The sequence below is a fragment of the Spinacia oleracea genome, chromosome 2 (assembly GCF_020520425.1).
Source record: "Spinacia oleracea cultivar Varoflay chromosome 2, BTI_SOV_V1, whole genome shotgun sequence".
Classification (NCBI taxonomy): Eukaryota; Viridiplantae; Streptophyta; class Magnoliopsida; order Caryophyllales; family Amaranthaceae; genus Spinacia; species Spinacia oleracea.
The window spans coordinates 73,639,790-73,711,878 of NC_079488.1; the positions used below are offsets into that span (position 1 = coordinate 73,639,790).

At 37.2% G+C, this 72,089-nt stretch overlaps 5 protein-coding genes and 1 long non-coding RNA gene across 7 annotated transcripts; 1 reads left to right on the plus strand and 5 right to left on the minus strand.

Annotated features, from left to right (window-relative positions):
- Positions 1–2,178: 2,178 nt before the first annotated feature.
- On the minus strand, positions 2,179–10,747 carry LOC110803397 (zinc finger BED domain-containing protein RICESLEEPER 2-like). Its single transcript, XM_056836058.1, has 5 exons — positions 10,728–10,747; positions 3,848–5,127; positions 3,667–3,746; positions 2,429–2,565; positions 2,179–2,251 (listed from the first exon to the last, which is right to left on the minus strand). Exons 1-5 carry the CDS (start codon positions 10,745–10,747, stop codon positions 2,179–2,181), a joined length of 1,590 nt encoding a protein of 529 aa, XP_056692036.1.
- A 4,652-nt stretch (positions 10,748–15,399) lies between these two features.
- On the minus strand, positions 15,400–28,077 carry LOC130467926 (zinc finger BED domain-containing protein RICESLEEPER 3-like). Of its 2 annotated transcripts, XM_056837017.1 has the most exons (4): positions 27,960–28,040; positions 27,364–27,429; positions 16,462–16,547; positions 15,400–15,937 (listed from the first exon to the last, which is right to left on the minus strand). In XM_056837017.1, exons 3-4 carry the CDS (start codon positions 16,510–16,512, stop codon positions 15,425–15,427), a joined length of 564 nt encoding a protein of 187 aa, XP_056692995.1. In that variant the 5' UTR covers positions 16,513–16,547; positions 27,364–27,429; positions 27,960–28,040; the 3' UTR covers positions 15,400–15,424. The 2 variants fall into 2 exon arrangements, with proteins under 2 accessions (XP_056692995.1, XP_056692994.1); XM_056837016.1 differs by lacking the exon at positions 27,364–27,429 and having other exon boundaries at positions 27,960–28,077.
- Positions 28,078–30,826: 2,749 nt separating this feature from the next.
- On the minus strand, positions 30,827–34,362 carry LOC130466997 (uncharacterized). The gene is made up of 4 exons (XR_008927160.1): positions 34,013–34,362; positions 33,697–33,778; positions 32,648–32,772; positions 30,827–31,082 (listed from the first exon to the last, which is right to left on the minus strand). It is a non-coding gene; the product is annotated as an uncharacterized lncRNA (long non-coding RNA).
- Positions 34,363–41,951: 7,589 nt separating this feature from the next.
- On the plus strand, positions 41,952–43,151 carry LOC110803396 (uncharacterized). The gene is made up of 3 exons (XM_056836059.1): positions 41,952–42,055; positions 42,157–42,281; positions 42,451–43,151. Exons 1-3 carry the CDS (start codon positions 41,952–41,954, stop codon positions 43,149–43,151), a joined length of 930 nt encoding a protein of 309 aa, XP_056692037.1.
- Positions 43,152–49,250: 6,099 nt separating this feature from the next.
- On the minus strand, positions 49,251–56,652 carry LOC130467529 (zinc finger BED domain-containing protein RICESLEEPER 2-like). Its single transcript, XM_056836060.1, has 3 exons — positions 56,468–56,652; positions 55,821–56,389; positions 49,251–49,615 (listed from the first exon to the last, which is right to left on the minus strand). The coding sequence occupies exons 1-3, from the start codon at positions 56,650–56,652 to the stop codon at positions 49,251–49,253; spliced, it is 1,119 nt and encodes a 372-aa protein (XP_056692038.1).
- Positions 56,653–66,507: 9,855 nt separating this feature from the next.
- LOC110803395 (zinc finger BED domain-containing protein RICESLEEPER 2-like) lies at positions 66,508–68,694 on the minus strand. Its single transcript, XM_022008902.2, has 4 exons — positions 68,165–68,694; positions 66,814–68,048; positions 66,653–66,732; positions 66,508–66,567 (listed from the first exon to the last, which is right to left on the minus strand). The coding sequence occupies exons 1-4, from the start codon at positions 68,692–68,694 to the stop codon at positions 66,508–66,510; spliced, it is 1,905 nt and encodes a 634-aa protein (XP_021864594.2).
- Between the last annotated feature and the right edge of the window lie 3,395 nt (positions 68,695–72,089).

A 72,089-nucleotide genomic window follows, 5' to 3' on the forward strand; every position in this document is an offset into this window, starting at 1 on the left:
AAAATGGGCTAGTGTTAAGACGACACGAAACATTTAATTAAACGGGTAGTGATGAGGTTTTACAATCCTTTTAAATTCGACACAAACATGACACATTTGCCGACTCTAAAGAATATCATGGAGAAAATGTATAGAAGAGGGGGAGAAAAGGGCAAGTAATTAATCTCGAGTAAATTCATATCAGATAAATTAGCATAACCATCTTCTGTTGATAACGAAGCTAAATATCAACTGAAAATAAAAATTATGGTCATATTAGCAGGGTCGTCTCCGAAAATTTGGAGGCACTGTTCTATTTTTTGACGGGGATGCCCTTTTTTAATAATATAATTAGTTAATAACACTAAATATTATTATTTTTTTATAGTGTAATTCGAAGTATATTACTAGTAATAAATAGTAAATAAAAGTGGTTATTGTAAATGATATTAGTAATAACTATATAACATGATAAAAAGCTAAGAAAGCAATAAATAAATAAAAATATGTAGCTATTGGGACTAGATCCCACAACTTACAAAGTAACTAGCTTTTGAGCCCGTTCAAAAGAACGGGCAATTATATTAGTGGTTATTAAGCCGTTTTTAAATTGTTAATTTTATTTAGAGTTTGTGGTTTTGATTAGTTGGAATATATGATTTATACATGAGTTAAATTTAAAATTAAAATTATACTTCCTCCGTTCCACAATAGATGCATCGTTTCTCATTTGTGCACTGTTCATCAATCAACTCTGACAATCATTTTTCACTGTTGTGTAAGAAAAAACATAGTCAAGTGAGATCTTGTTAAATTCGTATTAATGCAAGGATTCCAAATATCAACTTTTTATAATTTTTACTTATACGCATTTAGTGATATTAATGTTCAAAGAAGCGTATCGGCAACGTGGAAATAGAAATGATGCATCCTTTGTGAAGCGGAGGAAGTATAAATTAGATGATAAATTAATATTAAGTGTTAAAGAGAGAGATGGAGTGGAAGAGGTTGAAAGAATATATGAACTAAATGGTGAATTGATGTTGAATGATGAAAATGAAGGGGATAAGGTGTTGAAACTGTAAAATACTTCGTATGACAATGAAAAATTGAAAAAAGAAAATTATGGACAAAAGATGGGGTGACATGTGTCATCTATTGATCTATGAAAGATGGGTGACACGTGTCATCTAATGGTCTATAGTTTTCATTTTTAAATACTAGTATAGATTAAAGAGGGTTACACCACTGAACCAGAGTTAATTTGGTAGATGTAAGCTGCGCATTTTACTATTAACCTTTGGCCTATGCGTATTACCACCAAATTTTATTTTTTGGGCCCCAAAAAATTTGGGGCCTTGTGCTGGAGGTCCTAATGGACCTCGTTTTAGCCGGCCCTGCATATTAGGATGAACCAAAATTTCAAAGTATCTTCTCAAAGTTGGCAATGAAGTATTCCATAGTATATGTCGTATAAATTTGAATCTCCATGTTTGTGTGCATAATTCCATTCTTGGGATCTTTTTCGCAAGTTCCAACCCCATACTCGTAGAATTTCTTGCTCCGTCAACCTGCGTGAGCTTCAGAGGGACTGCTGATGTGGTAGCAGGCCGTTTTACTGAGAAACAAGGTACTCGCCTTCTCTGATCCCCACCTAACTCGTTGTAGTTGTTTGAATAGATTGTACACCACCTCATCATCCGCATTTCCCTATAGCAATAGTAATCAGCCGGCTTACAACTATAGCCAACTCATTACAGTCGGGGAGAGGTGAGGCAAGATGAGCTGAGAAGATGCTTTAGGTTACAGGCCTTTGAGTTCACATAATTCTTCACAAAAAGTCGCTGAGATCTTGAATCTTTACGCCTTCCACATAGTTCAAATGTTTTCAAATGGATACAAGGTGGGAATTTGGATTGAGGCTTTTCTACTTGACCATCTGCTAGATTCTCAGAGGTTGATCATGCTTCCACAAACTGGCATGATAATTTTAGCAACCTGAGCTTTATTTTCAAAGGAAACAAGATCATACCTTTCGGATTCTATCCAACATTTCCTCACTTGTGTGTCCAACATTGCAAACCTTATAGCCAGGACAACTGATTTGCAAACCATCATGTTGTTTCCTACTGCTTCTCCGTCTCTCGTCTATCTTAACACTTAACATCATAAAATTCAGCTGCCAAACTCACGGATCAGTCATCCAAGTTTGGAGACAGCAACTGGAAGTGCACGATGTGCAACAGCTAATGCGTTGTGAGTGAAAGGAATGCTGTAGTGAAGTTAGTACAGCCCATCATATATAGCTTACATCTGAGTTATGGCACCAGCGTGATGGCCATGAAATTGAACTTGCAGACCAGAAGCAAAACTGCTATAGTGAAAACATGATGTTGGAATTGTGTTCTTTGCCAATGTAAGAAAAATCAAGCAATGTGTACAAATTTACAATTCCTTCAGGAATGACAGATTATGTTTGGCACAAGCTGCAGAACAAAAGAAAAATGCATCAGTATTACTAACATCTTTGGCCGTCTCTTCGTAGCTCAGCCTTTTAGCAGATGAACACAACACACAGTACCTTCTCTGCCTCATCAATGTATTCCTTAGCATGATCAAGCAAGTGGCATCAAGACAAAACTCCGTATCCCTTTGCTCGTTGAATTCTTCTCTCAATGCCTTTTCAAATAATCCTGCACTAATCTTGCAGTCCTTTGATCGAAAATGAGCTACAGCGCTGCTCAGAGAAATTAAGTAGGTTTTTTTTTTGAAGGAGAAATTAAGTATGTTAAAAGGATGGGACTTTCAGAAAGGGCAGTCGTCTAAAAAAAATTACAAAAAGGCAGAAATAAATCAAGCAACGAGGGATTGTTTTCATCGAAATCTGATTCTAGTCTACTTTCTTTTTAGTGCCAGTGTAATTTTTTTTATCCTTTCATCCCAAAACAAATTAATTGCTTCTATGTTTTTTTATAAAAAAAAATCGTTAATAGGGTCGATTTTCAGAAGAAAAACTTGGATACAATTTAATAGTTTGGTTCAATCTTGTGATGCTAAATTAACCACATTTTAGTCATCTTACTGATTATTCTAGCAGGCGATTACCCTCGCACAAGCAGCATATGGAACGACCAACTTTAAAATCAGAGTGGAAAATTGTGAGATCTACAAATAGTTGATGCTTAAACAAGGAAAACTTTGCACTTTCCTATGTTAAAAGCAGTTTGAATGTTTACATCATTAAGCCAATCTTCAAACACATACGAATGCCTCCACCACTGTTGCAAGACGTCTACTAAGATGACAAGTTTAGGACACGCTTCTACAAAATCCAACATTTTCTCACCATGCATACATATAAAAACACTCAAACAGGCTAACAATTAAACAAAATTCCCGGCAGTTAATCCATCAACCTATCAGTAGGCAATTCTCTGCAATCATTCGTTTAGGGAAACTTAGGTTTGTATGATAACCATGCTTTTTTATTCGGACACGATCACTTGAATATGGTATTATGGTGTCAAATATCGATATGTGTCCTAGTGACAGACTAGGCTAATTTATAAAAACTTTTTGTGTTTTACGATCCAAAAAGAAGTGGTGTGTTGTGAATCCGACACGATACTTGAGTGAAATGAGTAATAAAATAACATAACCATGCAAAAATTTAGAATCAATGATTACCTTAAATACAATTCCACGCTCAGCATTAGCATCATCGTATATTGTACCTAGTGAATGCAAATTGCTTGCCGAAGATGAAACTGCACACAAACAGGGAGGAAGCTAGTGTTATTATCCCAACAAATTAAAGAGGAAAACAAAGCTGAGTTGCATTATAAATTGTAGTGAATCAGTAATAAACCTTCACTTCTCGTTAACTTGGTTGGTTTACCTTCAGATTTCGCGTGTTTGTGTCCCCTGAGCCACCTCTGAGTGCACATCAATGCCTCAACCATAGTTGGATGAAGTCTGCTACGATTTTCACCCAGAATCCTATCACCAACATCAAATGCATTTTCGGCATCAACTGAGAAAATAGGAATACCTAGAATATCTTTCGCCATCTTATGCAAGATTGGAAATCTTGTCTTATTTTCCTCCCACCAAGTCAAGGTATCAATATCTTCTGTGTCTGGACTAAAGTACTGTTTTAAGTAAGAGTCCACCTCGCAAGGATCAGGTTTATCCTTCCCCTGTTCTTTGAGATACTGCTTAAACTGCCTTCTGAAGTTAGACATTGGCAAGTGTGAGTCATCAGTATTGGTTTCATCCACGGGTAAGGAATTCTTGTACTCTTTAAACAAATCATAGAAAATCTGGCGAATTCTATCAACCTCACTTTCAACTTCATTTCCATATATTTTTGGAAAGTAGTGCTTCATTGAGAAAAACCGAACTTCAGGGTGAAATACAGTTGCTACTCCCAGAATATCACGTGCTGCAAACCAATACTTGCCAAACTTCTCCACCATCTTTGAGGCCATTTCTTTAATCTCGGGAATCTCACAGTTGAGCCACTCCAATAATTTCACTTTAATTCCGCATATTGCCATGAGATAATTGCAAGCAGGACTGTCTGCCAAATCTTTCATCTCATTATACAGATATTTCAACCTGTTGCACACTTCCCTGGCTAAATCCCATTCTTCCTTAGTAGGCAAAGAATCATATTGAGATTCTTGCTGTCCCAAATGAGAAAAGACATCCTTGAGAACAAATGATTCTTGTACCATCAAGTACGTTGAACTCCAACTCAACCTATTATCAAGCACCAACTTTGTTATAGTGCTTACACCCAACTCACAAACAGCTTTTTCCAATGTCATTTCTCTTTCAAGTGACGATGTCCAAAACACAATACTATCACGAATTTTCTCAATTACATCCTTAATCACGTCAAATGCATCTTGAACCATCAGTCTCATAGTATGTGCAAAACATGGTAACCGGAATAAATTTCCTTTGAAAAGGAGTTTATTTTCCAAGAGCTTATCCACTAGAATGTCAATAAGCTCGTCATCAGAAGTATAACTGTCAACCGTTATAGTAGAAAGTTTGTTGTCCACGTCAAAGTCCGACAGACAATCTAGAATAACTTTGCTAATTGAATCATTTGTACAAGGTAATGGCACATCTGCGAACCTGCAGCAGGCAGAGAACTATATGATTATAATTGAGGTTCACATGACGTTAGGTTATGATACATATGACAATACATAAATCATGCGGAAAAACCATAAAGCCATGAAAGCATATTATTTACACATAATCATTTAGCATAGTATAGATGCATACACTTTGTAGCGTGCCTTCCCTAGCTGCGCCCGAACCGAACAAGAACAAGTATTTAGGACTCCAAGTGTCGTCCCTCCGTAGATAGTCCACAGTACGTCCGGATCCGCCTCAAGATTGACCAACTAGAATCGCCCTTAGGTGCTTAGGAATTTTCAGCTATTAGTGCAAGAGTGTACCTGAATTTTCTTTCAAAAACTTACCCTTTGAATACTTCAATCGTCTCTATAAATTATGACCCTAGGCCCTTATTTATAGAGGTTTGGAAAGGGAATTGGAATCCTAGTAGGATACGATTTAATTAAACTTAGAATCCTACAAGGACTCTAATTAAATAATCCTAATAGGAATAGGAATTTAATCATACATCAAATCCTAATAGTTTTAGGAATTATGCATGGACACAAACACACACACGTGCATGACCCGCAAGCATGCAGGCCATGCCCGCGCACAGCCCACACGCCCACGAAGCCCATGCGAGCTACCGCAGCCCACGAGGCTGCCATGGCCTAAGCTGCGCGCTGGGCCTGCCTTGCGGTAGGCCTGCCGCAGCCTTGGGCTGTGTTGTGGCGCGCCATTGCTTGCTGGGCGATGGCCTGGCTTCGTGCTGGGCCTTCGTTCGGCAGGCCTCGTCCGATGCTTATTCGTACGATACGCTTCCGATTAAATTCCCGGTTCCGGAATTCATTTCCGATACGAACAATATTTAATATTTCCGATTCCGGAATTAATTTCCGTTTCGAACAAATATTTAATATTTCCGTTTCTGGAACTATTTTCCGATTCTGATAATATTTCCGATTCTGACAATATTTCCGTTTCCGGCAATATTTCCGATTCCGGCAATATTTCCATTTCCGATAATATTTTCCGATACGTACCATGTTTCCGTTTCCGGCAACATCTACGACTTGGATAATATTTATATTTCCGATACGACCCATATTTCCGTTTCCGGCAATATCATCGTTTCCGGAGTATTCATTTCTTGCTTGTGACGATCTCAGCTCCCACTGAAACCAAGATCCGTCGATTCCGAATATCCATAGATAGAGTATTTAATGCCATTAAATACTTGATCCGTTTACGTACTATTTGTGTGACCCTACGGGTTCAGTCAAGAGTAAGCTGTGGATTAATATCATTAATTCCACTTGAACTGGAGCGGCCTCTAGCTAGGCATTCAGCTCACTTGATCTTACTGAATTATTAACTTGTTGATTAATACTGAACCGCATTTATTAGACTTAACATTGAATGCATACTTGGACCAAGGGCATTATTTCCTTCAGTCTTCCACTTGTCATTAGGGACAAGTGTGCATTTCCTAATTCCTTCGTCGCTCGATGCTTGCTCTTGAACATAAGGTAAGAGTTGTCATCCTTATTATGTCCAGAGGTGTTTCTCGGTTTCAGAGTTCAACTGATCAAATAAACAGATAATCATAGCCTATGATTCATCGGAGCACGGCCATGCATTTCATAGTTTCTAGCTCTCTGAGTGGCCTTGTACAACTTTTAAGCATCTCATCCCGATTTATGGGAGGACAATCCCAATCTTGCGATCTTGAGATTAGACTTCGTTTGATAGGTGATTACCAGAGCGTTGCCTTTATAGCCTCCTTTTACGGTGCGACGGTTGGTCAACGTCAAAGCAACCAGTTCTCAAACAAGTAATCTCAAATCACTCAGGTATTGAGGATTTAGTGTCCAATAATTTTAATGAAATTTACTTATGACAGATTTTCATCTCTTACAGTAAAGTTTCATAGGTCTGTCCGATACTAGTCTTCCCAAAGTAAGTATTTATGCAAATGATTATGACATTGCCATGTCCACATAGTTCAAGAAACAGAACTACTGGTCATCTTGCATTCTAGTCGTCTAACATTTTCTATGCGTCCAATTTTATAGAAAACTCCGATCAGGGACCATTTTCAACTTTTGACATTCAAGTTCACTTGATAGACATTTCTTAGTCACAGGACTGGTCCTGACAGTCTATCTTGAATATTTCGTCAAATTGAAGGGACTCATCATTTAATACTAAACCAAGATTAAATGGAATATGAAAATACATTTCATATATGATAAATGTTCAACCCCATTGTTTTAGAACCATGGGCCTCAAACCCATCTTTAAAACAGTTCATGGAATTCAAAGCTATGCTTGATTTCCAGTGCTACAACGCGAGTGTTGCTTCTCACTTGTTGCATAGGTTTAGTTATCATGTTTTGCCAATCTTAATATCATTTTCATCGAATGTTCTTCGAGATATGATGATAAGATCTTTTGAGTATGTTTATTTTGTGATCTAGTCTTTCTTGCTACATTAGTGGTTCTACGCATTTTGCAATGAAGAACCATTAAGTCAACAGACATGTGATCTTCCCAAGTTCAATGAAGAACTCATTAATATAAACAACTGTGTTTTATTGCTTCTTAGGCAATAAGTACTTTTACTTCAACTTTTTAGGTTGCTAGTGATGCTTTGTTTGGATTTACTTATCCAAGCAGTTCACAGATATGTGGAAGACTTTCCAGCTGTATCTTTGGAACATAGAAATCAATATTTTAATTTCCCACGCAACAACTCATGGTCTTCAATCCATGTTATCATTTCAAAACACGATGCTCTTTAGCTCGTCTTTGTCAATGGTTAACTCCAAAGGAACCTTTCTTGATCCTTTACCATTGTTTATGCGTGTAGCATCAATATTTAGCATATCTTTATTTCCTTGAATCAAGAACTATTCCTATGTACCTTTTCAAGTACCATAAGTATTCTTGATCTCAATCTAGTTGATCTTCACTTAGATCAATAGAGATTGGTATATGTTCGTCATGCCTAAAGTCATACGATACGTTTTTGGCGATCCTCATATTATATCATACATGATAAGTTCTTTTGCAGAATAATTCCCAATTGAATTCTATTCATGTAACTTTAGCTCATCTAGTTTCAGTAGATACTAAATCCAGCTAAATTCTTTGACATATAATATAGGTTAAGAATCTTACTTAGATCCTTTGATGTTTAACTTAGTAAATACTTATACATAGTTCAAACATTCTTTACTTACATTTATTCACATGGGTCGAATATCTCCAATGGAGTCTTTCGTGTTTGATTTAGTAAATGTCATTACTTAATCCAAAACATTAATATAAGATCTTTGTAAATAGATCTTAATACCCAGTGTGTACTAAGTTTCGCCTTGGTCCATCATTGATGAATAATTTCAAATCTAAGTCATTAGCATTTGAATGTTATTTCACAATAGAGAGATATGTGTGTGATACACATAGGACCAATTAAGTTTTATGTACTCCCACTAAACTTCTTATATATCTATAAGAATCATGTACATTTTATGAAACTAAAATACTTATTAGCTTCACTAAAATATAATTCCAATTCCCAATTGCTTGCTTAAATCTTTCTTAGATTTCATAAGCTAGCATTCCTTTTCAAGCATTTATTTGGATCCACAAATCCTATGACATACCATGTACATAGTTTCTTCCAACATTTGATTGAGGAATACGTTTTGTCATCCAATTGCCATATGTACCAATATGCAATCATTACTTGAATTATAGACTTGAGCATTATGACTATGCATGAGGTTTCAACACAATCCACGCCGTGAATTTGCTTGTTTCCTTTAGCAACTAATCTAGCTTTGTGTGTGAACACAATTTCATGTTTGATGGTTTTTATCCTTAAAACAAACTTGCAGCCAATAGGTGTGAAACTATTCTTGCAAATCAACAAAATTTGAATTTTGTCATCAAAACATTGAGTATGTTTTATGGCCTCTAACCATTTAAACATTTGAGTCTATATATGGCCTCTAACCATTTTAGGGAATCTGGGTTTCGTCATAGCTTTCTTACAGGTCACAAACTCATTAATCTACATGATAACAGTTTGACTGCAAGTTGTAGGTTTCTTCACTATCTAATAGAAGAATTGCATAGTTTCAGTGACCTGAACTCCATGTTTCTTCACTATCTAATAGAAGAATCTCATAGTTTCAGTGACTTGAACTCTATGCCTACTTGGGTATAGAACATCAAACAATAGAATATCAATAGCCACTTGAAAGTCCTTTGAATATTCTGTTCTCCTTGAAGCACTTGTAAAGTCTTCTAAGAGATGTCTATTCTTTAAAGCCACTTCTAAAGTCCTCAAAGAATAAGTGTTCGGATTTTCTAAAGAACTTTGAAAAGCCTCCGGAATCTCCGTTTTATGTTTGTTGTTCGCCTCGAAGACTTTCGAGGTCTATTTTCTCCCACTTGTCATTTTGGAAACGAATCTCCAAAAGGACATTATTTCGAGCAAACAAACATTATGTTCTCAGAAAATTCGTGGTAGAAACAATACCCTTGTGTCTCATTTGAATGAATCACAATGAAACATATATCTATACTTGGGCCTTAGTTTGTTGAATGACAAACACTAAGCTCCCACTGAGTTTAGGAACTCTTTAGATATATTATGAAAAGATATTCTGTAATTACTTTTCAATAGCTTTGACGAATTTAGTTTGGTGGTAGTTGAGCATTTTGTTTAGAAATTATAGGAAAAGTCTTTATGATCCATCATTGATCGAATCAAGTACTAATCGACTTCGATCATTCTAACTTAGATATACCATATCTTATGGAGTTAGATCGTGAAATTACAACACACAATCATTGATGATCATTCTTGGTATAAGTAATCAACAACATGATCTAACCTAGATCTTTATGATTTCTTGCCAAGTGGATTTTATACTTCTGAATCTTTGAACTAGCCAAACAGATTCAACTTATATCACATTTGAGTAAATAAACCAACATTCACTCAAATCTAGGTGAAATAATAAAGTCATAATATCTCTTTCTTTAGCTTTGAATTCTATTGTCTAGGCGTTCTAACAATAGTTCATATCGTTTGTTACTTTCAACAAGTAAGACTAGTTTGTCTTAAATTGATCTAGAAATCAATCAACTTTCAAAAGTCCATCGAAATAGAGCTTATGAATGTTAACTTGTTGATATGGTCTAAGCAACAATGCCAAAGATTAGTGGAACTCAAATCAAGGGGTTGATTTGAACCTAGTAACGTTTTTATTGTTAAAGAGTTGTTTGTTTTAATCAAGCATATTGACTCAACCCGTAATTGACCATTTCACTCAAATAAACAAACAAACATTGTTTTTGTTTTTCTTGAATGTGAGTCTTTCTGTGTTTGAAAACAGAAATTTAGGTATGCTGATTATGGAACAAAATAGCCATTAAGTTCCAGCCTTTGAAATGACTTAAAACAAACTAGATGACCCTACAACTAATGTAGCATTGCCATGCTTCATTTCCCACTTGTAGGTCATTAGTGTATCCTAGCTTCCATTGTTTGAGTTATTACCGAAGTAAGAACCTCAAGCGGTACATGATACCAAGGAAGTTTGATTGCCATGTCACTTCTCTTTGAATATTAAATTTTAGGTAGAAACGGAATTGTAAATTCCTTTCACTTGTTCCTTGTTTTCCTATTTCTTGTACCCTTTCTTATAGCCTTAAGAATTGAATTCTCTAGTGTTGACTTTTATACTTTGTTTAGACATGTCCAATGTCACTCCAACAAAGTTCTTACCATTTAATTTATGTTGAATATTTTGTTTCAACTAGATGATCTTACCAGAAATTTCTAAAGTTCTCTAAGCATCGATCTATTCGAATGTCTAGGGACTAGACTCATTCGAGAATTAAATGGACAAAGATGTTAAGTTGTTAACCATTGGTAAAGCTGAGCGTTTAAACTCAATGCTTTATGATCTCAAAACTACATTGTATTTTGAATTCACAAGCACCAATCGGTTTGCCATTCGACTTTGATACTCGAAAACAACCATAAAAGTCGATATAAGAAACGTACATTTTAAATTGCTCACTTTCTCTCATTTCCGTGAATCGTTCTTGGATTCACTACCAATCGAGGAAATTAACTGTTACCTTTGTAAAAGGATTTATTGCAGTGCAAGATTTTTAATTATAAACAATAATTAAAACATACATTGAAGTATGCAAAGTCTAAACATTTATCAAGAATAATAACTTAAAAATTAAAGCAATCATGCAATTCAAACCAGTTATTAGCATTTTATTCGAATTTATTGTTCCGGCAGGTGTGAATAAAATGATTCCAAGACCCTAAAATCATTGAAGAATTAAGCACAGTTTGTCGACTCAATCCTAAAACATTTTAGGTAAGCAAAAACCTTTTGCTAATAGTCTAGAAACTATTCTTGGTTGATAGGTACGTCTAAGAGCTTATTAGGTAAACCTATCGATTTTGCCACGACATAAAAGGACTCCTTACTTATATCGTTGAGTTTCACCAAAACTAACATGTACTCACAATTATTTATGTACCTTGCCCCTTTAGGACCAATAAGTAACACCTCGCTGAGCGAAAACTATTACTAGATCGATGTAAAGGATATCCAAGCAAGTGTATATTTTGGCATGGCACCTTTTAACTCAATTTTTAAGTTTGGAACTTAAGGCTCTTACTATGTTGGTTAGATTTTAAGTGAACTAAAATCCTTAATCATGCAACATAATCAAGCCACAATCTCATGCATAATTAAGACATATTTAAAGCAATAAATAACTTAAAACATGCATAAGATAAATGTGATCTAGTATGGCCCGACTTCATCTTGAAGCTTCAACTTCAAAGTCCGTCTCGAAAATGGGAACTTCGTCTTGAAATTCACCGTGGAAGGCTCCATTTTCTTCAAATAGGATAAGCTATAATTAAAATAATTACAACTATTTGATGTTACGCAGACCATATTTGAATTGAAAAACAATTTTGGTACTTTAGACCAATTACATTCAAATTAATGGTACGCAGACCATATTTTCTATCCTATTTGGGCCATACTAGTCACTTCATAACCTGCAAAATAGTACATATACAATGTATACCATTCACCCATTCATTATCATGAATGGCCCACATAGCTGGTTAGTAAAACACGTTATGCATCACATAAATATTTGCAGCAATTAATCAAGGGCACCAATAATCTACAAATTATTCAGTCCTTATTAATTCTAATCAAGTTGTTTTAACCTTAAGGATTTGTAGACCTAATCAAGAGTTTATGATTTAAAAGGGCTCCCACTTAAACTAATAAATTCATATGCTTTACTAATTTTAAACATAAAAATGTATTTCTAGTCTAACCGGAAACATACAAATTTAATTAAAATTTAAAGCTCATATAAATTTATAATTGAATCCGCTTATTTAATTTATTTTTCAGTCGTATTTAAATTAATTCATGATTTTAATTTTAGTAAAATAATTAGAATAAATGAAATTTATTATAATTATAATATTCAAAATTAAAATCCAAGAAAATAATTTAAATTATTAATTTTAAAATTAATTAAAATTACGTAAACTGAAAATTTCAAATTAAAATTTTAAAACTCGACAATCGTGACATGACGAGCACTTGGGCTTGCGCCCAAGCCCCGTCGAGTGCACGACCCATCGAGGTCCATGGCACAACGTCGCAGCAGCCACGCGTAAGGCAGCAAGGCAAGCCACGCTTGCGCGCAGCCTGCCTGCCCATAGCATTGCAGCAGCTACGATGCTCCTCGCATCGCTCGCTCGCTCGATCGCTCGCTCGAGGCCACGCGTTGTGGTGCGTAGAGCAGCGATCGCTGGGCGACCAGCTCTCGCTCGCTCGCGCGCCCACAGCGTTCCATTGCTTCGCCCATCGCCCATCGCGCACAGCGCTCGACACAAGGCAGGGCTGTTGCCTTGTGCTCGCGCGCCATCGCCTTGCTCGCTGCATTCGTACCGCGTGGGCGACGAGCTCCCTTGCTCGTCGTCGCACGTCCGCACTATACAACACCCCTTAAGGGTAACACGTAGCGTCTATTGCTTTGTGCGTGCAAGTTTTATGAGCGATTGAATAAAAAATTAAAAAAAAAATCAAAATTAATGACAAATTAATAAATCATATTAATTTCATAATTTTAGGGCGAAAAATCGAAAATTTATTAATTAATTGATTTCCGATTATCATGGATTCAAGTCTAGGTCATAAAAATTTAAAATTTAACACAAATTTACAATTTTTATGGTGGTTTTTAATCATAGGTATCTAATTAAATTATTAACTAATTATGAAAATCAAATTAATTCTAAATTATTCCAATTTTCAACAAATTAATCATAATTACAAATTAGATTGCATAATTAACAAGGCTAGGCATTCAAACTTGTTAAACATATACTGTAGGTCAATCAAAATTCAAGATTTATCAACAAGAATCGCAAATATTTAATTTAACATCTTAAATTTACGAAATTTTGCGTTCGAAAAACTAAAACCTCCGAAAAGTCATAGTTAGGCTTCGAATTTGAGAATTCTGGGTTCGGCCGAAAAACACTATTTTTGTCAAAATTTTAGAATGCCTTTTACATGCGGAATTGACACAAAAATCACTCGATTTGGATGAGTAACGAAGAAACTGCCGAAAAACTGCGTACGTATAATTAAATAAACGCAATATGCAATTAATTAACAATTACGAAAATTAATCACCCCTTTTAATTCTTGCAAATTTGTAATATTTAACCATGTTTATGCAATTTAGATTATGAAAATAATAAGAGGCTCGTGATACCACTGTTAGGTTATGATACATATGACAATACATAAATCATACGGAAAAACCATAAAGCCAGGAAAGCATATTATTTACACATAATCATTTAGCATAGTATAGATGCATACACTTTGTAGCGTTCCTTCCCTAGCTGCGCCCGAACCGAACAAGAACAAGTCTTTAGGACTCCAAGTGTCGTCCCTCCGTAGATAGTCCACAGTACGTCCGAATCCGCCTCAAGATTGACCAACTAGAATCGCCCTTAAGGTGCTTAGGAATTTTCGGCTATTAGTGCAAGAGTGTGGCTGAATTTTCTTTCAAAAACTTATCCTTTGAATATTTCAATCGTCTCTATAAATTATGACCCTAGGCCCTTATTTATAGAGGTTTGGAAAGGGAATTGGAATCCTAGTAGGATACGATTTAATTAAACTTAGAATCATACAAGGACTCTAATTAAATAATCCTAATAGGAATAGGAATTTAATCATACATCAAATCCTAATAGTTTTAGGAATTATGCATGGACACAAACACACACACGAGCATGACCCACAAGCATGCAGGCCATGCCCGCGCACAGCCCACACGCCCACGAAGCCCATGCGAGCTACCACAGCCCACGAGGCTGCCATGGCCTAAGCTGCGCGCTGGGCCTGCCTTGCGGTAGGCCTGCCGCAGCCTTGGGCTGTGTTGTGGCGCGCCATTGCTTGCTGGGCGATGGCCTGGCTTCGTGCTGGACCCTCGTCCGGCAGGCCTCGTCCGATGCTTATTCGTACGATACACTTCCGATTAAATTCCCGGTTCCGGAATTCATTTCTGATACGAACAATATTTAATATTTCCGATTCCGGAATTAATTTCCGTTTCGAACAAATATTTAATATTTTCGTTTCCGGAACTATTTTCCGATTCCGATAATATTTCCGATTCTGACAATATTTCCATTTCCGATAATATTTTCCGATACGTACCATGTTTCCGTTTCCGGCAACATCTACGACTTGGATAATATTTATATTTCCGATACGATCCATATTTCCGTTTCCGGCAATATCATCGTTTCCGGAGTATTCATTTCTTGCTTGTGACGATCTCAGCTCCCACTGAAACCAAGATCCGTCGATTCCGAATATCCATAGATAGAGTATTTAATGCCATTAAATACTTGATCCGTTTACGTACTATTTGTGTGACCCTACGGGTTCAGTCAAGAGTAAGCTGTAGATTAATATCATTAATTCCACTTGAACTGGAGCGGCCTCTAGCTAGGCATTCAGCTCACTTGATCTTACTGAATTATTAACTTATTGATTAATACTGAACCGCATTTATTAGACTTAACATAGAATGCATACTTGGATCAAGGGGCATTATTACTACACATGATACATATATGTATTTTCACAGCTCTGGTAAAACAACATCTAGATATTGTAAAATAAGCATTGAAATCACCTCATAATAAATGATTGTTTTTCCATTCATGATTGATCACGTGTCCTGTAATGGCCAAAAACTTCCGACTTCCATCACTAGAACTCCACATTTTTGTTGTAAGGGAAACTCTACCAGCAGGCATGTCACTTTCTTCACTTAGTTCTATACGCGCCATGCATCTCTCAATTTTATAGATTTTCATTATGTCGCTCTCAACAGTCTCTTTAGAAACCATCCCAAATAAAGGATTTAGATTACGTAAGAAGTCCCTAAACCCAGTTTGATCAATCAAGGAGAGAGGATATTCATGTAATACAAACATTTTGGCTACGTCTCTTCTCAATATGATAGGATCAAAGGTGACATGTGGGACAGTAACAAGTCGTCCTGAACGTTCATTATCCACCATAGATAAATCACAATAATCCATTGACTGAAGGGATACCGACTCGTGACAACTCACATGACCTAGGGGAACCTCACCTTCTGGCGTGACTAGCTGACTGAGTGTCTCTTCAGAGAGCCCATCATCCTGCAAGATTATGGTATCAGGTCCAGTTACATTCGGATTGAGGCCATGCTTGGCTAGAGAGTAATGGATTAGGGGGTAATAAAAGTCAAACGACCTTAATAAAAGGAAAATGAAGGTGAATTCAGGTGGTTTCAAAGAGGGTGGCGTGGTGATATTATGATGAGAAGTGGTAATTACCCTAGGAGGATGGTGGGTAACTATTACCCCCATATGAGGGTAATTATTCCCCCTTTTCCTTTTCTTCTTACCAACACTAGTTTATTCTCTTTACCACCACTTCATCCCCTTATCATCACCTCCAATCACCTTAATTTAACTTAGTTTGAATTTTATTACCTCCTTAAAGCATTACCCTGGATCCAAGCATAGCATGCCCTGGATGTAGAGAATAAATAAAGCAAAACAAAGAAAGGTCTCTAAATTCTTACAAAAATCACAACTCATAGACAAGAAACAAAAGTGAAAGACTATAGACGAAGTAGGACTTCATGGGGGGCTTCGAGAATTAGGTATAGAAAAACAACCTCATCTACCGACATATCATCATCATGCCAGCCACATTTTGATTCCGTCATGACGTAACCCTTGTTCAACCTTCACTAATTAATATCTGTAAAATAGAACTCCAAATTATTTCATAAACATGTGACAGAAAACACTCAAAACAGTTAAAAGAGGCAGGGAGGAGGAAAAAAATTAAATCAGTGCCTATATCAAAAGTTACTAAAGCAAGAACAACAAGCATATAACTGAGGTTATCACATTAAGTGATGTCTCGGGTCAGAGTATATGACATGATTTCTATAATGCAGTTGTCGCTTCCTAATAGTCCATGTAGGACGAAACCGAGCAATAAACCTAAATTTTTTTTTTCCTTCAACCAAAAGGCTTTAAGAATTTGTTGATTCCTGGTTTTGATGATGACAAGCTTACCTTCTATTAATAGTTCGTTTTGGAGAATGTCAGGAACAGGTTAATATTTAAAGAAGGACAAATGCAACAACCGAAGCAAGCTAGGGAGCTTTGAAGTAATTAAGTCAAAGTACGTGGCAAGATTAAATCAAGGATCAAGTCAAGCAAATTCTATAAGGGTCGAAAGGTATAAGACCAATGTAATTTAGTACATGCTTAGTATGGGAACAGAGTATTTTGACGAGTCCTAGTTATATCGTGAAACGAAATAAATCAGTTTTACTTTTACAAAAAGATAAACATCAAATGTTTTAAACTGATTTTACAAAACTGTTTGAAGTTATACTCTTGAATTTGAGTTAACATATAACTCTCAAAATACGAAAAGATTGATTTTCCTAAACGCGTTTGAAGTAAGATTTGCGAAAATCTATCTATTAAAAAGAGTCTTAAACTGGGTTGGATTTGAATCTAGGTTAAACACTTGGATTCGTATAAATACAACCTTTGTTCTTTGCGAAACGTTTTATCAGACTTATTTACATCAACCGGAAGCTTTCAGGTATCACCCTTAAAGTCTTAATCTTTAAAGAAGTCTGTTCCTGTTCCCATATAGAGCAGTATTTGTTACTTAGTCTTATATCGTATGTTAAGTAGTTAATTAATTGTTATACGTTTGATTGAAGTGTTGAGTTATTGTATGTTAAGCCTGAGTCAGGCTTACTTGAGCAAGAGAGAAGATCTCACGAGAGATCAGTGAGTAGGAACAGTTGAGGGACTGTTTCCATAAGGGAAGGAACAAAGAGGGTTGTTCCTAGTCATCTGCAATCAGAGGCGATTGGCAGATTGTGGCCCGAGTAGATTAGGTTTGTAAAGAAACTAAGTTGTTTTGCCTAATTAGTGAAAGTGTTTAAGTCCCCAAAGGGGCCGTGGTTTTTTCCTCTCTATTGGGCCTAGAGAGTTTTCCACGCTAAATCTTGCTTGCATATTTTACTATTTCTGTTCCTTGTAGTTTAATTTTTATAAATACGTAAAATATCAATTCACCCCCCCTCTTGAGGAACTCTGTAAAACTAACAATTGGTATCAGAGCCAGAACCCTTTAAACTGCAGGTAACGCTGACGGGAAAAACGATTCTGAAGCTATGAACACTACGGAGAAACTAGAAGAGGGATACTCAACACAACGACCTCCAATGTTTAGCGGCAAATACTATTCCTACTGGAGAAACAGGATGGAGATTTTCATTAAGGCTGAAAACTATCAAGTATGGAGAGTGATTGAAGTTGGAGACTTCCAAGTCACTAAGCTGAACTCCTCTGGAGAAACTGTTCCCAAACCTGTTGATGAATTTGACAAAGCCGACTATGAAAAGCTTGAACTCAATGCCATGGCCGTCAAAATCCTTCATTGTGGACTAGGTCCAAATGAACACAACAGAGTTATGGGCTGCAAGAACGCGAAGCAGATTTGGGATCTGCTCCAGGTTACTCATGAAGGAACAAACGAAGTTAAGAGATCGAAGATTGATCTCTTAATGCACCAATACGAGCTGTTCACCATGAAGACATCTGAAACGATTCAAGAGATGATTACTCGCTTCACAAACATTATCAATGAACTAAACTCTCTTGGCAAAATCATAACTCCTGAGGAACAAGTCAGGAAGGTCCTAAGAAGTCTACCACAAGATCCCTGGATGGCTAAAGTCACAGCCCTCCAGGAAACTAAAGACTTCACAAAGTTTAACCTGGAACAACTGGCTGGATCTCTCCTAACTCATGAACTGCAATTAAACGCGCGACCTTCAGAGAATACCAAAAATAGAGCTCTTGCTCTAAAAACCGAAAATGATGAAAACTCTTAAGAAGATGAAGAGACAGCTCTGTTTGCTAGGAGGTTCAGAAGAATGTTTAGGAACTACAAAGATGTGGAACACAGAAGCAAACCAAATAGAAAGTTCCCTAAAACTGACACTGGATGCCATAAGTGTGGAAACTTGGAACATCGCATTAGGGAATGTCCTCTATGGGATCAAGAACGAGGAAAGGGAAAGGAAACAACAAAAGATAGATTCAAAGACAACAGAAACTCCTTTTCCAAAACTGAGGTAAGAAAAGCCATGATCGCTGCATGGGGAGATACTTCTTCTGATGAGGAACAAGAACAACCCAACGAAGAAATTGCTCACCTGTGTCTTGTAGCTGAACATGAAGATGAAGAATCCGACTCAGAATCTGATAAATTCCAGGCAAGTCTTGTTCATATTAAAAGTAGGCTTGAATCCATGTCTAAAGTAGAACTGTTTGACTTACTTTCTTGTCTCACTAGTGATTATGAGGATCTCCTCAAAGAAAAACTAGACTCAGACAGAAAACACCAAGACATTGTCAATAAACTCACAGAGGAGTTGGAATGGACCAGAAACTCAAACTTAGATATTGACAATCGTTTCTTTAAACTCTTTGATCAAAACCTTCATATAAAAGAAATGTGTGAAGCCTTACGCAATGAAAACTCCTGGCTAAAACAAGATCTGATTGACCTAAAAATAGCCAAAACCAAGAACCTCTATAAAGAAGAACTAGAAAAAGCTCAGTTAGAACTAGTGAAAATTCACCAAGAAAAGACCCATCTAGAAAGTGAATTGACTAAAAGGACCAGACACAAAATAGAGGGAACACCAAAATGGATAGAAGAAGCTAGAACCAAACGCACAGAAGGTTTAGGTTTTAACCACAAAAAGCATCATCCTAGAAAAACCAGAGTAGATTTATACAGTGACATAGTATGCACCTTCTGTGGTCAAATCGGTCACTATAGAGTTTCTTGCCCTAAAAACCAAAGGTACTTGGAAAAGAACATCGAATTCACCAAAACTAAATGGGTAAAGAAAAGTGATTTGATTCCAAGTAAGGAACCCAAGCTATGCTGGGTTCCTAAAAACTCTAACTAAAAACTTCATGCAGGTCGAAGTGAGGGGGAACAACACATGGTACCTAGACAGTGATTGTTCCAAGCACATGACTGGAGACAGAAATAGATTTCTCTCACTCACGACCTACGAAGGTGGAACTGTGACTTTTGGCGATAATAAGAAAGGTAACATCATTGGCATTGGTAAGGTTGGTAAGTCAAAGTCTCATTCCATCGATAATGTGTTTTTGGTTGAGGGACTAGGTCATAGCTTATTAAGCATTTCTCAATTCTGTGACAAAGGCAATTATGCAAAATTCTTCTCAAATAAATGTCTAATCATCAATAGTAACACAGAGACAGTGATCCTAGAGGGACAGAGGAAAGGGAACACATATGTGGTTAACCTCAACTCGGTCCCTCACTCCAATCTAACTTGTCTCAGTGTTATTGAAGATGATCCTTTGTTATGGCACAAAAGATTTGGTCATGCTAGCTTTTCTCTAATGAACAAATTAAAATTAAAAAATTTAGTCACAGGTCTCCCAAATACAAAGTTTGCAAAACAATCAGTCTGTGATGCTTGTATCAAAGGAAAGCAAGTAAGAACGTCCTTTAAATCAAAAGGGGTAATCAGCACAACAAGACCACTGGAGCTGATCCACATGGATCTGTGTGGACCAATGAGGACACAAAGCAGAAGCGGAAAGAAGTACGTACTCGTAATTGTAGACGACTTCTCAAGATACACATGGGTGATCTTCCTATCCAACAAGGAAGAGACGTTTGAAGAATTTCTGGCTTTCGCCACAAAGGTTCAACGACAAAGCAATCATAAGCTGGTCCACATCAGATCAGATCATGGTACAGAATTTCAAAATAAAAGATTTGATGATCTATGTAAAGGTTCAGGAATAGATCACAACTTCTCTGCTCCCAGAACACCTCAACAAAACGGTGTTGTAGAAAGAAAGAACCGAACTCTTGAAGACATGACAAGGACTATGTTGATTGCTAGTGGACTTCCAAAAAGTTTCTGGGCCGAAGCTCTAAATACGGCATGCTATGTGCTCAATCGAGTGCTAATTAGAGCTATCAAAAACAAAACTCCATATGAACTGTACAAAGGAAGAAAACCCTCTATAACCCATCTTAGAATCTTTGGTTGCAAGTGTTTCGTTCACAACAATGGAAAGGATCAACTGGGAAAATTTGATGCACGAAGTGATGAAGCAATATTCCTAGGATATGCCTCAAACAGCAAAGCGTATAGAGTATTCAACAAAAGGACCATGTGCATGGAAGAAAGCATACATATTATATTTGATGAAACTGACTCCCAAAACTATGTTGCAGGTACAACTTCTAATGGAAACTTCGAACTAGGACTCACTAGAGAAACAGAAGACGAAGAGATAAGGAAAAGTTCCCAAACAGAAGAACAAACCCAAGTCGAAGAAACATCTGAAGATAACATAGTTGAAGAGGAACCAGCACAGGCCGAAGATCAAGCAGAAACAAATGAGCAAGTTGAACAGTCTGTTGTGGAAACAAACACACCTTTCCAACCCAGACCTTGGAAACATCAAAGCTCACATCCCCTTGACCAAATAATCAGTGATCTTGGACGTGGAACCACGACCAGATCCCAACTCAAAAACTTTTGTGCTTTCTATGCTTATTTATCCATGATTGAACCTAAAAATTACAAAGAAGCACTAACTGATTCTGATTGGATCATTGCTATGCAGGAGGAGCTTAATGAATTCGAAAGAAATAAAGTATGGCATCTTGAGCCTATACCATTGAACAATCGAGTAATAGGTCTCAAGTGGGTATTTCGAAATAAACAAGATGAGCATGCTACGATTACCAGGAACAAGGCCAGACTAGTTGTCAAGGGATACAACCAACAAGAAGGAATAGACTTTGAAGAAACCTTTGCTCCAGTTGCCAGAATGGAGGCAATACGCATACTAATAGCATTTGCATCATATATGGGATTCAAACTCTATCAAATGGATGTAAAATGTGCCTTCCTAAACGGAAATCTCAAGGAAGAAGTCTATGTGGAACAACCTCCAGGCTTTGAAGATCCAGAATATCCCGCACATGTCTACAAACTAGATAAGGCACTGTATGGACTGAAACAAGCACCAAGAGCCTGGTATGAACGTCTCTCACACTTTTTGCTAGACAATAAGTTCAATCGAGGTAAGGTTGATAGAACTCTGTTCCTTAAGTCAAGAAATGCAGACATACTAATTGTTCAAATCTATGTTGATGATATTATATTTGGAGCAACTAACGAAGATCTATGCAAGGAATTCTCTGACCTAATGCAGCAAGAATTTCAAATGAGCATGATGGGAGAACTCAACTTCTTCCTAGGTCTCCAAATCAAGCAAACGGAACAAGGGATCATGATACATCAACAGAAATACATAAAAGATCTCATCAAGAAATATGGAATGGAGTCCGCTAAGAGCAACCACACTCCAATGGGAACAACTACGAGACTGGATGAGGATCAAGAAGGTAAGAGTGTAGACCAAACAAGGTACAGAGGTATGATAGGCTCCCTACTTTATCTTACAGCAAGCAGACCAGACATTGCATTCAATGTAGGTGTCTGTGCCCGCTTCCAATCAAATCCAAAAGAATCTCACCTTACAGCTGTCAAAAGAATTCTAAGATATCTAAAAGGAACAGACGATTTGTGCCTATGGTACCCTAACTATGATCACTTTGATCTCAAAGGATATACAGATGCTGACTATGCAGGTGACCTAGTAAACAGAAAGAGCACATCAGGAATGGTTCAATTCCTAGGAGCATGTGCAGTCTCCTGGGCTTCAAAGAAACAAAACACAGTGGCATTATCCACAACAGAAGCTGAATATGTAGCTGCGGCTTCATGTTGTTCCCAAATGCTATGGATCAAACAACAACTTAGAGATTTTGGTATGAAATTAAAGAGTGTTCCTATTCTATGCGACAACACAAGTGCAATCTGCATATCAAAAGACCCAGTGCACCACTCAAGGGTCAAACACATTCACATTCGACATCACTTTTTGAAAGATTATGTGGAAAAGGAACTAGTCAAACTTGAGTTCTGTCCCACAGAAGATCAAGTAGCTGACATCTTGACCAAACCACTTAACAGGGACAGACACGACAAGCTCAGGTTAGAACTCGGTATGATACGAATACAATAATACCGGTTGTCCTTAACATTTTCTAACCTCACTGGAAAATATCAAAAAAAAAAAAAAAAAAAATATGTTCTTATTTATTTTTTGTGTATGCACCATATTTTCTGAATGGACTAACAACCAGGTTCGGATTGCAAAAACCAGCTGTGCATTACCACAGCCACGTCTGCACATTATTAAGGTAATCGCACTTTTTCCCAATACTTGCATTCAATTCGAGGTCTAAGTGGGAATTCTAAAAATGAATGGAAAGCAATTAATTTGATTCATCGAATCTTACAAAATCTGGTGCATGCATTACTATTCCATATTTATTCACTCAAACACGCTTCCCACACTCCGATTCCCAACACCAAAACTCTTCCCATTCTAATCATTCCGCCTATAAAAATCTCGGAACATCCCCTCCTTCTTATCAAATTCCCAATTTTAAAATTCAAAATTCACCTATCTCTCCTAGTAAATCGCAACAGCCCTGCCTATAAAATCATGACGCTCTACAAACTCCAATTCCCAAACCCTACAAATTCATCTTCTCCTTCTACACCCATCATCACCGTCATACCTCTTCAAGCCATTTATCCGGAAACAATGCCTCCCAAACAACCAACACCAAAACCACCAGCCACAAAATCAACTACAAAACTCGCCACCAAACGAAAACTGGTCTTGAAGAAGGAAGTTGCTGCTTTGACTCAGGGGGAACCTCATCTTCCAGCTGAGAAGAAGGTAAAACTCGAACCCACAAAATTTTTCTATTTTCCCCCAGATCGTATGCTCCCTGGTCTTAGCATAGATTTTGGTTGGTGTCGGGAAATAGGGTTTGTAGAATTGTTGGAGACGATCGAGTCTCAAGGTTGGACCTATCTTTTTGAGGTTTGTTCTAAAGCTTGCATGTATCCAGAAGCAATGGGGAAATTTTGCTCAAACTTTGTCAATCAAAAGGGAATTTGTCGTTCTGAAGTCAATGGGAAACAATTTAGCTTCGATTCTGAGAAATTAGGGTCTTGGTTCAAAGTCCCAGTGTTAGGGGAGGAGGTCTATCACAAGGGAAAGGGTCCAATTGAGCTCGGGGGTGCAACAATGAAGGAAGTTTACTCATATTTTGGTGGTCAAGGGAAACACCCAAAAGCTCTCAACCAGTCTGTCCTCACTCCTTTTCAAAAGGTCCTTTTTAATGTGGTCCGACGAGGTATTGTTCCGCGTCATGACAAGCGTGCTTTGGCAAGCAGGTTAGATCTGATCTACATCTTTCTCCTAGAATCTCAGCGTCAAATAAACTTTCCTGTCGTTTTTATCTCCCATCTCACTCACTCCATCTCCCAGAACAATATGATTGGGTATGGGTCTCTTCTCACCTTCATCATGAGAAAGGTTGGGGTTGACCTTACTCGTTACTCAGCTGAACCTCTTACTCCTACCCATATCCTTAACAAAGCTTGCTTGAATGGGATTAGCCTGAGTGTAGTGGATGGAGTCGTCTGTGTTGGTAAGACGAATGTGGGAGATACTACACCTCAGGAGGAAGAGGGAGAAGAAGATGTCGATGAGGAGGAGGATGATTTAGAAGGAGTAGAAGAAGAGCTTGATGAGGGAGATGAACTGTCAGATGCGGAAGAGGAGGCACCACTTCCTTGCCATGAGACAGAGGGTCAGACAGAGGGTGTTCCTGTTGACCTATGTCCAAAGGAGACAAGTCCAATCAAAGCCACCTCCTCTCCCAAGAACATTCCAACCACATCATCTTATCAGCCTATCCGTCGCAGTAGCCGTCTAGCCAGCTCTTCCAAAGGAATTCCTCCGGTCTACAGGGTCGAGGATTCAGAATCAGACAAAGATGGTGAAACCCAATCTGCTGCTCCCTCACCAGACGGTTCAGTGCAGCTCTTGGTGGCTAAGGTGGATCAACTGCAGCTGGACAATGTGGTTCTGTTGTCAGCTGTTACTTCTTTGCAGGAGCTCATTCACAAGATGCAGCAGGACCAGGCAGAGTTCTTCAATGACATGACAGAACGTCTTGCTGACATGATCGTCGAGGAGGTGACACATGCTGAGGATGCTGCTCCTGGATCTCCCCAAACCTGACCCTGCTACAAAATCTTTGCTTATCCTACCCCATATAATCTGCTGTCCATCAAACATTTTATTTTGTTTTGCTGGCTCTTTAAACAATTTTTTTTTGGTTTGGTTTTTGGATGCGCCAAGTTTATGACTAATGCTCATTAGTGCGCTTTTCCTACGTTCTGATAGTTGCCCCACTCTGACTTGTAGAATTTTTGCTTGTATTGTGCTATATGTTGCGTTTATCTTGTTCTGCTTGCAGGGGTGCGGTCAAACTCGTTGACCGACTTGAGCTGCATGATGACTATCTGCTTGCTAGGGTAATATGATTCCCATATCCTCCTTCTTCTTCTTCTCCTTTGGTTCGGCGTTTTTCCCTACTCCCTTTTTGATAATTCCAAAGGGGGAAGATATTGAGAGGACAACTTGTGTTCCATTATATTTGTTTTTATACTTGGGTTCACCACCTAAGCGACTCATCTGTTCCTGGTTAAGTTTTTGACTCTGGATTGTCAGGTTACATATCTCATTCCTTAAGTTATTTACTCCTATCAAGTTGTAAGGTTGTCATCATCAAAAAGGGGGAAATTGTTGATTCCTGGTTTTGATGATGACAAGCTTACCTTCTATTAATAGTTCGTTTTGGAGAATGTCAGGAACAGGTTAATATTTAAAGAAGGACAAATGCAACAACCGAAGCAAGCTAGGGAGCTTTGAAGTAATTAAGTCAAAGTACGTGGCAAGATTAAATCAAGGATCAAGTCAAGCAAATTCTATAAGGGTCGAAAGGTATAAGACCAATGTAATTTAGTACATGCTTAGTATGGGAACAGAGTATTTTGACGAGTCTTAGTTATATCGTGAAACGAAATAAATCAGTTTTACTTTTACAAAAAGATAAACATCAAATGTTTTAAACTGATTTTACAAAACTGTTTGAAGTTATACTCTTGAATTTGAGTTAACATATAACTCTCAAAATACGAAAAGATTGATTTTCCTAAACGCGTTTGAAGTAAGATTTGCGAAAATCTATCTATTAAAAAGAGTCCTAAACTGGGTTGGATTTGAATCTAGGTTAAACACTTGGATTCGTATAAATACAACCTTTGTTCTTTGCGAAACTTTTTATCAGACTTATTTACATCAACCGGAAGCTTTCAGGTATCACCCTTAAAGTCTTAATCTTTAAAGAAGTCTGTTCCTGTTCCCATATAGAGCAGTATTTGTTACTTCGTCTTATATCGTATGTTAAGTAGTTAATTAATTGTTATACGTTTGATTGAAGTGTTGAGTTATTGTATGTTAAGCCTGAGTCAGGCTTACTTGAGCAAGAGAGAAGATCTCACGAGAGATCAGTGAGTAGGAACAGTTGAGGGACTGTTTCCATAAGGGAAGGAACAAAGAGGGTTGTTCCTAGTCATCTGCAATCAGAGGCGATTGGCAGATTGTGGCCCGAGTAGATTAGGTTTGTAAAGAAACTAAGTTGTTTTGCCTAATTAGTGAAAGTGTTTACGTCCCCAAAGGGGCCGTGGTTTTTTCCTCTCTATTGGGCCTAGAGAGTTTTCCACGCTAAATCTTGCTTGCATATTTTACTATTTCTGTTCCTTGTAGTTTAATTTTTATAAATACGTAAAATATCAATTCACCCCCCCTCTTGAGGAACTCTGTAAAACTAACAGAATTCATGTTCAACTATTCGGTTTCCTAAACCCTTTTAAGAATTCATGTTCAACTATTCGGATTCCTAAACCCTTAGAACTTAGAGCATGTTTGGTAGAGTTTTTAAGTGATGGGAATAGAATCACTTTACTATTTCCATTTCTAATGTTTGGTATGAGAGGTGTAGTAACACAATCCATTTCTTAAGGGTAACCATTATCACCATTTGCTACCTTTCCCAACCCTATGGTAACAAAATTGTTTCCCTCCTTAATCCCAATTAATTACAATTTACAAGTGAATCTTTTCCTAAGTTATACCAAACAACTAATAATGGGAATAGCTAACATTACCCTCTCCCCTTCTAATTTGTTTCCTATGCATTTCACTTTCTAAAGTTATACTGAACATAAACTTAAAAGTGGGCTAGTTCGGTATCACTGTCAGTTTTCAGTTTTTGGTTTTTTGGTTTTAAAAGTCATGTGATTTAGATTTAATCATGAACTGAAAAATAGTCATATTTATGGTGATCATATTGATTTTGAAAACTGGCAACAAAATACTGGAAACTACTTTTTGTAGTCTTCATATTTTAGTTTTTAATTGTAAAAAACATAAAACTGGAAACAAAAAACGATACTGAACGAGTAAATTACCGGCTTACTGCAGCTAGAGCCAATGGACTTGACTAACAACTAACCCTTTGTGTTTTATCATCCTTCCTGTAATTGTCACAACTTTTATTTTGTTCACTTATTCCTCTAATATTTATAAAGCACAATAAAGCAAAATTGATGACATTTTTGTGCTATCTTTTATACAGTACTGACAAATTGTAAATTTAAAATAAAAACAGTGACATCTATAGAATTAAAGTGACAAAATACAATGTTTCACTTTTATAAAAATCGGGCAGCATAATTATTTACCCGAAATTGGCATCATTTACACTCCCTGATATACAATTGATACTCCGTTAAACTTTTGGGTTTTTTTTTTAAAAAAGGGGCTGAAAATTGAAATTAGAGGCTAAACCCTACAAATTAAACATTTTTCTTAAATTAATTTCATGGATAAGTGTCATTTAGCGCAAGAACAGATTGAATCATACTTCCGAAATTGAAATTGATACAAAGTTGACAACAAAAATGAGCAATATTTAAGATGCATAAGTATTAAAATTGAAACGACATTATCAAATAAAAGCAAACTGCCGGAAAATTGGAGTGAGAAAGAGAGAGAAGAATTTGACCTTGCTTTGCGATTTCCAGTAAAACCTAGAGAGAGAAAGAGAAAGAGGAAGAGAGAGAAAATGTGAAGCACTCCACTGTTTGGTCGGCTGGTAAGTGGTAGTGTGGTAGTGGTACTCCAGTCCCAGTAAAGAAAATGGCGCCAAAAGTTTTGTTGCATAAGTAGGAATTAGGAACCCGTTAGGGTTTTACTGTTTTAGGTAAATGACGGTATTTACCTGCGCCGTGTAAGATAAACAATAGTTTGTCTCATGTTATTTACCCCGATGAGGACAGATTAGTTGATGAACTAGTGGCTAAACTGAGTTTATTTATTCTTTTTTCGCTTAGTGAAGTTGATTCATAACCAATTTGGTATACTAACATTTTAAGGCCCTATTCTTTTTGGCTTAATTTCAGTTTCAGATTTTAGTTGCAGCTCAGTTCAGCTCAGTTCAGTTCAGTTCAGTTCAGTTCAGTTCAATTTAATTCAGTTCAGTTCAGTTCAACATAATAATAATAATAATAAATTATTTATTATTATTATTATTATTATTATTATTATTCATATATTATATTACTTATTATTTATATTTATATTATATTATTATTATTATATATAACTAATTACTATTATTTATTATTTTTTTATTTTTTTATTATGTATTTAAGTAATATTATGTTAAGTTAAGTTCAGTTCAGTTCAGTTCAGTTCAGTTCAGTTCACGAGCATTCAGTTCAGTTCAATTCAGTTAAGTTCGTTTAGTTCAGTTCATTTCTAAAGAATAGGGCCTAATAGTGTATTTGTGATTCTAAGTGTGTAAAATTGTGAAAATTGTGAAAATAGGAAGATTCTTTGATTTTAGCTTGTTTGATAATTTAAAAGGAAATTTGAGGGAAAATAAAATGTGTGGAAATACGTTAATATCAACTCATTGGCGGAGGGAAGGGCGGCAAGGGGGGTCGTCGACTCGCCGCCCCTGCAAGGTTAAAAAAAAATTAATGAATGTATTGAAAAAAATAAGAGTAAAATACAACTCATCTAGCTATTTTTTTTAATCAAATTTGAGATAGATTTGTAGTTTCAATGACATTAATCCACGTGAAAGAAGCCCAAAAATTTAACTTTAAACTAAAGGTGGGGGCCACTACTACTAGTCTACTACTTTTATGATACATAGAAAATGCATATATAAAATTATTTATCAATTTTTTTCCTTTTACAAGATTAGTAATTCAAGAAGCAACGCACAGCCCAAATTCCCAACAGTCATCTTCTACTTTATGCTTTTCTGAAAAACCCAACAGTCCAAATTCCCATTTTGCAATTTTCCAATTCGAAAATTCTAAATTCAAATAGAAAATTTAAAAATTCAATTACTTGAAATTGGAACTCGGTACAAACTACAAAGTGAAGAATTTTCAATTGCAAGTTAGCAGCAAGGGACGAATTTAATTCTGGTTAGTCTTCCTTTTCCAAATTCCAATTGCAACGTAAATATTTATTATAATTTGTTTATACATATATTTAATTGACATGAAACAATATCTTTGCTCAATTGTTCTATAAATCTATGAGATATTTTGATTGATTATTTGATTAGATGTATACAATTTGAATTTACAGATAGATAGTTATTTGTAATATGGGAAAGGGAAACAAGAAAATTTTAGACTTTTTCAAGAAAAGAAAATTTGAAACTTTTGATGCTAGTACCTCAATTCCGAATTCTAATGAAACAATTGAACCTCGAGATGAAAATCCTAGTGAAGAACATGTTGTAAATCCTACTAGTGGTCCGATTAGTCAAGACCCTCCACCTAAAAACCCTCGAACGAACCAACCTACACTGAAGTATTTGTAGAGAGAGATCCAGGAAAAAGAAAATCCATTTGAGAGTATACATCAGAAGAACGAGATCAAATTCGTAAAGCTTATCTCAAAGACGGTCCATACCAACCAAAATTGCCACAATATCCTTTTGATCAGAAACGTCGTCGATTTCAATCTGAATGGTTTAAATCATTTCCTGATTGGTTGGTGTAAGGTTATGAACGTTATGAACAATATAATTCATGCGGAAAAACCATAAAAAATCCAGGAATCCAAAATAATTGCCACACAGTCAATTAGCATAATTTAGTAACATACTATGTTATGCGTGCCTTCCCTAGCAGCTCTCTAACCGAACAAGAACAAGTAAAGGACTCCAAGTGTCGTCCTTCCGTAGCAAGTTCACAGCACGTCCGGATCCGCCTTAGATTCAACCGACTAGAATATTCTCTAAGGTTTTATGTGCACTCGGGAAGTTAACAAATGTGATAGGCAAATATTAAATTCTCCCTTGAATCTAATGTATTGAATGTGATGTATAAATTGTGATCATGAACCACATATTTATAGGGTGGGAAATAGAGAATTATAATCCTACTAGGAATCAAATAACTAAACCTATTAGGATTCTAGTTACCTATTTCCACTAGTAAAAAAAACATCAAAGGTGGCGCTTGAAATAAGCTTATAGGTGGCGCTTTATAAGGGCAACATATGGCATGGTCACATTTGTGAAATTATTAAAAGTTGCGCTGGACAAGCGCAACTTATAAGCTCAAAAGTTGCGCTTGTTTGCAACCAGCGCAACTTATGTGAAGCTTATAAGTTGCGCTGGTTGCAAACAAGCGCAACTTTTGAGCTTATTAAAAGTTGCTCTTGTTTGCAACAACAGCAACCTATAAGCTTCACATAGGTTGCTCTTGTTGCAAACAAGAGCAACCTTTGAGTTTTTATTTTTTTTGTAAAAAAATCTGCAATATAATTCCTGATTCTGCAATATAATTTCTGATTTTGCAATGTAAAATTCTGCATTATAATTTATAGAATACTGTTTCACCAAACATCAGCTTGACATTCCTCAAAAATGATATAAATTTCAAATTTACAATAATATTACCGAATTAATTCAAATATAATTAATTAAATCAATAAATAACAAAGTAATGTAAGAGTCACGGATAACTACATGCCTGCTCTATTTACACTAAGGGTAGTTCACTAGTTCACAATCGTTGAAGTAAGTAGCCCACTTGTCTCGAACTTCATCCAACTCCTCTTTGGTAAATGGCCCCTCCCTTGGAGTTTTGAAATCCTTTAAAAGAACAACGTACATGCAAACCAATAAATTAAATTAAATTTCATATGCGAAAACAGAAATTATATTGGTAGCGAAATCAACTTACTAAGATTCATTTCAAGTTCTTTATGCACATCTAAGGCTCATTTGGGACGATATAGGTCATATTTGGCCAAAAATGGCATTTTCGATCCCAAATATCAACAAATGAACCTAAGGACACTTTCTAAAACTTTTTTATGTTTCATATGCTTAGTTAGAGGTTACTAAGATTCATTTCAAGTTCTTTATGCACATCTAAGGCTCATTTGGGACGATATAGGTCATATTTGGCCCAAAATGATATTTTCGATCCCAAATATCAACAAATGAACCTAAGGACACTTTCTAAACATTTTTTATGTTTCATATGCTTAGTTAGAGGTTACTAAGATTCATTTCAAGTTCTTTATGCACATCTAAGGCTCATTTGGCTCGATATAGGTCCTATTTGGCCCAAATTGGCATTTTCGATCCCAAATATCAACAAATGAACCTAAGGACACATTCTAAAACTTTTTTATGTTTCATATGCTTAATTAGATGTTTCTAAGATTCATTTCAAGTTCTTTATGCACATCTAAGGCACATTTGGCTCGATATATGTCATATTTGGCCCAAAATGACATTTTCGATCCCAAATATCAACAAATGAACCTAAGGACACATTCTAAATTTTTTTTATGTTTTATATTCTTAGATAGAGGTTACTAAGATTCATTTCAAGTTATTTATGCACATCTAAGGCTCATTTGGCTCGATATAGGTCATATTTGGCCCAAAATGGCATTTTCGATCCCAAATATCAACAAATGAACCTAAGGACACTTTATAAACCTTTTTTATGTTTCATATACTTATTTAGAGGTTACTAAGGTTCTTTTCAAGTTATTTATGCACATCTAAGGCTCATTTGGCTCGATATAGGTCATAGTTGGCCCAAAATGACATTTTCGATCCCAAATATCAACAAATGAACCTAAGGACACTTTCTAAACCCTTTTTATGTTTCACATGCTTAGTTAGAGGTTACTAAGATTCATTTCAAGTTCTTTATGCACATCTAAGGCTCATTTGACTCGATATATGTCATATTTGGCCCAAAATGGCATTTTCGATCCCAAATATCAACAAATGAACCTAAGGACACATTCTTTTTTTATGTTTCATATGCCTAGTTAGAGGTTACGAAGATTCATTTCAAGTTCTTTATGCACATCTAAGGCTCATTTTTCTCGATATATGTCATATATAGCCCAAAATGACATTTTTAATCCCAAATATCAACAAATTAACCTAAGGACACATTCTAAAACTTTTTTATATTTCATATGCTTAATTAGAGGTTTCTAAGATTCATTGCAAAGGTAAAACAAATGTTTAAGTTACACTTAATTGCATAATTTCAATATCCAAATCATAATACAAAAATAAGTGTTTTTAAATCGAAATCATATTCCTGGATGTAAATCACATGATTCTCTAAAAACAATGAACACAAAAGCCATAAATTTAATCAAGCTGGATGGAACAATGTGTACCTTGACTACGCATCACTCATACACCAAGAGTACGATCTCAACCTCATAATCTTCACTTTCACCATCACCAGACGTCCATCTACCTCTAGAGCTCAATTTATGCCTCCAGTAATCACCTCAAGCAACTATAATAGTAAGAATTAATAACTCAAATCAGAACTCATCCTTCGAATTTCCTATAACTTGATATTATTTCCTTATTAATCAGACATATATCATAATTCAAATGAACATTTATACTTTTCCAAAATTTTAATTCTAAGACAACTGAAATGGGTTTCTAAATCAAAAGAGGAAACAAAAGAGCCCAATAATACCTCCATAAAATCATTTGCGAACAATGAACCAAATGAAGCAGAGGCAAGGAAATGAAAGCTGGTAATTTTAACGGCACTTCTCAGCCCTTTTGGTTTACATTTGAAGAACCAAATTTTACGACTGGGAAGGCAAACAGAGCTTTCATATTCCTTAGGAAAGGACTCGGAGAAATAAGAATATTGTGGAAAAGCATCCTACAACTAGGTTCACTTAGCGGAACATTAGGTGTGGATGACGGAATGTGTTACCTCCTTCAGTAATCAGACTGATCTCAAGGGTAAAATGAATGCCCACTTTTCTCCATCTCAAACAGGATATGTGAAAGAAATGATAAGCCCATTAAACTATATGGAAAATGTGCCAATAACTTGTTAAAAGAACTTTCAAGATAATTTTATAAAAAAATTCACATGGGTTTATGGAAACATTAAAGAAACAGAAACATGATTGCTACTATAGAAGCACAAACAGAAAACCAGTTATGAAAGAAAAACACTTCAATAAGATTCATTAATTAACTTAAAGTGTGGACCACCCAGTGCACCAGTAGGTTTTAACAAAACAGGTTAGTGTGTATCCTCATTGGAAGGACATTATGTTGACTAGGATCTTCATGACCAGATTTTAAAACCCCAACATACAAATACTATAATACTATTGACCTAAGTAAAGAAGTTCAAGAATAGAAACCATGTATATCCTATATTATTGGAATTTTTAACAAGACTTACCCATTCACCAGGACAAAGAGCACGATAGAATCTGGCAAACTTATCACAAGCATCAGACTCTTCACCCTTTTCTGCTGTGCACCTGAAAGTAAATTTTCATTAGATTGATAACTACGGAGTAGTTCTGAAACAAAGAGCAGAAAATACCAACAAGTTCCCAGTTGTAATTGAAGTTGCCAAAAAAATGAATCAAATACCGATTTCACATCAACCAAGGGAGATAGAAAATTAAATTAGGGTTTTATAATTTGGGGAAACAAAATCCTGAAATTGAAATCAATTAAATCAATTAAGAGAGGAAGTTTGAGTAATTTACCGGATAGATGATGAAGCATCAACGGTTGGAACCAGAGGCCACCGACAATGGCGGCGACGTGGCGGAGAAGAATAACACAACCGACAATAAAGAGGAAAGAGAAGAAGAAAGCAGCGACCCCAACTGCCGTCACGACAGGGCGGTGTGGGAGCGGTGGTCACAGCGGGCGGCGGCGCTGAAGAGAAGAGAGGAGAGGAGATCGAGTGAAGTGAGGAAGACAAGAGGGAGATGAATGAGTGACATTCATTGATGAAGTAAGGAGGGAGCAGCTGGGTGTGAAACCGAGGAGGGAGCAGCTGGGAGGAGGGAGCAGCTTAGTGTGAAATGTTTTGTTTAGGATGCGCTTTTCCAAAAGGGAGAGAAGAGTTTTTTGTTTAAATTCTTTTTTTTTTTAACCATCAAAGGTGGCACTTGTAATATAAGGGCAACCTTTGATGAGCCACCTATAAGGATTTTTCCTCTAGTGTTCCATTAGAATTCTAGGATTAATTAAATACCTAGAAGTCCAATTGTTGTAGGATTAGGAAAACAACTTATTTATGGCCCAAGTAACTTGGCGCCTAAGTAAAGCTTGTGGGGCATCGGGCCTTGGCGCGCAAGGCTTGCTTGCTGCCCACGAAGCCTTGCAGGCCCATGAAGCCTTGGCGCGCACTATAGGCCCACGGTTGTGGCTGTGTGTGCTCGCCGTCCATGCTGCCTTGCAGGCCACGCTGTGGCTGCTGGCCCATGGCTGCTGCTCCGCACACGCAAGCGTGCTAGGCGTTGGGCCTGGCGCTTGCGCTGGGCCTTGCGTCTCGCAGGCTTGCTCGTCGTGCCTTTGATTTGTTTTCCGATTCCGAAATTTATTTCCGATTCCAACAATATTTAAGTTTCCGTTAATATTTACGATTCCGATAATATTTTCCGACTTCGACAATATTTTCCATTCCGGTAATATTTCCGTTTCCGGCAATATTTCTGATTCCGGCAATATTTCTATTTCCGGTAATATTTTCCAATACAAACCATATTTCCGTTTCCAGCAATATCTTCGACTTGGATAATATTTATATTTCCGTCGTGAACCATATTTCCGTTTCCGGTAATCTTCATTTCCGGTAGTACCCTTTCTTTGCCTTGTGATGATTTTAGCTCCCACTGGAACCAAGATCCATCATTTCCGAATGACCATAAATAGAGTATTTAATGAATATTATATTCACTTAAATACTTGATCCGTTTACGTACTATTTGTGTGACCCTACGGGTTCATTCAAGGGTAAGTTGTGGATTAATATCATTAATTCCACTCTAACTGAAGCGGCCTCTAGCCATGCATTCAGATCACTTGATCTCACTGAATTATTAACTTGTTAATAAATACTGAACGACATTTATTAGACTTAGCAGTAAATGCATTAAATGCAAACTTGGACCAAGGGCATTATTTCCTTCAGTCCCCCACTTGTCCTTAGGGACAAGTGTGCGTTTCCTAATTCCTTTGTCGCTCGATGCCTGCTCATGAACATAAGGTAAGAGTAGTCATCATTATTATGTCCAGAGGTATTTCTCGGTGTTAGAGTTTAACTGGTGAAATAAACAGATAATCATAGCCTATGATTCATCTGAGCACAACCATGCATTTTACAGTTTCTAGCTCTCCGAGTGGCCTTGTATAACTTTCAGCATCTCATCCCGATTTATGGGAGGACAATCCCAATCTTGTGATCTTGAGGTTAGACTTCGTTTGATAGGTGATTACCTGAGCGTTGCCGTCATAGTCTCCGTTTATGGTGCGACGCTTGACAACGTCAAAGTAATCAGTTCCCAAAAAAGTAATCTCAAATTACTCAAGTATTGAGGACTTAGTGTCTAATAATATAATGAAATTTACTTATGACAGATTTTCATCACTTACAGTACAGTTTCATAGGTCTGTCTGATACTAATCTTGTCAAGTAAGTATCTATGCAAATGATTGCGACATTGACATGTCCACATAGTTCAAGAAACAGAACTACTAATCATCTTTCATTCTAGTCGTCTAGCGTTTTCTATGCGTCCACCTTTTAAGAAAATTTCCGACCAGGGACCATTTTCAACTTTTGACATTCAAGTTCATTTTTTGACATTTCTTAGTCACAGGAGTGGTCCTGACAATGTATCTTGAATATATTGTCAAATTGAAAGGACTCATCATTTAATACTAAACCAAGATTAAATGGAATATGAGAATACATTTCATATATGATAAATGTTCAACCCGGATGTTTTACAACCATGGGTCTTTAACCCATCTTTAAAACAATTAATGGAATTCAAAGCTATGCTTTTTTTCCCGTGTCACAATGTGAGTGTTGCATCTCACTTGTTGCATCTCACTTGTTGCATAGGTTTAGTTATCATGCTTTGCCAATCTTAATATCCTTTTTCATAGAATGCCTTTTGAGATAGGATGATAAGATCTTTTAAGTATGTTTATTTTGTGATCTAGTCTTTCTTACTTCAAAGTGGTTCTACCATTTTGCAATTAAGAACCATCAAGCCAGTAGACATGTGATCTACCCAAGTTCAGTGAAGAACTCTTAACGTAGACAACCATGTTTTATTGCTTCTTAGGCAATAAGTACTTTTACTTCAATTGTATAGGTTGCTAGTGATGCTTTGTGTGGATTTACTTATCCAAGCAGTTCATATATATGTGGAAGACTTTCCATCTGTATCTCAGAATATAGAAATTAATGTTTAATTTCCCACGCAACAACTCATGGTCTACAATCCATGTTGCCATTTCAAAACACGATGCAATGTAGCTCGTCTTTGCCAATGGTTAACTCCAAAGAGATCTTGCTTGATCCTTTGCCAGTGTTCATGCGTGTAGCATCAATATTAGCATATATTAATTTCCTTGCATCAAGAACTATTCATATTTACCTTTTCAAGTACCATATGATTTCTTGATCTCAATCTAGTTGATCTTTACTTAGATCAATAGAGAATGATATATGTTCGTTATGCCTAAAGACATACGATACATTTTTGGCGATCCTCATATTATATCATACGTGATAAAAGAATAATTCTCAATTGAATTCTTATTCATGTAACTTTAGCTATCCAATTTCAGTAGATACTAAATCCAGCCAAATTCTTTGACATATAATATAGGTGAAGAATATCATTTAGATTCTTTGATGTTTAACTTAGTAAATGCTTATACATAGTTCAAACATTCATTACTTAGATTTATTCACATGGGTCGAATATCTCCAATGGAGTCTTTCATGTTTGATTTAGTAAATACCATTACTTAATCCAAAAAAATATTCTAAGATCTTTGTAAATAGATCTTAATGCCCAGTATGTACTAAATTTTGCCTTGGTCCATCATTGATGAATAACTTCAAATCTAAGTTATTAGCATTTTAATGTGTTTCACAATATAGAGCTATGTGTGATACACAAAGGACCATTTGAGTTTTTACTCCCACTAAAATTCTTATATATCTATAAGAATCATGTATATTTTATGAAACTAAAATACGTATTAGCTTCACTAAAATACAGTTTCAATTCCCAATTGCTTGCTTAAATCTGTACTTAGATTTCATAAGCTAGCTTTCCTTTACAAGCATTTATTTGGATCCACAAATCCTATGACATGTGATGTACATAGTTCTTCCAACATTTGATTGAGGAATACGTTTTTTCATCCAATTGCCATATGTACCAATATGCAATCATTGCTTGATTTATAGACTTGAGCATTATGATTATGCATGAGGTTTCAACACAATCCACGTCGTGAATTTGCTTGTAACCTTTAGCAACTAATCTAGCTTTGTATGAAGACACACTTCCATGTTTGATAGTTTTTATCCTTAAAACCAATTTACAACCAATAGGTGTTAAACTATTCTTGCAAATCAACAAAATTTCAATTTTGTCATCAAAACATTGAGTATGTTTTATGGCCTCTAACCAAAAACATTGAGTCTATATATGGCCTCTAACCATTTTAGGGAATATGGGTTTCGTCATAGCTTTCTTACAAGTCACAAACTCATTACTCTTCATGGTAATATTTTGACTACAAGTTGTAGTAATTTCTTCACTATCTAATAGAAGAATCACATAGTTTCAGTGACCTGAACTCTATGCCTACATGGGTATAGAATATCAAACAATAGAATATCAATAGATACTTTGAAAGTCCTTTGAATATTCTGTTCTCCTCGAAGCACTTGTAAAATTTTTCTTGAGATGTCTATTCTTTAAAGCCACTTCTAAAGTCCTTAAATAATAAGTGTTCGGATTTTCTGAAGAACTTCGAAAAGCCTCCGGAATCTCCTTTTATGTTTGTTGTTCGCCTCAAAGACTTTCGAGGTATATTTTCTCCCACTTTTCATTTTGGAAACGAATCTCCAAAAGGACACTATTTCGAGCAAACAAACATTATGTTCTCAAAAATTCGCGGTAGAAATATTACCCATTTGTCCCATTTGAAAAATCACAATGAAACATATATCTACACTTGGGCCTTAGTTTGTCGAATAACAAACACTAAGCCCCCACTGAGTTTAGGAACTCTTTAGATATATATTATTGAAAAGATATTCTGAAATTACTTTTCAATAGCTTTGACGAAATTGGTTTAGTTTGGTGGTAGTTGGGAATTTTGTTTTAGAAATTATAAGAAAAATCTTTATGATTCATCATTTATCGAATCAAGTACCAATTGACTTTGATCATTCCAACTTAGACATACCATATCTTGTGGAGCTAGATCGTGAAATTATAACACACAATCATTGATGATCATTTTTGGTCTTAAGTAATCATCATCATGATCTAACTTATATCTTTATGATTTCTTGCCAAGTGGATTTTATACTTCTGAATCTTTGAACTAGCCAAACAGATTCAAATTTATATCACATTGAGTAACTAAACCTATATTTACTCAAATTCAGGTGAAATAATAAAGTCATAAAATCTTTCTTTAGCTTTGAACTCTATTGTCTAGGGATTCTAACAATAGTTCATTTCTTTTGTTACTTTCAACAAGTAAGACTAGCTTGTCTTGAATGGTCTAGAAATCAATCAACTTTAAAAAGTCCATCAAAATAGTGCTTTAGAATGTTAACTTGTTGACATGGTCTAAGTAACAATGCCAAAGATTAGTGGAACTCAAATCAAGAGATTGATTTGAACCTAGTAAAATTTTCATTGTTAAAGAGTTGTTTGTTTTAATCAAGCATACATGACTCAACCCGAAATGACCATTTCATTCAAACAAACAAATTGTGTTTTTATTTTCCTTGAATGTGAGTCTTTCTGTGTTTGAAACAAAAATTTAGGTATGCCGATTATGGAACAAAATCACCATTAAGTTCCAGCCTTGAAAGGACTTAAAACAAACTAGATGACCCTACAGTTAATGTAGCAATGCCATGCTTCATTCCCAACTTGTAGGTCAATTGTGTATCCTAGTTTCCATTGTTTGAGTTATTACCGAAGTAAGAAACTCAAGCGATATGTGATACCAAGGAAGTTTTATTGCTAGGTTACTTTTCTTTAAACAATAACTTTTAGGTAGAAACTAAATTGTAAATTCCTTTCGCTTGTTCCTTGTTTTCCTATTTCTTGTACCCTTTCTTATAGTCTGAAGAATTGACTTCTTTAGTGTTGACTTTTATACTTTTTTAGACATGTCCAATGTCACTCCAACAAAGTTCTTACCATTTTATTTATGTTGAATATTTTGCTTCAACTAGATGATCTTACCAGAAGCTTCTAAAGTTATCTAAGCATCGATCTATTCGAATGTCTGGGGACTAGATTCATTCGATAATTAAATGGACAAAGATATTAGGTTGTTAACCATTGGTAAAGCTGAGTGTTAAACTCAATGCTTTATGATCTCAAAACTACATTGTATTTTGAATTCACAAGCACCAATCGGTTTGCCATTCGACTTTGATACTCGAAAACAACCATAAAAGTCGCTAAAAGAAACGTACATTTTAAATTGCTCACTTTCTCTCATTTCCGTGAATCGTTCTTGGATTCACTACAAATCGAGGAAATTTACTATTACCTTTTTAAAAGGATTTACTGCAGTGCAAGATATTTAATTAGAAACAATAATTAAAACATACATTGAAGCATGCAAAGTCTAAACATTTATCATGAGTAATAACTTGAAAATTAAAGCAATCATGCAATTTAAACAAGTCATTGGCATTTTATTCGAAATATTTAGTTTCGGCGGGTGTGAATAAAATGAATCCAAGTCAGGTTTAAATCATTTCTTGAATTGGTTGGTGTAAGGTTATGAACGTTATGAACAATAAAATTCATGTGGAAAAACCATAAAATCCAGGAATCCAAAATAATTGCCACACAGTTAAAAAGAATAATTCAATAACATACTATGAGATGCGTGCCTTCCCTAGCAGCTCCCTAAGCGAACAAAAACAAGTAAAGGACTCCAAGTGTCGTCCCTCCGTAGCAAGTCCACATCACGTCCAGGTCCGCCTTAGATTCAACCGACTAGAATATTCTCTAAGGTTTTATGTGCACTCGAGAAGTTCACAAATGTGATAGGCAAATATTAAATTCTCCCTTGAATTTAATGTATTGAATGTGATGTGTAAATTGTGATCATGAACCACATATATATAGGGTGGGAAATAGAGAATTGTAATCCTACTAGGAATCAAATAACTAAACCTATTAGGATTCTAGTTACCTATTTCCACTAGAATTCTAGGATTAATTAAATACCTAGAAGTCCAATTGTTGTAGTATTAGGAAAACAACTTACATACGGCCCAAGTAACTTGGAGACTAAGTAAATCTTGTGGGGCATCGGGCCTTGGTTCGCAAGGCTTGCTTGCCGCCCACGAAGCCTTGTAGGCCCATGGAGCCTTGGCGCGCACTACAGGCCCACGGTTGTGGCTCTGTGTGCTCGCCGTCCATGCTGCCTTGCAGGCCACGATGTGGCTGCTGGCCCATGGCTGCTGCTCCGCGCGCGCAGGCCTGCTAGGCGCTAGGCCCGGCGCTTGCGCTGGGCCTTGCGTCTCACAGGCTTGCTCGTCGAGCAATCACTCGTCGTGCCTCCGATTCGTTTCCGATTCCGGAATTTATTTCCGATTCGAACAATATTTACGTTTCCGTTAATATTTCCGATTCCGATATTATTTTTCGATTTCGACAATATTTCCGATTCCGGTAATATTTCCGTTTCCGGCAATATTTCCAATTCTGGAAATATTTCTATTTCCGATAATATTTTCTGATACGAACCATATTTCCGTTTCCGGCAATATCTTCGACTTGGATAATATTTATATTTTTGTGATGAACAATATTTCCGTTTCCGGTAATATCTTCATTTCCGGCAATACCCTTTCTTTCGCTTGTGATGATTTTAGCTCCCACTGGAACCAAGATCCATCATTTTGAATGACCATAAATAGAGTACTTAATGAATATTATATTCACTTAAATACTTGATCCGTTTACGTACTATTTGTGTGACCCTACGGGTTTAGTCAAGAGTAAGCTATGGATTAATATCACTAATTCCACTCGAACTGAAGCGGCCTCTAGTCAGGCATTCAGATCACTTGATCTCACTGAATTATTAGCTTGTTAATAAATACTGAACCGCATTTATTAGACTTAGCATTAAATTCATTAAATGCAAACTTGGACCAAGGGCATTATTTCCTTCAGTTGGAATACTCTCCTACAACAGATGCTGCATATTGCCTTCATTGTTTCCTTTTTTTCTAAACCAAATGGGCGTCCTGGGAAAAGCGCATTTTCAACTGCTGGATTTTGTTCTTGGAAGAAGGTAAATGATGGAGAACATTGTGCTTTTATGGTCCATGTTGGAAAGGATGCTCCTAACTCAACTCACAAAAAAGTTGTATAAGATGGCAATGATCTTATGGATCCTGAGAAACATATTGACAAGGCAAGTATAAACCAATTACCTGCTGAAATTAAGAAAAATCGCCTACAGTTAGAAGTTTCTGTCTTTGTTGTTAAGTGGTTAACCTTTCAACATTGTCCATTGCGAGGTCATGATGAAAGCGTAGATTCACTTAATAGAGGTAACTTTCTTGAGTCTGTGAGGCTCTTGTTGTGTATAGCAAATATGTGAGGGATGTTACTATGGGAAATGCTCCTCAAATTGTCTTGTACACTTCCCCTGACATACAGAAGGAGATTTTGCTTATATATTCTAGAGTGCGAGAAGTCATTCGCAAGGAGATTGGTACTAATAAATTTTGCATTATTGTGGATGATCTAAGGATATGTCTAAAAGGGAGAAAATGGCTATTGTTTTAAGATTTGTTGACAGTGATGGTTACATACAAGACCTATTTTTGATTTGATCCATGTTTTGGAGACTAGTGCTTTGACATTGAAACAAACTATTGAAGAGTATTTCTCTAAGCATAATTTGATCATTCAAAATGTTCGTGGTCAAGGATATGATGGAGCAAGTAATATGAGAGCAGAATGGAATGGCCTTCAAGCTCTATTTTTGAATGATTGTCCCTATGCTTATTATATTCATTGTTTTGCTCACATGCTCCAATTGGCATTAGTAGCAGCATCGAGAGATGTGGTAACTGTTCACCATTTTTTCTCTAAAGTTACTTTTATTGTCAACATAGTAACTTCTTCTGCAAAGAGACATGATCAATTACAAGCTGCTCATGTAGTTGAACTAGAAAGACTGATGGAACTTGATGAGTTGGTAACTGGCAGAGGATTGAATCAAGTTGGAACTGTGAAGCGTGCAGGGGATACTCGTTGGGGTTCACATTTGAATTCTCTCAGAAGTTTGGTGACAATATATAGGGCTACTCGATCAGTTCTGCAAATCATAATAACGGAAGGGAAGGGAACTCAAAAAGGAGAGGCAGATAAAGCATATGATGATATAACTTCTTTTGAGTGTGTAGATGACTTACATATTATGGTGGAATTATTAGCAATGACTAATGATCTTTGCCTAGCTCTACAACGAAAATCACAAGACATATTGAATGCTATGAATTTAGTTTCAAAAACTAAGATCTTGATCCAGAATTTCAGAGAGGATGGGTGCATGGGATCCTTTGCTAGAACATGTTAAACTTTTTTGTGGAAAATATGGAATAGAAATTCCTGATTTGGAGGCTCCCTATATTGCTGGTCGAGGTAGATTTCGGAAACCAAAGGATCGAGTGTCAACTGGGAATTATTTTTGAGTTGATGTGTTCATTGCTGCTATAGATTCTCAACTACAAGAGCTAAACCATCGATTCAATGATGGATGATTTAATTGCTTGCTTTGAGTTCATCATTAAATCATAAGCGAAACTTTGAACACTTCAAAATTGATGATATTTGCAAACTTGTTGCTAAGTTCTATCCAGAAGACTATACAAATCAAGAAAAGTTGCAACTAAAATATCAGTTGCAACTATTCAATCTTGAGATTCAAGATCAATCAGAGTTGCAGAATTTGAATTCTATTTCAGAACTTTGTCAATGGTTTGCCAAATCAAGAAAATCAACCATTTTGTATCTTGTTGATAGATTGATTCGGTTGATTTTGACACTTCCAGTATCAACAACAAGTGCGGAGCGTGCATTCTCATCTATGAAAATCATAAAAACCTCGCTTCGTAATAGCATGGGGGATGACTTTTTGACAAATTCTCTGATTATACATGCTGAAAAGGAAATGGCAATGGAGTTCAGTATTGATTCCATAATTGATGAATTTGTAGTGATGAAAGAAAGAAGAGTATTGTTTAAAGTTCCTCAAAGAAAAACATAGTTTGACATGATTTTTTAAGCTTATTAATTATTTTAGATGCATTTTTACTTTTGGTGTAGAACAATATTGTGCAGTAATAATTAAAAAAGACCGTTAAGTTCGTTTGTGTATTTTTTTATTTTATTGTTACACTGTTGTTATTATTTATCGTCACGAGCTTCTTTATTTTCGCCCCCCAAGGTGAAAATCCTGGCTCCGCCACTGAATCAACTAGTTATATTTTTCCTGTTTATTTTCCACATTTTTCCCCTCAAATCTCAAAAGTGATGGAAAAACTTTGGGAACAAAATTAAACAAGTGAAAAATATGTAATTTTTTTTATTTTCTATAGTTTTCCATATTAATTAGCCAAACAAATTAAAATTTAGAGATTTCCACATACGTCTTCAAATTTACTTTTCTATACAACAACAACAACAACAACAACAACAACAAAGCCTTAGTCCCAAAATGATTTGGGGTCGGCTAACATGAATCGACATAGGAGATTGTCAATGTGACCAATCAAACAACACAGGAACGGGAAGTTATAAGAATAAACAAGGAAGACGAGGAAAGTGAAAGTAATGCAAGTAAAATAAGGGGTAAATATATATATTATTACAAAAAAATATTATAAGGGATAGTAAAAATAAGTAAAGTAATAAAAAACAAATACAATAAGGTTGCGTTTGGAACGTGGTATTCATTTCAAATTATGGAATTCAAATTATGGAATTGAAATTTTGGAATTAAATTCCTAATTTTGTGTTTGGGAAACATGAGAATTTCAATTCCGGAATTTCAAATTTTAATAAATTGTTGGAATCAAAGAAATTTCAATTGACTTCTAGAATTAAAGTTTTGTAGCTATGGTTGTTAAATACGCAGTACGCTCATTATTTCATCCAACATTTAAAGTAATTATTCTAACATCTTAACTCTATTTTATTTTATATACTTCCTCCGTTCCGAAAATATCGCATCATTTGTTTTTTACACTATTCACACTATGACTTTGGCAATTTTTTGCGATTCTTAGGTAAGAAAATTTTAGTCATGTGGGGTCATGTTAGATTCGTATCGATATATATTTTCTAAATATTATTTTTTTATAATTTTTACTTGCATACGATTTGAGATATTAAGAGTCAAAGTAATGGTTATAAGCAAGGTTGTCGGGATCGGGATCCTACTTTGGATCGATGAAGGGGGGTAGGATGGGATCGGTAGAATCGGATCGTAGGATCGTAAGATCCTACTAAATAATAAAAATAATGGTTATTTTATTAAAATGAAATGTAAAATCATGTATCCATGTAATCTTAATACTTAAATATCATTTTTAGCTCACATAAGAATAATACTTGTGTAGATTCAAGAGAAATTAATAAGATATGCGCAGGTTGTTGAAATTATATGAATTTCAGTACTTTTAAGTGAATAAGATACTTGTTTTATAACTAATTTATTGATAGAAAAGTATGATATTTTTAATGATACGTGATTATGAAGTATTTAGTAATAAAAAAATTGTTATCTTGAAAAATTGTATGTTGGATAGGATCGTTGGATCGGATCGTAGAATCGTAGGATCGTATTAAGATCCCACCACTCAAAATTTTTATCGAGATAGGATCGTAAGATCCTACACAAATCAAGATCCTACCTAAGATCCGGATCGGTGGCGTGTTTTTGGATCGTAGAATCGTAGGATCGTAAGATCCGAATCGGGAGTTTAACAACAATGGTTATAAGAGTAAAAGTCAACCATGGTGCGATATTTCCGGAACGGAGGAAGTATATATAATAAAACTAACTTCTTAATTAAGAATCAAAGTTATGTATTTCCAGCACAATATATGTCAGCTTATTTTTTTTCCACTTTCAACAATTTAATCACTCATATCATTAATCAGTACACACATGTATGAATAAAAATTGAAAAAATGTGTTAATTGAAAAACAATTAAATAGGATAATTCAACCTGAAGAAGCTAGTTCAATGGTTTGAATCAAAATCAAAAAAAGTGCCAGTTAACCAAAATTAATATATGCTAAATCCATGAATCATTTTATTAATCAACAATGACTAGAAAATAAAAATCATCTTTTTCAAAGCATTGAAATTTGGGGAAAATCAAACCTTAAATCTTTGAATCTCATCAAACCCTAAATTATTGAATCTTTGAATCGTAATGAGCATGGATAGAAATGTGGAGCCGGAACGATAAACGGTCGACGGCAACGGCAACGGCAACGACAACGGCAACTACGAAGGTGACGATAAAGAAGCTGTGAGGTGGCGAATAAGGTTGCGAAGGAAGGGGTACGTAGTCGGGTAGACAATTAAGAGTAGTGAGGATTGATGGAGGTTGAGAGGAGAGAGAAAATCAAAATCTGAGGTTGGAAGAAGTTTATCAATGTCGGTGGACGGAGAGGGAGGGGAGCAGAGGAGAGAGGAAGGGGATAGACCCAGAGAGACAACAACTTGGATTTCAAATGATGGCATATGAGAGTGGATTTCAAATGCCAAAGATTGGACTTAATTTTTCTAGGGTTGTATTTGGGCCAAATCCAAATGCAAATCCTTGTAATTCCTAAACAAGGTATTTGGGTCAATTCCATCATTTCAAATGAAATGATAGTATCCAAACAGACCATAAGTATATTTGAAAACAACATATAAAAGTGAGCCTGAAAAAAAATTAAAGAAATAAATAAATAGGCAAGAAGTAAGTTAAGAGAGTCCAAATGGAAGATGTATAAGTCAAATAACGTCATCAACGTATATTTTCTCCCTCCAGTATGTCCTATCCAACGCCATATTTTCCTCAATCCATGGGATGGCTCATATCTTGCTCAATTACCTTTCTCCAAGTTTTCTTAGGTCTTCTCCTACCCCTTGCAATCCTATCATTTTGTCACATTTCTAGTCTCCTAACGGGGCATCACTTGATCTTCTTCTTACATGTCCAAACCATCTTAAACGATTTTCCATCATCTTAAACTCAATCGTTACAACATCTACTTTCTTCTTAATAATCTTATTTCTCAATTGATCCTTTCTTGTATGGCCACACATCCAACGTAACATGCGCATCTCCGCCATTCATCTTATGCACGTGACAATGTTTCACTGCCCAGAATTTTGTGCCGTATAACAACGCCGGTCGAATTGTCGTGCGGTAGAATTTTCCTTTCAATATTTGGGGCATGCCTGGATGACATAGGAACCCCGTGACAATTTTCCACTTCAACCAACCTGCTTTGATTCTATGAACCACATCCCCATCCAATTCCCCATCTTTTGGATAATAGATCCTAAACAACGGAACATCTTAGAACTTTGGACAATTTTTCTATCTAAGGTAATCGCCCCGACCTGTCTCCCCTATCTCTCTGTTTTGGACACCACTAAACTTACACTCCATACATTGGTCTTGTTTCTACTCAACCTAAAACCACGTGATTCCAAATTTTGTCTCCATAACTCCAACTCAGAGTCCACTCCTTCTTTGGTCTCATCAATCAACACAATATCAGCAGCACACATCATTGCATACTTTTACTTTTCTTCACATTTTCATATTAACTTGGTTTTCAAATACAATGTAAATCTAATGAGTGTAAGAGTAAAGTATGGGGCAATCCAGGAAAAAAAAGTATGGGTAATCTATTGAGAACATTTTAAAAACAAACTTTGGCAAATCAAAGGAGATGAAAATAGAACGAATTTATTGGGGGACAGGGTGTCGGATGAGATCCAATAATGAGCATTTGAACTTTGGTTCGAAAAAAAATTGAATTAACCTCGTAAAAACAAACTAAAGATGGTTGTAGGCTATGTTGGGTCGTGCTTTGTGGGAGCCCCATGCATTGGGCCCGGGTCCGACCCATTCAAAGCACACTTGTTTCATATCGGGACCAACAGTGTCCGAATTTTGTATAGGTTAGCCTAGACACTACCCAAGCCCATGTACCCTCGTGTCGGGTCATGTTGTTTTTAAGGCTAATTTTACTGACGTGCTTTATTGTGCTTGGACTCACTAGTCACAATTAACGCTTCGTGCTCGTGTCTGACCATGTGTTGGGCCGAGCCGGCCAACATTATCTTTAGGACAAAATAAGCATGGAATCCAAATCTTTTGCTCAAGGTAAGGATTAAAAAATCATTGCTTGAAGTTATTTAACAATCTGTACTCAATTAGAGAGCGTTAATAATCTGGTGTTATTGTGGATAATGAGATAATGAGACTATATAGACATTCAAAGGGATATGGAAAAATCCGACGAGAGAATAAACATAGGGAGTAATTAGAAATGCTTTGATTTCCCTTAAACTTATAAAATGCTGGGTATTTACATCTTGGATCCCAGATTTGAAGACACATCAATGCCTCAATTACCTCCTTAACCCTTGCAAAAGGCCACTACCTCATCAGTTTCATCAAGCATCTATCAACTCCGCTTTTCTCATTAGGCATACAACAAATTATAAGCGAACAACTAAACAAAATTTGAGGGAGCAAGCAGTTAATAACTCTCTGTAACCACTCATTCAGGTGATTCTAAGGACTCATCGCCTGCACCTGAGTCTGCAGACTTGGCCTGAATAAGTGAATAACTCTCTGTAATCAGTCATTCAGGTGATTCTGAGGACTCATCGCCTGACTCACCTGAGTCTGCAGATTTGGCCTGAATGAGTGAATAACTCTCCGTAATCAGTTATTCATGTGATTCTAGGGACTCATCGCCTGACTTATCACCTGAATCAGCAGACTTGGCCTGAATGAGTGAAAAACTCTCCATAATTAGTCATTTAGGTAATTCTAAGGACTCATTGCCAGACTCTTCACCTGAGTCTGCAGACTTGGCCTGAGAGACAATGTTTGGTAATCAAGTTTAGTTCAAGCGAATAATAACCCATGTGAATATACTCAATACAAATCATAGATGAAATTTACCTTGCAAATAATCCCACGCTCAACGTTAGCATCATCATGGATTGTACCTAGTGATAGTGAGTGCACATTTATAGCAGAAGTCGAAACTGCACACAAAAACGTTAAGGAATCATTAATTTAATAATCCAAAAAAACATCAGGAAACATTAGTGAATCTGTCTGGTTTATTTACCTTTGTGATCCAAGTGTTTTCATCTCCTTAGCCACCTCTGAGTGCACATCAAAGCCTCGACCATAGTTGAATGAAGTCTGCTACGATTTGCACCCAAAATCTTATCACCCACAACAAATGCATCTGCTGTATCCACTGAGAAAATAGGAATAGCTAGAATATCTTTCGCCATCTTGTGCAAAACGGGAAACCTGGTCTGGTTTTCCTCCCACCAAGACAAGATATCGAGATCTCCTTCTTTTGGACCTAAGTACCATTTTAAGTACGAGTCCAGCTCGCAGTATTCAGGTCCTATCTCTTTGCATAACATCCTAAATGAGTAGCTTGCGGGGGACTCTGGAGGGTCCACATCATCATCATTGGTTTCATTTTCATCCAAAGGTAGCCAGGTAGGGAACTCTTGTACTCGTTGTAAAAATCAATGAAAATTTGGCGAATCTTTTCAACCTCACTTTCAGCTTCATTTCCATAAAATTTTGAGGAATAGAACTTCAATGTGACAAATCGATATTTATGGTGAAATACAGACGCTACTCCTAGAAAATCACGGGCTACAAACCAGTACCTGTCAAACTTGTCTACCATCTTTGAAGCCATCTCTTTAATCACTGGAAACTCAGACTCGAGCCACTCAGATAAACCAAATTTAATATGACCTATGTGCAGGAGATGTTGCGATTAAAGCGAAAATTAGAACAAACTTATCTGATTCGATGAACTGAACGAAGAACAATTGTTGCGTCGTGGACACCCACTGTCCTAAAAGACGATTCCGCGCTACCTCCCGGTGCAGTAGAATAGAATGCGGTCGCCCTCCAGGATTAGCGCAACTCCGACGTTGTGTGCACTCACAAAGCCGGATGGAGTCAGAACGTATGCCCAAAACCGAGAGAAATTTTGTGTGAGAGTAAGAATGTGTTTTCGTATTTTGTGTGTATGATTTTCTGTGAGAAGGGAACTGAAACTCTGATTTAAATAAAATGAAGGACAGCATTGCAACAGACAAAAACGGCTGAGGGAATGAATGTTGCAACAGCCAGAAAACGGTCAAAAACATTGATCATAGTAACGGACGTAATTAATGGCATTTAATCCAACGGTTACATAATCAATACAGATTCCCGTAACAGTCACTTGCGCAAACCGGTCCAGTTACCAAAAAGAACAGGGTTGACCCACAAAACCCACCCCACGCCCGCGAACCGCATTCCCAAGAGCCCAAGAGCCCAAGAGCCCAAGAGCCCAAGAGCCCAAGTACCAAGTACCAAGTACCAAGGCCCAAGGCCCAAGGCCCAAGGCCCACGGCCCACGGCCCACGGCCCACGGCCCACGGCCCACGGCCCACGGCCCGCGGCCCGCGCCCGGCCCGGCGCGCGCGCGCGTGTGTGTGATGTGTCCACCCATACCATTCTCACACTTTCTTAAACAAGAGTTACACTCATTCCCCAATTAATAAACAAGAGGAATATGAAGAGTTTTTCCAATGTGGGACTCTTGAATTTTCACTCACCCTTTTTTCCTTTGTGTTTCCCAATGAGAATTTCCAACAATCCCCCACAGGTTCGAATATGCGGAAAAGAAAGAAAAGAAAGGAGAAGGATATTGGTTTTGGGCAAACAAAACAATTGAATAGGTGTCAATGTCTTTCGACTTGAATTAACACTTAGTGACATTTAAGCTATGATCTCTTTCCTACCAAGTGACTTTCGTATTGAACTTGATAGGGAGATAGAAACCCGTCACTTAAAGCACGCAACTGAATATGTATGACATTCTGACTCCGCGAATAAAGTGACGCCTTATACTGGCCATACGTCCGACCTGGATATGCTCATAGGTGCTCTAGGGAATAGCCCACATCGCAATTCTCATAGGAAGCGGCCACACTTCCACACCTACGTAGGTGAATCCCATCAAGTGTGAGCTACATTCACACCACCAAACATATGGTATGGGTTCATTAAGAGCCGTATGCTCAACCTCTTTCCTATTGTAGCAAGCACATTAAAACATCTAGGGGATGGAAAAAAAATAAAATTTTGTGCTTCCGAATTATAACAATAATGTCGTCCTTTGAACTCTGTGAGTAGGAGTTCATTATTTTACAATTCATTCAACGGGCTTCAGGCCCATCCCTTCCGATGTTTCCAAAACTAGTTTTCTACATAGGCCTTTCGTTAACGGATCCGCAATGTTCATTTCAGACTTTACATAGTCTAGTGATATCACCCCACTTGACAACAATTCTTTGATGGCCTTGTGCCTCAAACGAATGTGCCTTTTCTTCCCATTGTAGGCATGGTTGTTTGCCACAGCAATAGCCGCTTGCGAATCACAATGAAGTGCAACTGAAGGAGCTGGCTTCCCCCACAGCGGAATATCTGCAAGCACATTTCTCAACCATTCTGCCTCATGACCTGCCAATTCAAGAGCAATAAACTCAGATTCCATAGTAGACATAGCAGTACAAGATTGTTTACAAGATTTCCAAGACACAGCTCCACCCCCTAGGGTGAAAACATAACCACTGGTAGAGTTAATTTCATCATTGCCAGAAACCCAGTTAGCATCACAATAGCCTTCCAAAACTCCTGGAAACTTGGAGTAGTGCAAACTCCAATCCATGGTACCCTTAAGGTACCTGAGCAATCTCTTCAAAGCATCCCAATGTTCATGACTTGGGTTATGAGTATACCTGCTTAATCTACTCACAGAATAAGCAATGTCAGGTCTAGTGTAGTTCATCAGAAACATAACACTACCAATAATCTTAGCATATTCAGATTGGCTAACAGGATCACCATTATTTTTCCTTAAGTGGATGCTTGGATCATAGGGAGTCCTAACTGGATCGACGTCAAAAGAGTTAAATTTTTTAAGTAACTTTTCAACATAGTGAGCTTGGCTAAGACAAATGCCATTTGGAGTTCTCTTGATTTTCACTCCTAAAATCACACCTGCCTCACCCATATCTTTCATTTCAAACTTAGAACTTAGAAAACTTTTTGTCTCATTTACTCGATCCAAATTAGTCCCAAAAATTAACATATCATCCACATAAAGACAAATAATCATACAACCATCAGAATCATGCTTAGAGTAAACACAAGAATCACCTTCATTTACATGGAACCCATTACCTGTCATAGTCTTGTCAAATTTGTCATGCCATTGCTTTGGAGCTTGCTTAAGCCCATACAAGGACTTGACTAATTTACAAACCTTATTCTCTTGACCAGGAACAACAAACCCTTCCGGTTGAACCATGTAAATTTCCTCATCCAAATCACCATTTAAAAATGCAGTTTTAACATCCATTTGATGCACAACAAGATCATGAATGCAAGCAAGAGCAATCAAAGTTCTAATAGTAGCAATTTTAGTGACAGGAGAATAAGTATCAAAATAATCAATACCATGCCTTTGGGTGAATCCCCTTACCACAATTCTAGCCTTATACTTGTCAATGGATCCAGTGGATTTCAATTTTTTCCTAAAGATCCATTTACAAGTAATGGGCTTGCAACCCCTAGGCAGATCAACCAACTCCCAAGTATTGTTACTTAGGATTGACTGAAGTTCACTATCTATTGCCTCTTTCCAAAACACTGCATCAACAGATTTCATAGCCTCTTCATAGGTCCTAGGATCATCTTCCAAAATAAAGACATAAACAAAGTCATCATCAATCAAGTAAGGTTCAGTTAAGAAAGCAGTAATAAAATCATCACCATAACTGGTTTCCTTTCTTGCCCTCTTGCTCCTCCTTGGCTCCAATTCAGAATTCACATCAGAGGTGGGAGGAGCAACAACAGGCATACTAGAAGAAGTGCTAGAAGAAGGCACATCATTGATACAAGATATTTTCAAAGGAAATACTGTTTCAAAAAACTCGGCATCTCTTGCCTCAATAATGTTACCACCTGCATAAGAATTGTTAGCACCTTTAACAAGAAAACGATATGCAGCACTTTGGTAAGCATAACCAATAAAAATACAATCAACCGTTTTAGGACCAATCTTGTCCCTTTTGAAGCTGGGTATAGCCACCTTTGCTAGACACCCCCACACTTTCAAATAACTTAGGTTAGGTGCACGACCCTTCCATATTTCGTATGGAGTCTTGTCTAGCTTCTTGTGAGGTACCCTGTTTAAAACATGACAAGCAGATAATATAGCTTCCCCCCACATGTTATCAGAAAACCCAGAACTAATAAGCATAGAATTCATCATGTTCTTCAATGTTCTGTTCTTCCTTTCAGCAATCCCGTTCTGCTCGGGTGTGTAGGGAGCCGTTGTCTCATGAATGATCCCATTCTGCTCACAAAATGCCTTAAGAGTGTTATGGTCATATTCACCACCCCTATCACTCCTAAGTCTCTTGATCTTCCTATCAAGTTGGTTCTCCACTTCGGCCTTGTATTTGAGGAACATTTCCTCAGCCTCATCTTTTGACCTGAGAAGATAAACCATGGTGAATCTTGAGCAGTCATCAACAAAAGTAATATAATACCTTTTACCACCCCTGCTCTCATAATTTTTAAAATCCCCCAAGTCACTATGAACAAGCTCTAGTACTTTAGTTTGTCTATCTATTGATTTAAATGGCTTCTTTGCAAACTTGGCCTCAACACATACTTCACATTTTGCAAAATCAGTTTTAGAAAAACTGGGAATCAAGTTAAGTTGTTTAAGCCTTTTAATTGAAGCAATGTTAAGATGACCCAACCTTGCATGCCATAAATCAATAGACTCAGCAATATAAACAGAAGAAGTACTAGCATTCTTATTCATAATTTCAAGTTTGACATCAAGAGTAAATAAACCCCCATTACAGAAACCCTTTCCCACAAACTCCCCATTATGAGTAATAACAAGCCTATCAGAATCAAATGAAAGCTTCAATCCAGCCTTAATTAGCAAGCTACCAGAAATCAGGTTCCTACGCATTTCTGGAACATGCAACACATTGGTAAGAGTAATAAGTTTTCCAGAGGTAAGAGTGAGAACGATCTTCCCTTTGCCTTGAACAGTTGCAGAAGCTGAATTACCCATGAAGACATTTTCACCATCAGTTTTTTCGTAGGTAGTGAACATGTCTTTGTTGGTGCAGATATGTCTCGTTGCTCCAGTATCAACGATCCATTCAGCAACATTACCTGTCAAGTTAGCTTCTGAAACAACAGCAACAAAATGGTTAGGATTAGAAACTTCATTAGCTTCAGCAAGGTTGGCTTGGTTCTGATCCGACTTCTTCTTGGATCTGCAATCTACAGACTTGTGACCAGTTTTCCCACATTCAAAACACTTGCCCTTGAACTTATACTTCATTGGTTTCCCTTGAGGCTTGAAAGGACTTCCCTTTCCCTTAAACTTTTCAGAATATGCATGAGGCTTAGGTTCTACAAGGTTAGCCTTAGCAGACCCGGAAAACACAGATTGACCCTTATCCTTAATACGATTTTCCTCCTCAATTTTCAGGTGACCTACAAGCTCCTCTAAGGTAAGGTCCTTTTTCTTATGCATTAACTGATTACGAAAATCTTTCCAAGAGGGTGGGAGTTTCTCAATTAAAACTATAGCAAGGGTAATATCACAAATACTCAAACCCTCGGCAGCCATAGCAATGCAAATATTTTCATAAGCATGAATCTGATCAATAATTGGTTTATCATCTTGGACTTGAAAAGCTAACCACTTACTGACACAATAACGCTTAGTACCAGCATCATCAGTTCCATATTTCTTTTCTAATGCATCCCAAATATCCCTAGCATGATTAAACCCCATATAGATATCAAGCAAAGTATTCGACATATGATGCAGCAACATGCCCTTACATGTCCTATCATCTTTAGCAAATTTCAACTCAAAAGCATGCAATTCAGTTTCATCATCAGGTTCGACAACATCATCAAGCACATAAGCAATCTCAATTTGTTCTAAATAGAATCGCATCCTAACAGCCCAACGTTTATAATTCTTGCCATCAAGAGGTTCTAACTTAGACATATCAGGAATCATGAATTTGGAAGTCAAAGCCATAATAATCGTCTTTTAGATTGTTGCGATTAAAGCGAAAATTAGAACAAACTTATCTGATTCGATGAACTGAACGAAGAACAATTGTTGCGTCGTGGACACCCACTGTCCTAAAAGACGATTCCGCGCTACCTCCCGGTGCAGTAGAACAGAATGCGGTCGCCCTCCAGGATTAGCGCAACTCCGACGTTGTGTGCACTCATAAAGCCGGATGGAGTCAGAACGTATGCCCAAAACCGAGAGCAATTTTGTGTGAGAGTAAGAATGTGTTTTCGTATTTTGTGTGTATGATTTTCTGTGAGAAGGGAACTGAAACTCTGATTTAAATAAAATGAAGGAAAGCATTGCAACAGACAAAAACGGCTGAGGGAATGAATGTTGCAACAGCCAGAAAACGGTCAAAAACATTGATCATAGTAACAGACGTAATTAATGGCATTTAATCCAACGGTTACGTAATCAATACAGATTCCCGTAACAGTGACTTGCGCAAACCGGTCCAGTTACCAAAAAGAACAGGGTTGACCCACAAAACCCACCCCACGCCCGCGAACCGCATTCCCAAGAGCCCAAGTACCAAGGCCCAAGGCCCACGGCCCGCGGCCCGCGCCCGGCCCGGCGCGCGCGCGCGTGTGTGTGATGTGTCCACCCATACCATTCTCACACTTTCTTAAACAAGAGTTACACTCATTCCCCAATTAATAAACAAGAGGAATATGAAGAGTTTTTCCAATGTGGGACTCTTGAATTTTCACTCACCCTTTTTTCCTTTGTGTTTCCCAATGAGAATTTCCAACAGGAGATACATGCAAGCAGGACACTCTGCCAAAATCTCCGTCTTCTTAAACAGAAATTTTAACTTGTTGCACACTTCCCTTGCTAAATTCCATTCTTCCTTACTAGGGAAGGATTTATATTCAGATTTCTGCTTTCCTAAAAGAAAAAAGACATCTTTGAGAACAAATGAGTCTTGTAGCATCAAGTATGTTGAGCTCCAACTCAGCCGATGATCAAGCACCAACTTTGTTGTAGTGCTCACACCCAACTCACAGGCGGCTTTCCAAAATTCTGTCTCTCTTTCTGGTGATGATGTCCAAAACACGATACTATCACGAATTTTTTCAATTACATGCCTAATCACATCGAATCCATCTTGCACTATCAGATTTAAAGTATGAGCAAAACATGGTAGCCGAAATAGCTTTCCTCTAAAAAGGGATTCATTTCCTGATAGCTTATCCACTAAAATGTTAATAAGCTCTTGATCAGCAGTGTAACTGTCAAAGGTTATAGTTGACAGTTTTTTCTCCACCTCGAAGTATGATAAACAATCTAGAATAACCTTGGCAATAGACTCGTTCGTACTAGGTAATGGCACATTTGCAAACCTGCAGCAAGGGAATAACATGAAATTTTTTACAGTTTTGGTAAAATAGCTATGACGTTGTTAAATGAACACTATTTACCTCATGATGAATGATTTTCTTTTCCACTCATCAGCAACTACATGTCCTGTGATGGCAAAAAATGTCCGATCTCCATCACTAGAAGTCCACATTTTTGTTGTTATGGCAACTTTACCTGAAAGCATACCACTTTGTGCACATAGTTCAGCGTATGCATTGCCTCTCTCAAATTTGAAAATTTTCATTATGTCGTTCTCAATAGTGCTTTCAGAAACCATCCCAAATACCGGATTAACAATATGTAAGAAGTCTTAAACCCTATATGATCAACCACGGAGAGAGGAAATTCATGTAATATAATCATTTTCGCCAATTCTCTCCTCAATGTTATAGGATCAAAGGTGAACTGTGGAACAGTAACAAGCCGTTCTGAGCGTTCAACATGCATATTCATACGATAATTCCAGTAATCCCATGACTCAAGGGACTCCTCAAGATATTCTGGCTTATTAGATTCAATTTGAGACTCACTTTTATCTTCTGGTGTGGCTGGCTGACAGACCAAGTCTTTAGCTAACCCATTACCCTATAGGATCATGATAATCAGGTGCTTTGCCATATGAATATATGATAATTGCTTTTTAAGAAACTAAAAGAAACACACACAAAGAAATAACTCCTTTTAAAAACTTCTAGATCGGAAATGAGAAAGAAATGCCCCAGGTTAAGTAGAGTAAATGGAGAGCTTCAAGAATTAGTTAATTATTACTTGTATAAAGCACCTCATCGTGTTCAGCGTGATACTCAATCTCTTCGTCCACTGCCCTTCGTTTCTGCACACGCTCCTTAGAAGGTTTATCAGTTGATAGGATATCCAGGGGCCTTTTAAGTAAGGTAGACTCCTGAAGTTCCTTCACATTAGTCAGGTCATCTTTCACTTGCAGATGATCCATCCTGTCCATCCGAGATTTCAGTTTCTCAGAGATTCCAGAATGCTGCAATTAGATAACAACACTAATAGGTTTACCCAGTATATTGCAATTATTACCTATCTACGAATCTATCCACAGAACATTATCAGGTAAGCAACATTAACTTTCATCTAGGATCATATGTATGTAGTATGTAACAAGCACTTAAGACTTAGCGTAATTTCCTTTGACCAACGTTTACATTCCCACAGAAAGAAAGCATCCATGCCATTGTGTTTTGTGACTTTCACTGCAAATGTGACAGATAGTACTCAATCTCGTGATTTCTCATTAATTCTCAACCGTATATATATATATATTACATTAGGAAGGCTAACTAGGTAATTCCGTATATCTAAGATATTACAATATTCACATAATATACTCCGTAAACACCGTATATATCGTAACATCCCCCCTCAAGGTGGAGCATGAAGATCTCGAATGCCCATCTTGTCTAGAAAGAACTCAAACTGCGCCTTCCCCAACGCTTTGGTGAAAATATCCGCCAATTGAACCTTTGTCGATACATACGACGGGAAAATAATTCCCTCCTTGATTGCATCACAAATAAAATGACAATCCAACTCAATGTGTTTCGTCCGCTCATGAAATACCGGATTATGTGCAATATGCAATGCAGACTGGCTATCACAAAGGATGTTCATACCTTGTTTATGCGAAACTCCCAAATTCGAAAGAAGTTGCTTCAACAACTTTAATTCACATGTCAATGCGGCCATTGAACGATATTCAGCTTCCGCCGACGAACGCGAGACGGTATGTTGTTTCTTGGTTTTCCAAGACACCGGAGACAAACCAAGCAACACAAACCAACCCGTCAAGGAGCGACGAGTCAACGGACAACTTGCCCAATCCGAATCACACCACCCTTCCAACTGTAAAACACTATCTGAGCGAAGTAGAATACCTTGTCCGGGGCACTTTTTCAAGTAACGCACCACTTGCAATGCCGCTTCCCAATGTTCCTCTTTCGGTGACTGCATGAACTGAGAGAGAATATGAACAGAATATGCCAAATCTGGTCTCGTGACCGCCAGGTAGATCAGACGCCCAATCAAACGTCAATACTTCTCACCATCTGCAAAATCTGGCCCATCTGCCAGTGTCAGTTTATGATTTTGCTCCATCGGAAACTCAGCAGGCTTAGCACCCAACAGACCAGTCTCAGAAATTATATCCAAAGCATATTTTCTCTGACAAACATAGAACCCCATACTATTGCGGGCCACCTCAAGTCCCAAAAAGTATTTCAGAGCACCCAAATCCTTCATCTTAAAGCATTCACTCAAATAAGCCTTAAAACTTTCCAGCGCAAAAGTACTATTGCTTGCAATAATCATGTCATCTACATAAATAAGCACACTTAACTGCAACGTACCTTTGGAAAGCGTAAACAAAGAATAATCTGAGTATGACTGTTGAAAACCATAGTGCTTCAGGGCCGTAGACAATTTCTCGAACCAACAACGGGGTGCCTGTTTCAAGCCATACAATGATTTCCTCATTCTGCAAACTTTGTCCGGATTATGTTTCTGAAAGCCTGGCGGTATTTTCATATAAATCTCTTCCTCCAAGTCTCCATGAAGAAAAGCATTGTGAACGTCCATCTGATGGACCTCCCACTTCTTAACAGCTGCGACCGCAAGGAAAGTACGAACGGTAGCCATTTTTGCAACGGGCGCGAAAGTCTCATTATAATCCAGGCCCTCCTCCTGATGATTGCCTAGACAGACTAAGCGTGCCTTTAAACGCAACAGATTCCCATCTTCGTCTCTTTTCTCAGTATACACCCATTTACTTCCGAGTGCTTTCTTCCCTTCCGGCAAACTTTCCAATGTCCAAGTACCCTGATCCTCTAAAGCAGCAATTTCAGCTGTCATTGCATCTCGCCACCCCTCATGTTGCATTGCCTAATTAAATGTTTTAGGTGCTTTGCTTTCCTGCAATGCTGCAATAAAATTTCTGTGTTTCGACGAAAAGCGTTCATAATTAACAAAATAGGTGATAGGATAAGGAGTACCTGAAGACGGTGACATTGGTGGATTCTCGGATGAACTATATTTTTTTCGGATTGTGTGCGTCGTGTAATCGCGCAACTTCGAAGACGGAAACTTCTCTCGCTTCCCCCTACCCAACTCCGTACCTTCACTACTCGACTCCGAAGCACCACTACTCGCACCCTCATTACGTGCCTGGGGCTGCTGCTCCCTTACTCCCTCACTCAAAGCAACTCGTTGCCCACACTGCATGTCCTTCAGGCTCGCATGGTACAACTCCTCTTGCTGCCCATCTCGCATCGCATCATGCTGCTCATCACACGGCGCCTCGGCCTTCCCACAATGCAGCGCCTCATCCTGCGCCCCTGGCAACGCCTCACCCTGCGCATCAAGCATCGCCCCATCCTCACGCCCCAGCGCCTCTCCTCGCGCCTCAGGCGCCTCACACGCAAACTGCTGCCCACCCTGCAGAACAGCGTCTGCTTCACTCACAGAAAGAGTATCAGCAGGCCTTCCACCTGCTGTCCCAACTCCCTCATCCTCACGTAGCAAATCCCATTGCTCAAACTCATGTGTCCCTTCAATTGAAATACACTCAACACCAACATTGCCATTCGGAGCATCGACAAATGGAAAGACATCTTCATGAAACCTCACATCCCGGGAAACAAAAAATTCTCGGGTTTCAACATCATACACCTTCCACCCTTTTTGTCCAAACGGATACCCAAGGAACACACATTTCCTACTACGAGAAGCAAATTTATCCCCCTTACTCCGTAGATTGTAAGCGTAACACAAGCACCCAAACACACGAATAGTGGCAAAAGACGGCACTTTCCCAAATAACATTTCATACGGAGACTTATTCCCAAGTATCGGGGTAGGAGTGCGATTAATTAAAAAACATGCAGCCATCACACATTCCCCCCAAAACATTTTAGGCAAATTTCCTTGGAAACGTAACGCTCTTGCCACATTCAAAATATGTTGATGTTTTCTTTCAACTCGCCCGTTTTGCTGAGGCGTTCCAACACACGAAGATTCAAATAACATGTCATGCTTAAAAAAATATCCTTGTAAACAGTTAAACTCCGTACCATTATCACTCCTAATCACCTTGATGATTTGATTAAATTGGCACTTTATCATAGCAACAAAATTCAGAAACATCGACTCAACTTCAGTTTTATTACTAATCAAATAAATCCACACACTTCTAGAAATATCATCAACAATCGTTAAAAAATATTTCGCTCCACAAGATGACGGAGTTTTGTAAGGCCCCCATAAATCAATATGAACTAACTCAAACATTCTACTAGCATGACTATCACTAACGGGAAAACTCTATCTACATTGTTTTGCACGCGGACATACATCACAAATTTTATTATTCTTCCTATGCCTACGACTCACAGGAGGAAGTAACTGTAATATCTTCTCCGACGGATGCCCCATACGTTGATGCCACAAGTCAACCACACATCTTACTGCAATCACCTTCACCCTCGGAATTCCGCGGAAAAAATATAGTCCGTCCTGTCGATCACCCACGCCAATCACCGTCCTCGTCATATGGTCCTGAATCACACAAATTTTGTTAGTAAATTGAGCTGAACAATTCAATTCGTCGCTTAATTGAGTTACAGAAATTAAATTGCAGTTTAATTTAGGCACAATAAAACATCATGAAGGACTAATCCTCCTTCCAAAGTCACCGAACCATATTGATTCGAACTCGCCGGCACACCATCTGGCAATATAACCGAACAATCTTGAGACGTAGTAATATTTCGCAAAAGTGAAATATTCCCCGTCACATGATTCGAAGCTCTTGTATCAATGATCCAACGTAAGTCTAAATTACCTTGTAATTTTGCCTTAGTCTTAGACAAAATATCCATAATTTGCTGCACTTGGTCTGTCGAGACCCCCGCAATACCTTGCAAATCATTCACAGCAGGGACAGTATCTGCGTTGCTTCCGTGTATCGCCACTGCGCTGCTGCTGGCAGCAGCTGCTGTGACAGCGTTAGCACGTGCTGTGCTTGCACTGCCGCGACCAGCCTTCCCTCCACGAAAGCCAGTCCTACCACCCCTTCCCGGGCCACGGCCACATCGCTTTTTCTCGTCCCACCAATCAGGAAACCCAATAAGTTGATAGCATCTCTCCTCTACATGCCCCTCACGATTACAGTGGGTGCAAAACTTGTCAGACGTGTCTCCGAAACCCGTTCTAGGCTTAGCTTCAACTTTAAATGCCATCACGTTCTCCTTCCCCGTACTTCCCTTAGCACGCATATTTTCCGTATTAACCACGGTCTGGTATGCTTCATCTACAGAAGGCAGGGGCGTTTGAGCCAACAATTGAGCCCGAATGGCCTCATAATGATCGTCAAGGTCGATCAAAAAATAATGCAGGCGGTCCTCTTCCCTTATGTCCCCTACCTGCTTCGCGATATTGCACGTACATCCCGCACATGTACAACGCGGCACCCTTGCGTACTGAACATACTCCTTCCAAATTTTCGACATTCGGCCGAAATACTCCGTAAGCCCCTCCGTGGTGCCCTGTTTACAGCTACTCAATGCCATCTTTATATGGCAAACTCTCGTACCAGTCACCACACAAAACCTCTTCCTCAAATGACACCATAACTCGAACGCAATATCAAAATCTTCAATGGAAGAACGGAGATTCTCATCGATCGTATTCGTAATCCACGACACCACCATAGAATTCACAGCGTACCAGTGTTTCATCTTGTTGGCGTCGGTAGACGGCTCGGTGACAGAACCATCAACAAACCCAAACTTGAATTTCGAAATCATCGATCGTCTCACAGCCTTCGCCCATTCGTCATAGTTAACCGAACCTCTGAGGTTCACCGGCGTTATGACGATGCCCGGACCGTCACCGGAACCCAAATGATAGTCAAGGTCGACGACCTTCTCAGATGGTGGTACACCATCGCCCATCTGTGATCAAACGGCGGACGTACTCCTCCAATATTTGCGGGAAAAAAAAATTGATTCTAGGTTTAACCTAGGCTCTTGATACCATGACAGATAGTACTCAATGTCGTGATTTCTCATTAATTCTCAACCGTATATATATATATATATATATATATATATATATATATATATATATATATATTACATTAGGAAGGCTAACTAGGTAATTCCGTATATCTAAGATATTACAATATTCACATAATATACTCCGTAAACACCGTATATATCGTAACAAAATGGCACCTAATTTCTTATTTTATATTATGCCACAACTACGATAAATGGCACTTAGTACTCGTAGCATTTTGTGTTACTTTACGAAAATATTGTGGCATTTTGTGTTATTTTGTATCAAACTATAGTAGTGGAAAAATGAAAACGATCGAACAAAAGTACAGTAGCATTTTAAAGAAGGGTGACAAAACTCAGTGGCAATAAATATGTTCTACCAGAACATAAAGTCAGCTAAGCTCTCCAAGTGTATGTTACTCGAACTTCACAAAGTGTCAAATATGGGTACATGTCCAAGGGTTTGATGATTTTGGTCCAAAGTGAAGTGCCAGTATTAGAGTTTGTTTGTTTCACCTTATTTTAACTTATTTCACCAAAAATAAGTTTAGATAAGTTCCTACAAGTTAAATTAAGATAAGTTCAGCAACAGTGAGTTCTTTTTCCAGACAATTTAATATGTAAATAATTATTATTCCCTCCGTCTCGGAATACTTGATCTTTTTTCCTTATCGGGCCGTCCCTTAATACTTGACATGTTTCTAAAAATGGAAATATTCTAACAATATTATATTATTTCTCACTCCACCCCTATTAACCCACCTACCCCCTACTCCATACAAAAAATAATTAAAAATTCAACCCATACTCTCCCCCATCCCCACCCCTTTACACATTTCCCTCTAACTACATTAAAATAATACCACACTATCAACTACTACCTATTAAATTAAATAAGTCAATTCAAGTCCCTTAAACTCTGTGCCGGTCAAACCGGGTCGAGTATTCCGGGACGGAGGGAGTAGAGGTTACTCTAGAAAAATCTAGATGGGTAATGAAAAATCAAGTGATGATGTATCTAGAAGTATCTTATGCATGTGATATGGAATTATGTAATCTTAGACTTGTGTAGAAAATTCTAAAAACTAGGATATACTAACTATAAATATGTTGTATACATAACTTGAAGGGTGAGCTAATCAAGAGAGCTCCCACAAAAAACATGGGTGAGGGGTAGAAATAAGAGTTCTACCAAAGATATAAGTGAGAGACATGAGCTCTCGCAAATATTGTTGTACAAATCTTATTAATGTAATCTATGATAAAAATGCAAATTTGTTATATTATTCGGGTCCATCAAAACTTCCGCGTGCGTCCTCAAATTTCTATTAATAATTTCGTTTCAGCATAAATAACTTCTGATAATTTCAGTCTAATTTAGTTGAACCAAAATACCAAATATAGCCTTATACTAATGTCGAGCATCCAGCAGAAATGAAAAGTCCAGGTACAGCTCCAGTCACATACTGCCATCTACATCGTCTAAATCACAATAATGTAAAATGAGTTGAATTTACAAAATTAATAGCTAATATCGCATTAGAATTTTGGAATTTTCAGGTATGTCTGAAGCTGAACCCTAAAAATTTAACGCTTTCTAGTTTCATCCCAGTCTAATTCATTATTCATGGAATAATGTCTATTCACGCAAGAACAAATTGGCTGATAATTTCGAATTTAACCAGAAATTGATAACAAGATCAAAATGAGGAAAAACCCTCAAAAAATAAAAGGTTAAAGTAGCGAATTTGACATGAATTAGCATGAAAACTAAAAGGATTATGTGAAATGCAGTATAACAAAAACGAATTGCAAAGAGAGAGTAAGAATAGTTTACCTTGGTATGGTGTGGCAAGGTTTGCTTTGCAGTTTCCATTTTAACCTAGAGAGAGAAACAAAGAGAGGGAGAAGAGAGAGTAAAGCATTTCCAGTTACCCGCCAGTAAATAAAATGGCGGGAGCGAAAACTAATTTCCAATTATTTTAATAACATTGCATTTCCTATGTTATACTCCCTCTCTCCTTAATACTTTCTTTTTCGGATCGTCCCTTAATACTTGCACCGCTTTTATAAATGGATATTTTTACCAATATTATATAATTTCTCACACTTACATACTAACACACCTACATCCCTACTCCCTACTCCCTACAAAAAATCATTTAAAAATTCACACTTCTCACCCCTTACACATTTTCCACTAACTATATTAAAAAAATACCCCATTATTAACTAACACACAGTAAATTAATAAGTTAAATAAAGTGTCTTAAACTACGCACCGGTCAAACCGGTGCGAGTATTAAAGGACGGAGAGAGTAATTAGAGTAGAGCACTGGCCGGGCCAGCAAGTGGGATGTCCGAGCCGACACGGCAAGAGTCCATTGTAATCCCGGCAGGCATGTCAATGGGTCATGGGTTGTTCATAGATATTATATTAGAAATTTTGCACGAAGGCTCACATGTAGGCACGCTTATTTTGAACCAATTAACAAATACTACGTATTGAAAATAACAAAAGGTCTTGTGCGCACAAGGTGTACAAATAAATTTATTGTACACAAAGATAATTTTAACCTTTTTTTGTAACTTTAACCTAGTTTTGATTAACTTTTATATTAGTAAAAAAAAATTAATAGGTAAATATTTGAAAGGGTTAAACGATTAATTTTATACATTATTAGTTAGTTTGAAGAAATAAGTTTTACTAAAATGAAAAAATTTATCACTGAAAAATAGATAACTTTTACATATATATGCTTAACTTTTAAGCATTTTGAGTTAACTTTTACTCCGGTGTACAATATTTATTGTACACTCGTTGTAATAAGAATTTGTGTAAACCGAAAAGGGAGCACGTTGGGACAACAAGGCACAACACACACATGGGTCTGGGAAATTAAGTTTAGAACATTATAATATGGATTATAACGAAATGTTTAATAACATTATGAACAGGGGTAGTATACTAGTATGTGTTATTTAGAATCCCACTTGATTTGATTGGACTTAACTAGTGTGTAGCCCGGGCGTTGTCCCGGATTTTGACTTTTATTCGGGTTTATTTTTTTTAATTATGTGCACGTAGAGATGGTGTCATCATCAAATTACGGTGGTGACATAAGATTAATGGCCGATTAACAACCTCCCATATTTAAAACCTCACATCAGAAAATCTAAACAAAGCCAGATCATTTTCTTCAAAGTAATAACTGTACATTTATAATTTAAGTAATCATTCCCTTTTTTGCATTCACTTTTATTCAATGTATTGTTTATTGTAAAAAGAATATATATGCTTATATGGAAAGGTATTACATAAGGTGTAGTTGGTTAAGATGGTAAGAAGTGTAGCTTTTAACAAAGAGGTCTTGTGTTCGATCCTTATTAGATGTTTTTTGGTTGTAATGACATGTCATGATGCTAATTAGTGGTGACGTGGCGTAATAAGGAGAGACCTACGTGACACGTATACGTTCTTCAAAACGCCTTTTAATATATTAGTATAGATAACACATTGTGGATTAAAACTTTAGAGTTTTGATGTCATACATGAAATGCTAATGATGTGACACAACTTAAAACATACAATGGGACAAGTCACAAGAGGTCTCTAATGGACCATCACAACCAAAAAGGCCCTGCTCATTCCGACCCCACTCTTCGCCATTGCCACCACGCTTCACCTTCGTCATCCCTACAATACCACGAACACCACAACCCCGAGGCCGCTGATAAATAGAGATGAGCAAAAGATCATAAGAGTTGATGCTCAAACTAGGACTTTCTACTTCCCCACTTTTTTGAATAAGTTTTTACATCTTTGAGCCCATCATTAAACACACGTCAATACCTCCAGGCTCCAACCCTCCAAAACTGATGCACAAAATCTACTTCACAAGTTTATGACAAGCTTCTGTAACCATCTAACTCTCTCTCACAAAACATATACATATAATAATGGCCGAGCACTTCACCAAACTTTCGTGCAGCTATCACTAAGCCATTCTCCGCATTACTCATTTGGCTGATTCAAAGTGCTCATCACCATTTTCATCAACTATTTCTGCAGACTTGGCCTGAGAGACAATGTTAGAAAATCAAGATTAGTTCAAGATAATAATAACTATGCGAAAATATTTCTATTATAAAATTAAGGTTTACCTTCAAAATAATTCCATCCTCAAAGTTAGCATCATCATAAATCGTACCTAGTGAATGCAAATTATTCGCTGATGATGGAGCTGCAACCATAAACATAGAGGAAAGTTGATCATCTCATTATCCCAAAAGATTAGAGAAAAACTGTGTAATATAAAGTTTACCTTTGGATTCCGAGTGTTCCCTTCTCCTGATCAACTTCTGAGAGCACACCAATGCCTCAACCACAGTTGGATGAAGTCTGCTACGATTTGAACCCAAAATTTTATCACCAACATCAAAAGCATCCTCTACATCAACTGCAAAAACTGGAATAGCTAGGATATCTCGTGCCATCTTATGCAAGACAGAATAACATTGCTTATTAACCTCCCACCAAGACAAGATATCAGAATCTTCCGTTTCTACAACAGAGACTTTCAAGTAGTACTCCACCTCGTATAGTTCAGATTGTTTCTTCTTCATTTCTCTCTTATACCTGCTGAAGAGATCCGTGTCAGACTCTCCTGAGGACAAGTCCTCGTCATTTTTTTTATCCTTCATTAGGGAACTCTTGTACTCTTTGAACAAATCATAGAAAATCTGGTGAATCCTATCAACCTCATCTTCAGCGTCATTCCCATAAATTTTTTTAAAGTAGTGCTCTAGTGCGCAAAATCTATATTGGGGATGAAATATAGTTGCAACTCCAAGAATATCACGCGCTGCTAACCAATACTTGTCAAACTTCTTTAACATCTTTGAAGCCATCTCTTTAATCCACGGAACCTCACAATTGAGCCACTTTAAAAAATTTACTTTAATTTCGCATATCAACTCAAGATACAAGCAAGCAACAGGACAATCAGCTAAAGACTTCATCTTATCAAAAAGAAATTTTAACCTGTCACACACTTCCCTGACTAAATCCCATTCTTCCTTACTAGGCAAGGATTCGTGATGTCCCAAGTGAGAAAATACATCCTTGAGAAGAAATGAATGTTGCATCATCAAGTACGTTGAACTCCAACTCAACCCATAATCAAGCACCAACTTTGCCGGAGTGCTTAAACCCAATTCACAAGCAGCTTTCTCAAATGTCATTTCTCTTTCTGGCGATGATGTCCAAAACATAATACTATCACGTATTTTCTCAATCACATGCCTAACCACGTCAAATGCATCTTGCACCATCAGGCTCAAAGTATGAGCAAAACATGGTAGCCGAAATAATTTTCCTCTAAAAGGGAGCTCGTTTTCCGAGAGTTTATCCACTAGAAGGTCAATAAGCTCGTCATTAGAAGTGTAACTGTCAACTGTTATAGTTGATAGTCTTTTATCCATATCGAAAAATGAGAAACAATCTAGAAGGACCTTGCAAATTGACTGATTTGTACCAAATAACGGCACATTGGCAAACCTGCAGCAAGCAGAGAATAAACATATGATGCTACTGAAATAAACGTGAAAACATATGTTTACAAGTTATGCTTAAATATCCATGATAATGTAGAATAGACACTATTCAGTATTCACCTCATGATAAAAGATTGTCTTTTCCAGTCTTCATCAATTATGTGTCCTGTGATGGCCAAGAATCTCCGATTTCCATCACTAGAAGTCCACATTTTGGTAATAGCAATCCTACCTGGAGCATTGAGACAGTCACCATGTGCGATGCACCTCTCAAATTTAAAGACTTTCATTATGTCGTTCTCAACAGTCTTTTGAGAAACCATCCTAAATGAAGGATTAAGTTTATACAAGAAGTCCCTAAACCCAATGTGATTGACCACGGAGAGAGGATATTCATGTAATACAATCATTTTGGCCAACTCTCTTCTCAGTCTTATTGGATCAATGGTAAATTTTGAAACAGTAACAAGTCGTTCTACACATTTACTAACAATGGTAGATGAATCAAAGTAATCTGATGAATGAAGGGACAAAGACTCGTAACAACTCCCGGGACATAGGAAAATTTTATTAATGTGACGCTGTAATTTTTCTTCTGATGTTGGCTGGCAGACCGACTCTTCAGAGAACTCATCACCCTGCAAGATCATCGTGCCAAGTGTTGTTACATTTTAGATAGAATGTGGAGAAGAAAAGGCTTTGTAGTTGTTGTTGTTTGTGGAGAAGAAAAGGAAACAAAATACGGAGTAATAAAAGAGCTCTTGTTTCATAAGAACATCACAACTTTCAGCTGCAAAATTAAAAGGAAAGAACCAGGTAAAGTAAGAGTACATGGAGGGAAATAGTTTAGGAGAGAGGACCTCATCTACCAACATATCATGGTTATGCAAGCAACAGTGTGCTTGTGCCATATTGTAAGACTTGCAAACTTTCCTCAAACTTCACTAACCTAATATCTGTAAATTGACAATCGAAAATTCTTTTACTGAGCATGTGACATACAAGAGGTAAATAGAGGCAATAAGGGGAAGGGATAATGACCTATATCAGAAAATACCAAAGCAAGATCAACAAAGCAAATGAACTAAGTTATCACATTAAGCAATGGCCAGGGTTGGATGTATTAAACTTATTTCTATGATATGAGTACAATTTTGCACCCTATTAAATTAACAAATGACTAGTTGAGCCATAAGTACAAACTTATTTTCCCTTCAAACAAATGGATTTTTAAGAACAATCTGTTCAAATAAAAGATTTTAAAACCTACAGAACTCATAATCAGGCAGATTTCCTCAACAAGAGCTAATAAACTCGAGAAACATTTTACATATACATTCAAACAAAATAAAGTAAAAACATACTTTTGCTATTGAGTTTGTCACCCTTTTCATAATAGTGCCACTAAATTTTAGTTTGTTCACTTATTCCACTATCATTTGTAAAACAACGCAACACTGCCACTAAGGTTCATGGTAGCAATACTATTAGTTTTTCCAAAAGAATATCGACATTTTAGTACAAAGTGAAGTACGTTGGTATTATACTCATGTCCGGCAGGGATACTTAAGGTGAAATAAAAAGCCGGAGTTAACTCCAAGTAACATACTGGTATTGCTATCTACTGTTGGAAATAATGCAATAGGGATAAATCAAATTATGGCAACTTTCCTTTTAATGATTGGAGGCTTAGTCTAATTATATAGAAAAGCAAATTGTTTTGTCGTTGCTTCCAGCTTGCTTCACAGCCCTCCTGTGGGTAAGCTTTGTGCCACACCTTGGTTGTGGAACAACCTGCCTTTGCTTTTCTTCTTTTTGATTATAAGGTGTATTAGCCTCAAGACTCCCACCTAGATAATACTTCTTCTCCTTATACGGCTACAAGAGTTGTATCAATATAAAACTCTTTAGGATATATATATTTTCCATCTCCCCTACACAAAAATATATACGTACAAAATATAAAAAACCAATGTTATTCTTTTCCTCCATTATTATCACAGAGATCTGAGCAGTTCTCGAAGTAATTCCAGCCTTTCAATTGGGATACGGAGTTGAAAGGTAGTTGTGTTACCCTTGGGGAGCAGTCGTCACTGAGAGCCTCGTATCGGTGGTGACCAAATACGCTTCTAGGGCAGCCGTAAAACGCGTCACAACTTATTTGAGATCTATTTTTTCAGAGTAACAAATTTCTCTCTTTTTGTCGTACTTTGATTACATCAGTTACTTTTACCAACAATCTAGAAGCGTATTTTATCTATTGTTATCATGTCTAGTAGTTCTCAAGATCGTTTGTTGCTAGATCTGTCTAAACTTGAACTCTTTATGGATCTAATTACAAGAGGTGGTCTCAAAAATTGTTAGTTTCTTTTGAACAAGTAGAAGTTGATTATGTTCTGTTTAATAACCCTCCTAAGCCTAAGGAGAAACCATCTGCTATCATAACTATAGCGGATACTCTTGGGAAAGGTAAGGTTGTGCCGACTAGTGGCAAATCTGGTGAAGAGGAGATCAAGAAGTTTGAGAAAGATAACAAATTTGTTAGGGGTCACTTACTCAATCACATGACAAAACCTATCTTTGATTTGTTTATCACTAATAAGTCCGCTAAGTCAATATGGGAAACCCTATAAAAGAAGTGTGGTGTTGATGATGCAGGGAAGAAGAAATATGTGACTGGTAATTGGTTGAAGTTCCAAATGGTTGACACAAAACCTATCATGGATCAAGTCCATGAGTATGAAAATTTGGTTGCTGATATTCTTGCAGAAGGTATGAAGATGTGTGAGATATTGCAGGCTAATGTTTTGATTGAGAAACTTCCTGAAACGTGGTCTGATTACCGCAATCATCTCAAACACAAGAAACGGGATATGACATTGGAGGAGTTAGTTAGCCACATGAAGATTGAGGAGGCTAATACACTGAAGGATACCACCAAGAAGCCTAAGAATGAACTTGCTGTCAAAGCTAACCTTGTGCAGTCTAATGTTTATGTTAACAGGAACACAAGTGGCACTGAGAAGAAGAATTACAAGCAAGGAAACCAGAAGAAGGGAAAATTCCAGAAAAAGGGCATGATCGAGAAGAAAGGAAATTGCTTTGTGTGTGGGAAACCGGGACACTATGATTCTCAGTGTCGTTTCAAGAAGAACAATCAAAAGCCCACGCAGTCAAGCAAGGAGAAAGCCAAGAGCGAGGCAAACCTCGTAAAATCTGAAGACATCATTGCTGCTGTGATTTCAGAGGTCAACTTGGTAGAGAACAACACCGAGTGGATTGTTGATACGGGTGCCTCACGTCACTTTTGTGCTAACAAGGAGATGTTTGTGGAGTTTGAGAAAGCTGACAAAGGAGAACAAGTCTACATGGGGAACTCGAGTAGCTCTGAAGTGCTTGGTAAAGGAAAGGTGCTTCTCAAACTCACTTCTGGGAAGCTCCTAGCTTTGCATAATGTTTTGTATGTGCCCTCTCTTCGTAGGAATTTAATTTCTGGTGCTTTGTTGAACAAAGTGGGGGTCAAACTAGTTTTTGAGGCGAATAAGTTAGTATTGACTCGCAATGATGAATATGTAGGGAAGGGGTACCTTAATGGTGGTTTTTTTGTTTTGGAAATTATAATTGACTCTTCAATTAATAAGAAATCGTCTTCTGCTTATATCGTTGAGTCCATTGATTTGTGGCATGGTAGATTAGGGCATGTTGGCATTAGCTCATTAAAGAGAATGAAACAAATTAATCTTCTCCCTAATTTGGTGATCGATGGTCATGATAAATGTGAAGTGTGTGCTGAGTCTAAATTTGTGAAGAAACCTTTTAAGTCAGTGACAAAAAGGGAGACTGGATTGCTAGAATTAATTCACACAGAATTAGCTGATTTTAAGAACATTGAAAGCCGTGGAGGGAAAAGGTATTATGTTACTTTCATTGATGACTGTTCGAGATATTGCATGGTCTATTTGTTGAGATCAAAAGATGAAGCCGAGTCGAAGTTCCTTGTCTATAAAGCAGAAGTGGAAAAACAGTTGGACCGGAAAATAAAGAA

Excerpts from the sequence above, each read along its gene's own strand:
- LOC130467926 (XM_056837016.1), bottom strand. The coding sequence starts at position 16,512 with ATGACGGAATCAAAATGTGGCTGGCATGATGATGATATGTCGGTAGAT. Across the intron at positions 15,938-16,461 it reads ATGATATGTCGGTAGATGAG|GATGATGGGCTCTCTGAAGA; the intron begins GTTGTTTTTCTA and ends ATAATCTTGCAG.
- LOC110803397 (XM_056836058.1), bottom strand. The coding sequence starts at position 10,747 with ATGGCAATCAAACTTCCTTG. Across the intron at positions 5,128-10,727 it reads ATGGCAATCAAACTTCCTTG|GTTCGCAGATGTGCCATTAC; the intron begins GTATCATGTACC and ends TGCCTGCTGCAG. Across the intron at positions 3,747-3,847 it reads CAAGTTAACGAGAAGTGAAG|TTTCATCTTCGGCAAGCAAT; the intron begins GTTTATTACTGA and ends GTTTGTGTGCAG.
- LOC130467529 (XM_056836060.1), bottom strand. The coding sequence starts at position 56,652 with ATGAAAATTTTCAAATTTGAGAGAGGCAATGCATACGCTGAACTATGT. Across the intron at positions 56,390-56,467 it reads AGAAAATCATTCATCATGAG|GTTTGCAAATGTGCCATTAC; the intron begins GTAAATAGTGTT and ends CCCTTGCTGCAG. Across the intron at positions 49,616-55,820 it reads GACGGAGATTTTGGCAGAGT|GTCATATTAAATTTGGTTTA; the intron begins GTCCTGCTTGCA and ends TCCTGCACATAG.
- LOC110803395 (XM_022008902.2), bottom strand. The coding sequence starts at position 68,694 with ATGATCTTGCAGGGTGATGAGTTCTCTGAAGAGTCGGTCTGCCAGCCA. Across the intron at positions 68,049-68,164 it reads AGACAATCTTTTATCATGAG|GTTTGCCAATGTGCCGTTAT; the intron begins GTGAATACTGAA and ends TGCTTGCTGCAG. Across the intron at positions 66,733-66,813 it reads GGAACACTCGGAATCCAAAG|CTCCATCATCAGCGAATAAT; the intron begins GTAAACTTTATA and ends TTATGGTTGCAG.
- LOC110803396 (XM_056836059.1), top strand. The coding sequence starts at position 41,952 with ATGGATCCTGAGAAACATATTGACAAGGCAAGTATAAACCAATTACCT. Across the intron at positions 42,056-42,156 it reads TCTGTCTTTGTTGTTAAGTG|CAAATATGTGAGGGATGTTA; the intron begins GTTAACCTTTCA and ends TGTTGTGTATAG. Across the intron at positions 42,282-42,450 it reads AGTCATTCGCAAGGAGATTG|AGTATTTCTCTAAGCATAAT; the intron begins GTACTAATAAAT and ends AAACTATTGAAG.